The sequence below is a fragment of the Nicotiana tabacum genome, chromosome 3 (assembly GCF_000715075.1).
Source record: "Nicotiana tabacum cultivar K326 chromosome 3, ASM71507v2, whole genome shotgun sequence".
Lineage (NCBI taxonomy): Eukaryota > Viridiplantae > Streptophyta > Magnoliopsida > Solanales > Solanaceae > Nicotiana > Nicotiana tabacum.
This window is the reverse complement of record NC_134082.1, coordinates 75,281,758-75,353,846: the sequence shown is the minus strand read 5'-3', so window position 1 is coordinate 75,353,846 and position 72,089 is coordinate 75,281,758. Positions and strand designations below refer to the sequence as shown.

Sequence of the window (72,089 nt, the reverse complement as noted above, 5' to 3'; positions counted from 1 at the left end):
CAAATCTCATATTACTTTTGTTGCTTATCTCATTGTATAAATCTATGTCCTCTTATGCCTCCACCTTACTGTTCAAATTTTAGAATGACAGCCTAATATCCTCTCATACTTTATAACTTTTATCCATCCATTGTTGATTCATCTCAATTTCGATCCATAATCCACCCCTGATAACTTAACTCTTTTATGTAATATTGCTACTAGGATTCATGCTTTGTTGGGGAACATCTAAAATGATTAAAATGATCCACATGGGGTGATACCTTTCTTTCATTAACCGTATCTCCCGGCATCCCAATGTGATTCACCTTACGTGGGTATTTTAATCTTGTCCAATTCATGAGATCCCTTTCTTTTATTTGTCAGATCATTACTTAATCGAAGGCCCAAACGTCAATTTTTTTTGTCTACAATAGTTACCCCTCATTCTATTAACAGGGCAGTATTCTATCTATTCTAAATGTTATTAGTCATAGACTCCTTTGAGTTCGTTCAGGCTATACTGAACTTTCTATAACTTAGAGAAACCATTAGCTTTCTTGTTTTCATGGGTTTAATCCCGAAGACTTATCCGTTCTCGTCACCTTCTCACTCGCCCTTTCTCATTCTTACATTTTGTCATAAAACTTTATCGCTTTACTATACTTTAGCTTGGGATCTATACATATCTATTTTTACTACTCGTAACCTTCCTTCAACTTGCTTGCACCATAGATTTCCTTGTGTTATTCTGGAACATCAAGCGAGACACCACATCATCTCTAACTCTTCTTTACTCTCTTAACTAGACCTCTCGATACGTAAAAACCATAGGCTGGAAAATATGCTACTGATCATGCCGCTATTATTCCTGGATGCTTAATCTCCGCGCTTCTAGCCTTCTATCCGAAGTATGGACTATTCACAACATTTTGCATTTGAGTATCTCATATGTTGTTCACCTTTATCTTACTAACTTTAAAGTTTCGCATCATATCTTTTATCTCTCTCATGACCCCCCTTTCACCTAGGCATATTTCACATCCACAACTTGAACTTCTATTATAATACTTGTACCTCTTTACATGATTTGGTGAGAGCTGCGTACTGACTTCTTATGAGGTTGTTACTCTTGTAAATGGATTTATCGTAGAGCCGTTATATAATATGGATGTTGTACTATCTCTCTTGTACCTCTGATATTAAAAGTAATTCTGTAATATTCTCAATCACGATTTCTATAATTTTCTAGGTCCAATAATCAGACTCTTGATTTAGTTAGTTGATGTAACTCTTTAGTTTCCTCTTCCCTCTGATCAACCTTTGTGTAGACTTAAGCTATCTTCTGATCTGTGGCTCATGGTATTAATTATTACTTTAGCACTTCATGGATGTTATGGAATATCCAGGATACAATCTTCTAACAATTCAATCCTTTGTATATGACCTACACTCTATTCTTTCTTTTAACTTATACCGGAGTCTTATACGGTTGTATGATTGTCAACATATATGTATACTCTGAAATCGCAAGTGTGTTCATAACATAACTAGCTCTAGATCATTGATCGAATCATTCCTTTCGTTCCATATTAGCTTTCTTTCAAGGTAATCTATTACTTTTTCCTGGTCTTTCTGCCCCCTTGTTGCGTCCATACTTAGCTTATCTTAGTGCCCACACATGCCAAAGTTTTCGTGCAACTCATATGATCTCGAATATTACTTCATGTTCATTAGCCATAGTGGGTGTCACTTCCTCTTTAGGTCGTTGTGCTTAAGTTGAAGCCTTCTTCCTTATTTCCTCAGCTAGTCTTTCATTGTAGTACTTAGGGAGAACCCTTGACCCTCATAAAGCTGTGAGCTTATTACGGACCTCTTAATGTCCTTCCTTGCCTATAACTATCCGTAGTTGCTTACCTTCGTGCCCTTATGCTTGTAAGGTTGTTTCTGAATTGATATTTTGACTGCCTTCCTAGTGGCACTTTCTTTTATCCCCGTAACACTCATACGATACCTTTAACTACCCCGACTCTTGTTTGAATATATCTCAAGTATTATAATGATATCTGTAATACTGAATCCCCATGTTGGGGTTCATTCTATTTATCTTGCACGTTTTATTGATTTGTTTGTATCCATTTTCTAGCCATAACTAGGCCCTTCCTGAATCAACTACTAATTACTCGTTGGCCCCTTCTGATATCAATATTCCGCGTAATATTTCTTGGGTCATTTCCTTTGTCTTAACTTACATCTCACACTTGCTCCTTATCTAACAATAACATCTCGGGTAGGGGCTCTTACTTCCTCTCCTCGATGTCGTGTTTGCATAATATCTTGGAATTACAGCATACCTGTAGGATTTGGATAAGTGCAATCTTATCCCTTTCTCGGTCTTTTCACATTCTTTATTTATTATTCCATAGTTACTATAACCACTTAATTCTTACTTAATGCCACATCACTCCATATTTCCCTCTTTAGGGAAGTACTAAGAGCTTGAGCTACGACGATCTACCTATATATGTTTTTCCTCTTCATCTTTGGCGTCCTTTCACATCATCAATGACTCTTACTCGCCTTGCAGTAATCTTTCTGCACCGAGGATGATGAAATTCCTTATTCACGAGGGTGACACTTAGTATAACTGGCACATATAGTCCTTTAAGCTTAACTTTGCTCATATTGCTTGCTTTAGGAAAATGTCTCCCTGAATGACCATTCTCTGAATTCATCACGGATCTTCTTCTGTTGTCCATTCTATTGTTGCCGGGATGCAATATGAAATTCTCATGATGCTTATGATTATCAAAACACTCAGTTCCTAATTCATGTTTAGTTTACCTCGTTCACAAGTCCATACTAATTTCTAGTATTCCGGGATCTAACTTTTCCTTCTGCTAATCACGTTAGAGTCGCGAACTTATTTCTTGAAATGAGGATGTGGCTGTGTGGCCTATATCCTTTTGTTGTCTTAAGCCCCATTACTCTTCGTCTCTTTTTTCATTTGACTATAGATTCTGTAACACTCTACTATTGCCATCCATGTATCACATCTCACTTATAATGCTCCATTAATTCTCTTCTTTTTTTCTTGCTAACATTTCTCTCAATCACTTTATTTCGAAAATTTCGATAAGACATTCTTTTGCATTTTAGCTCCCATTGCTCCATCCACGGGCTCTTCGGGTTGCCTAACATTCTCTCCCTACTAGGGATGGGAGTCATAGTAAGGTAATATTTATCCATTCTAGGCTTTCAGTGCCTATATTTGTAGTACTCATATCCAGATGTACTATTTTAGAGTGCACCACCTGGGTATCTCACAAGGAGAGTTATTACCACGTTTATAATATCCTTTGAAAATGTCAACTAAAGAAAACAATCCATTCACTACTTTGGGCCACTCTAACTCCATCCGGATCGTGACATCCCGTCCTCTTCTTAATATACACCTGTTAGCCCCCAATATGGTATAACTGAGATGGGTGTTGCCAATTATACATACCTCTATTACTGTTGAGAGTAACTCACAATGCTTATATATTTCTGCCGGAATTGTAATATTGATAATCTTCATTAACTGGGTGTCTCGTACCTTTCTTCACCTTGCTTCTTTTACTTGCTGAAACTTGTGTATGTCTTCTGAATCTCTCATTGCCTTTCACCATAGGGATGGATAGATATCCTTTCCTTAAGGCTCCTTATAAAGAGGCTTGCATGCCTTAGTACACACATGATCTACTGAAGACCTTACATTTACTCATCATAAACATCATGAAAAATCGAGTCCCTCTGACTTAACTCTTCCATAGACACATTCAATCTCTTACCAACTGTAGGTATCGTCTTATTACGAATGATATAGAAGCTAAGAGTTTGAATTCTTATAAGTGAGCTCTACAACACGATCTAAAGTAAGAAGAAAGAGTGACAATCCTAAATGCCCTGTAGCCTCCTGCTTATAAGTGTGGTGCACGACACACCCATAGACAATACTCTACTAGACACGTCTTGTAGACTCCCTAGGACAGAACTGCTCTGATACCACTTTTGTCACGCCCCGAGCCTGGATGGGTCGTGACGAGAACCCAGTACTTACTCAACCGAGTACCAACATAACGTATCTTTTCATGTTATACTATCATAGATAATTGAGCCGGAAGGCTACCGTGAGTTAAGTATAATACAACATGTGATACAAATTTATACATAAGACATATGGGCCTATAAAGCCAAAATAACCACTTGTATACTAAACATAGGCCGACAAGGCCATACAATCATTTACGTACATGACATCTGTCTATAAGCCTCTAAGAATACATAATTTTTATAAATGTTGGGATAGAGTCCCGCCATACCAAACAGTACATGTCTAAATCATACTAACCAAATAAGCAACTTCGAAGCAAATGGAGCACACCAACATCTTCCGTTGAGCTGATAGCCTACTTGGAGGGCTATCGACCTGTCTATCGGGACCTGCGGGCATGAAACGCAGTGTCCCCAGGCAAAAGGGACGTCAGTACAAATAATGTGCCGAGTATGTATGGCATATAAATAAGTACATAATAGACATGGAAGAAATATAGAGTAAATAACTCAACCTATAAGTCTGAAAAACTTTGTAAATCATAAAATACTTATAGTGTCATGCATATGCGTATGAATGTCATGTCGTGCATAGTTACATATTTCATAACATCATCAACCTCTGAGAGCAACCATCATATCATCTCGGCCACTGTGGATGAAATCATCAACGTATACCAACTGATCAGGTGGTGGTGCGTATATAAAGCTATAACCTTTCCCATATCCCATATACATATATATACATACATATATACGCGTATATAATGCCATCTAATCATGGGTCAATGTACATGAATGGTATGCATGAAAAGTAAATTATTAAAATCTTTAGGAATGTCATAAGACCATTTTGCCTTTGAGTAATATCATAAAGTAAACTTTTTTCAACTTTCGTATTTGTTTATCGTGAAAATGGTAACAACAATTAAATTTGTAAATGGGATTCTAAAAATACATGATCTATTCCCGAGCTAGTTGTTAAAGCAATTAATGCTAAGAACGTGAAGTATAATGATAAAGTGCGAGCTAAGACGGGGCAGTAATCAAACCAAAGGGGCATGTAGCCCGGGTGCAAAGATGGTCGACGAGACCTCGGGGTCGACGTTGGTATCAATCTTGAACTATTAGGGTTAGTCAGGGATGGGATAAAAGTTAAAGGTATAATTAGATAGGGCTCTTTCAGCCAATATTAAGCTATAGAATGAAGAATAGATAAGAAAATGATAAATGCCAAAGCGATCTCGGGCCGGTGCGAATGAACCATTTAGAAGAAAAGAGAGAGAGATATTGTTGCACTTGTGGAGAAATAGAGCAACATCAGTCCCTTACAAAGTGGGGCAAGTCCCCTTTATATAGGAGGGGAGACTGGGCTACAAGTATGTTGGGGTTAATTACAAAGTACGGTGATGGGATGACTTGACATGATGCTTCAGCATAGGCTCTGGATAGGCCGGGCCTGTCAGACATAGCCATGTGCCTAGAGGGCTTCCCCCTCTGTCCTGTCTTCGTTCTTCATTTTCTCCAAGTCGGGCTTCGACAAGTCCCGAGGTCGAGAATTCGGTCGTGACCCCCTGACCTTGGGGTCCCGGGGCATGCTCCCGAAATGTCTCGATAGTGAGAAATCAAGTCTTCATATTTCGCCGCGTACAGATAGTCTCCGTGTTTCCCATAACGAAGTGATGGGAAATGATTCTGACAATTCACTCCTCGAGCTTCTTTCGGCGATGCCATATCGATGATGTGACCCCTAGCTCGAGCTTTTCGGCCTCATTCATCGCATTCCCTGATTTTTGCTTCCCAAGGTACAAGTACCGCCGACGGTTCAGTTTTTCATAGATGCATTAACTGCGCCCGTCGGTCAGTCTTCCGAAGTCTAGATGACCATGTCATAATCCCATATAAATGGGGGGTGCCTTTGCTTTGTTTTTCCTATCTCAATGCTTATGTTGGCTTGCTTACCTTTTCCTTCCTATTATCTTTTTTTACCCTTGAACATCATGTTACGGGCTTATGACCTCAAGGGTGTTTGGAGGAGTTCCCTTAGACTATATCGTGACTTTCTGTCGGGGTCTCCCTTCGTCGAACATAAGCGTGCTATCCCACTATTGTTGTGGTCGCCATATACACTGCTATTCGGATAATACACCGCTGCTCACCTTCATACCCCAGCTCGACGTGGTGCTCTACTCCAAGTTGGGGGCTTGCACGGCTGGACATCCCAAGAAATTGATTCAAAGTAGTTGTGCAAGCAGGACCGAGGATTGTTCGGTCCGCTATCTCTCCGAGGTTTCCTTGGCCAAAGAAGGTCCTTGAGCCTTGGATAGCTATGGCATTTTTTCATCCCTCCCAGCCACTCGCCTTGTCCCTTGAGGATATCAGTGTGGGAAGTTGGGATGAAACTTCTGAGGACGAGTGTCCGGAGGCACTTGTTGTGGACTTTCGAAGGTGGGTTGGTCTTCGGGCTTTCATCTAGAACACGCATCCCTTTTCCTCTTTATCTAGGCATGGACTCCTGTAGGCCTTTGTAATTGTATGTAACGACCCCTCGTGGGTTGCTTGGACGCAAATTTTTATGAATAATAATATACTTTGCTGATTTCTGCTTTCCTTACTTCGCATTATTTCTATATGCTCTCATGTCGTTCGAAGCTCTTTGAATGCCTTCTTTTATTTGTTGACCGCTAACATTTAACTTGAGTGTGAGTGCTCATTCTGATCTTATGCAGATCAACATGGCTTTCCTCTGACCCGTCATCATACTTCGGACTAATCTTGGATTGATTCTGATAGATCCGGGCTACCAAGGCCCTCCGAGTTGTTTGGATATCATGCGTCGAATTTTGGAGCTTTCGGGAATGTTACCCTGGATAGAGGTCATCTTTGGGTACCCAGGGGTTCCTATTGATCTTGATGTAGATAACCTTTTTAGAATGAATAAGATTGACTTCCACTGGGGAGTTTGCTCGTATTTGGGTACTTCCTTGGACCTTTGTGGAGCTTTCGCGATTGGAGCTTCCTATGTTTATTACTCTTTTCAGAAAGAGGGGATCACCAGACTAGGTGTTTGCCTTGCATCGAGTGTCGGCGTTTAAAGCTCATCGAGGTCCGACTTCTTTGGGCTGGGGGTTCTTGATGTAGAGTGCTGCCCCGAGCATGGAGATAATACAAATGGTCCCTTGAGTCTTGGCTCCTCATTGGAGGATGTTTTCTGGATTGGGTATCAACCCATCGATTTGTATCGAGGCTGCTGGCTTCCTGGGGCTTGCCTCGAGCAAGAGAATCATCGTTTCTTTTCGCATGTATGTAGGGCAGCTTTAGCTCTTCGACAAGACTTCATCACTTTTAGATAGTTGCCTCTCTATTTTGGCACGGGGTACTTCATCTCTTTAGGCGCAAAAAGTGTTTGTGCGCGTCCTTGCCTTGACCTGTTAGTTTCACTATAGTCATGGGAACCACTTCTAGGCCGATCCGAAAGGCGACGGGGGGCACTGCTCCTGGTGCTCAGGAACCGAGGGATTTCGCTCTAGAGACGGCGTCCTTGATAAGAGAGAAACACCTGGAGATGGTGAGGAGGTACTGTAGCTGGAGCGAGGGGGTAACACTGCAGGTGTTTTCCCAGATGAGGGCATTATGGACTCTACTGATGGGTTCTTGAGCGTGTACCTATACCCTTTCGCATTTGGCCCCCCTGATAGGGTTGTGCTTGATTTTTGCTTGAAGTATCGGGTTACCCTGGCATAGAATCATCCATTATTTTGGTGAATGACACTAATGACGAGATTCTTCGCGAAGAAGGCCGGGCTTGAATTCATGCTTGACCACCTTGTCAGGCTATATTGTCCCTTTCATCATCGAGGCCTGCTAACTTTAAGGTGTCGTTCGTCCATGCCCTTCGTTGTTGATGACGAGGACGGCGGGGATCGGGAGTGGGCCAGTTGGTTTATCTGGGTCCAGACGACCGATATTATCCCTATGGAGTTTTTGTCATTTCCCGAAGGGTGAAATTATGCATGTGATTGAGGCGTTTGGTGCTTTTACAGATTCCGCATATAGCAAAAATTAGTTGAGTAATAATGTTTATTCCCTTGTTGCAGCAACTTCGTGGATGTCGGGTGAGGTCTATGACCTGCCCGGCTGGGTCCGGAAACTGGTGACCCATTCATCCTGCGATGAGCGCAGATGGCGAGTTGTACTCCATATCGGATAGGGAGCGTAATACCAAGGTATGCGCGTATGCTACCTTTTCCTTGCCTTTGTATACCTGAGGTAACCCTTTCCCCTTCCATTTCTTCCGTTTACAGATATCGGGTAGTTCCCTAAGACGGGGCAATGTTCTTTCAAATAGGGGAAGGAGTCATTGGTTTTCGGGCCAAGGGGTGATGACGATAAGAGAGATCGGCACCCGCAGTGTGACAGAGCCTTAAGCAGCGACGGTTGGGCTCACATTTTGGAGGAAAGGGAGTCGCCTGAGTCTGCTGCTCCCAGAGTGCCTGGTCCCTGGACGGCGGTTCCTTTGAGCAAATATGTTGTGCCCGGGGTCAGTTCTTCTAGGGCCTCAGGGGCAGGATCAACAGGAGTGTGTTCCGACTTCGAGAAAGTCTGTCGGCTTCACTTCGTGGTGAGTTTTATGTACAATTTCCCTATATCCCGTGTCCTCCTCCCTCTATTGAATCTTCCTAGTGAAGGCTTGTGATGGGCTCAGGTCTGAGCTGTTTCGTCAAGGGGCCAAGCTTCAGAAAATTCTGGGTGAGGGTGAATATCTTAGGCTCCTTAGCAAGGAGAAGGAAGTTGAGCTGCAGCATTGGCGATATGAGGTGTATCGGAGCTCAAACTATGAGAGTTATTTGATGGAGCAGGTAACTTCCTGTAGTGTGTGCTTCGCTCCTTTCTAACCTTAAGGCTAATTCCCTTTTGTTGTATCAGTTGCAAAAAAAGGCAGAGGCCTTGGAGTACCTCAAGGGCGACGTCAATAACATAGGAGTTGCTTGCGAGGAGCTAAGGGCTCAGGTGCAGGCTCGAGCTTTAGAGGAGATGAGCATCTCGGCTAAGGTCCTTGCCTTCGAGGCCCAACTCAGCTTGACTCGTGACAACACCAAAGTTCAAGCGTATATGATTGGGGAACTTGAATCTAATCTCTCGAACGTCCGAGCTGAGATAATCAATGCCCGGGCAGAAGCAGCATTAAGCCGAACCAAGGTTGATCGTGGGATGGCAATTCGTGTGAAAGATGTTGCTGATGCCCAAGCTGAACTGAAGCGAGCCCTCAAACGGGAGAAGAGGATCAAGGAATATATTCGCTGTAGATCCCGGAGAAAGGTAATCGAGGAGGTCGGTGCAAGGGGCTTCGTTATCTCGGAGGAATTGGCTCGAGCAAGGGCGGACGAGCGTGTCGCTCGATCACTTCTTTTTGACGTTGTGGAGGGCGAATTTGATAAGTTGTAGCCCTTTAACGCAAAGTGTAGATTTTGTTGTTTTGTTTCTTTGTCTCTGATATACGTAGGACATGTCCGTAGATGGAGAATGCGCCCTTTTCGCGTGTGTAATATATAAGAAAGAATTTGAAGCTTTATTTCTTCTGTACCTCTTCTTTATTTTGTTGCTTTCGACCGGTCAGGCTAATTTTTGTGTTTGGTGAGGTCCTCATAGGTCTGGTATGGATTGGACAGATCCAGGGGCTCTTAAGTGCGCTCATTGACGCGAGCAGGTGTTGGGGCCGTTATGCCGGGCCTAGCCGTTTAGGCTTAGTCTCTGAGTCGCATTGTGACTCGTGCTTCAATTGACCAAGGCTCTTTCCTGCCTGTGTGGGTGGATGATGATGGCTTTTATTCTTTGGGTCGAAGTGACCTTATGGGGGCTAGTGTCACGCCCCAACCTCGGGAGGCGCGACCGGCGCTCAATCGAGCAAACCCAACTGAGCAAGCCTTATCAAACACATCCTACCCAACTCGATACGAATAAGGAAACCATGTTTTCATTCATTTATTTAGACGAGGAAAGATAGTGCATTCTACAATGTTAGTTCATTTTACATCACAACATTAAACCGTCGATAAGTTCTAAGATTCCATACAAATACACTTTAGAAAAGCGAGAATTAGAATTACATCATAGTTCGTAGATCCATCCAATGCCCGTACATAACCCATGCATATGTCTACGGAGCCTCTAAGGATGTAAAAGACAAGTATGGCAATGCCGGTAACAAGGCCCCGGCTATACCTCAAAAGTAGAAGTCTACAACAAAAGATGTCCAATATAACCCCTTGAAGGAGAAAGGGGCTCACCAAGACTTCGAGAAGAAGGTACTCCGCTACGCGCAATCGACACTATCAGCAATGGAGCCACCTGCATTCATTTAAAAATGTAGCGCCCCCGGCAAAAGGGACGTTACTACCATGGAATAGTACTAGTATGTATAACTAGACACCATCTAGTTAGAAAGAACTTTCATACCAAACATAAAGAAATCACAAGTATAACTCAATAGCTTTAAACGATCACAACATTATTGATGTAGAAGAATCATGCAATTTTTCACATTATGTTTCCATAGCCTTTAGTTTGGGGCATTTCATACTGTTCATCCTTGTTTTCTATACCACCGCTAGCTTGAGCGGAGTCTGATCTCGACCCGATCGGCTAGGTTGCCTCATTTGAGACATACACTTCAATCACAATCTCACTTCCCTTTTTATTCGGGGTTCAATATCAACATATTACAACCATGTGTGTGGCATGGCGTTCGATCTCGGCCCGATCGGTTAGGCCGCCTTACCAAGGTGTTTCCCTTTCCATCAATCATCTCAATTCAATCTTTGTTTCACATGTATCATTCCATAGGCACTTGGGGCCACAACTATCACGTCATATATTTGGCACTAGGCCATATTTCACATCAATCCCAATTTTAATGTTAGATTTGTAATTTAGGATAATAAGTGCACACAAGAGCAAATTAAATTTTTAGGCATAGATGGCACAACATATGCAGCTTCAATTTCAATTTAAGGTCAAAGCATTTCAATTCATGATTCATAGTCCTTGCCCCTTTTCAAGTTATCAAGAATGACATATTGATCATATTGAGACACACTTTCCACGCATATAAGGTTGCAACACTAGTTCAAGTGAAATAACAATCAATACAACAATTCAATTTTTAATTTTACTGTATTCACACAACCACTGGTAAAGCTCAATTTCTAAAAGACGGGGTTTTAGCCATAGATACCTCAACAAAGCTTTCCTTAATTCTTACAAAATTCCGGGACTCTTAGCACTTCAATCTATAGTATAAGAATTACAAATCGAACTAAGAATTAGTGATATGGTTAAGATTTTAGCTCGTTCAGGTATACTATCAAGCACAAAGTGAGCATGGTGATCTTAGGTCCCTTTTTGGAAGAGATTTCTTCAATGTTACACTTCAATTGTTGTCTCCTTAGTTCTCATCCTCCCCATACCCCATTATACCTTATGCATGCAAGATTATTAGCCATTTTTTCCAAGATCTCGATTTTAATCACCTATTTTAAATAGAAAGTTCAAAATTACAGATTATGGAACAAGTTCTTACATTTTTAGGGTGAAGACCTAGCACCTCTCTTGACAATCTTCAAGATTTTGGGGTGAGAGTTGGGTGATGATTAGATGAAGGTCACTACCTCTCTCTCTAGAACTCCTTTTCTCACTCTATCTTCTGTAAAAATAACATAGAGAAGGTCGGACAGGGTGTTTTTAATGGGATGGGGTCAGGTTTTAAAATTAGAAAATAGGAGCCCCAACTCAGATCTGCGATAGTATATCTGACATGCGGCCCGCAAAATGGACCACAAAAATGGTCCCAAAAACTCGACACACTACCCGGGTATGCGACGAAAATGTGGTCCGCATACTCGTTTTGCAGTCGCATAATGCACCGCAGAACTGTCTTCACAAAAATTTCAAGGGAACTATGCGATGACTATGCGGCCTGTATACCGATTATGCGATCGCATAATTGGCCGCATAGTTAACCTCAAATTTACCAACACACTGACTGGTTATGCGGTGACTATGCAGTCCGCATACCTATTATGCGATCGCATGATAGACCGCAGAATCGCACATTTTCTGGAAAACTTAATTTCTTAACTTTCTAATGCACAGATCAATCCAAAAGGTTGGAACCACAAGACTCGAGTTTTTGAGTAGAAATTTCATGGGCCTTACAACTTGGTCCGGAGGTTTACTCGGCTGGTGACAGTGACATTCATGTCGCACCCTTCGGCATGTTGCATTTTTTGGGTCCAATCTCTGAGTCGCGTTTGCGATTCGTGCTGTAATTGACCCATAAATTTCCATGATTCGCTGGCCGGCGATAGTGGCATCTATGTTGTGCCCTTGGGCATATTGCAATTTTTGGGCCAATCTCCGAGTCGCATTGCGATTCGAGCTGTGATTGACCCATAAATTTCCATGATTCTTTGGCCGGCGATAGCGGCATTTATGCCACGTCCTTAGGCATTTTCCAATTTTCGGGTCCAGTCTCCGACTCGCGTTGCGATTCGAGCTATAATTGACCCTTAAATTTCCTTGATTTTCTGGTCGGCGACAGTGGCACTTATGTCGTTTGGTAATTGAGACCTTATAGTATGTGGCCCGTGGGCTTGCATAGTTAACTATTTTGGATCCAGTCTCCGAATTAGGTTTCTATTCGAGCTCATTTTAATCCTCAAGTTGTCAAGATTTTTTTGCTGGCGATAATGGATCTTATGCTGTTTGGTCTTAGAGACCTTTCAATATGAGGCTCGTAGGCTTGCTTAGCTGGCGATAGTGGCTCTTACGCTGTTTTTGCCCGTGGATTTTTTGTAGGCTTTTTTTCTGCTCGTTAAGGTCTTTTTATAGTATTTTTTGACTGACCCATCGTCGGTTCCAGAGGAACCTCGATTTCAAGTCATTGTCAGCGATGTCTCAAGCACCCCGTAAGGTTTATAGCTCGTAGGTCGAGTAGATCGACGCTCTTGTGATTTGGAGCCGACATGGTCGGAGCTCGTTTTTTCCTATTGAGGGAAGCATGTTTTAACCAGTTCTTTCCGAAATATATTCGGAGTAGTGGCTTGCGATTTTTTAGCAACAGTCGGACGTTGCCGAGTCGTATTACTTTGGCTGTATCAGCCGTTTTGACCGTAGTCATATGCGTTTGGTCGTAGTCATTTTTGATCCCTAGTGATAGTTTAGGCATCTATATCGAGGGTATGCCCTTTAGGGATTCTTACAAATGCGATGTATAGCCTAAACTTTGGGATTTTCATGCCTGTTGAGGTCTTACAGTTTGTAAAATAGATCTGGTTACGCCGAGGCTGCCCGCTAGGGGTCTCACAGTTTCGGGTTTTCCAGTTGTATGGCGATTAGTAGTAGTCTCTGAGTCATCGAGTTTGTTTAAGCTTGAAGACAGCATCTCGTGAGTTCGAAGTTGCCTTCTAGGGTCTTGATGAGCCTGGAGTTCCGACCCTGGGGTCATCCAAGTTGTTGAATCGCTAACGCTAAGTCTCAGAGTATATCGGGACTCATTTGAAGGAGAAACATTTTTCGCGAGTATATCGAAATCACCTTTCCCGAAATAGGAAATGCCGAAAAGGTATTCTTTATTGCTTGGCTTAAATATATGTTGTAAATACATATTGTCCCATTGTTGTGAGCTCGGCCCACACGGGTGCGGCTCCTCTAATTATCTGATCCATTTACATGATTTCATTTTGGAACTTAGCCTGCCATTTATTGGCCCTTCCGAGGGGATGGTGGCCTTAAGAGGAGGTCATCGCACGTCGTGTTACTGTAGAAGAAAGGACTACGATGTTGTCGGATCCCTTTCTTGGGGGTACGTTTCTCTGCTAATAATCTTGCTGGCGGGACCTTTAGGTCGGAAACCTAGTCAAGTAAAGAGAGCTCGGTGGGTCCCGCGGAGGCCTCGGATCTCCGAGTGGAGTTTAGAATTTCTGAATGCCTCGGCTGACTGCCTGCATGTAGGTTAGTAGAAGGAAAGAAACAACCAAAGGAGCGGAGTAGTCCTTCCCTGCTGCGGGGTGTGTAGGCAACATTTTTGAGGTCTGGGTATGTTCTTTCCATTTCGGGGCACGAGCCCTAATGTAGCATTCCCCTATGTTCAACCAGGCTTGGCCGAAAATGCAGTTCTGCTTACCCTTTGATCCCTTCGAGGGCGGAGACGTTGATGCCGGTAGTGGGTCATATGGTGATTTCCTCTCGTCGCGTGTAGATTTTTGTCGAATGCCTTAGTCTCAGCTTTGTCGGGGAGTTTCATCCCTTTGGCGGAGTGGGGTCGAAACCTCTGGGCGGTGTGCCCGTTGTCATTCGAACAAAACGTCCGCGCTTCGCGGGCTCGGCATTCTAGTCTGAGCTCAAACGAGCTGTATAGAGGGAGCGGCCTTCCTGATTGTTATGGCAATTGGCGTTTGGAATCCACCAAAGATTTGAGGTGTGGGAGTGATTTGGTTTGTTAGTCCGAACAGGCCTATTGGCTTTGGCCTGACGCCGTCGGTATAGTTGGTCGAACCACCTGCACTCATGAACATATGCTTTAATTGAAATAGGTTAAATGAGGTAAGGGGTTACCAACGCGTGAATACGAGGCCGAGGCGAAGTCTCGGCGTCCCTTTTCTTGTATGCAAGGGTGTTCTTTAGGTATATTCCCCGGACCCGTCTTTTCCCGGCGATAAGCGCTTTCTCTCTGCATTTTATAGATCTTTGAAGGGTGATGTCGTCCTTTTACTATCATGGCAATACGTTGTGGCTTGTCGGCTTCATTTTTCCCGATATCCTTCCTCCCTTGGATCTGGATTCGAGCCTGACCGCTCGATGATACTTGGTGGCGACCTCTATTGGATAGCATGGTCATCGCTCTTTTGAGCTGGTGACCTCGTGCGCCCCGTGGTTCCTGCGCCGGGCCATAGTTCTCTTGAAGGGGTCTTGGTTGAATAGGTCTGAGCCACCTGGTGTTCCCGACTTCGCTTATGATGATCACGATGTTTGGTATGGCAATGCTGAAATCGCACTCGGCTGGGTGCGGGTTTCCCTACCAGCTATGCCTTGTTGAATCTGATTCCATTGAAGGTTCCTTGAGGGTGCTGTCCTCGGGCCATTTCCCTGTTGTTACGAGGTAGGTTGCATCTCAAGTCATTCCTTCCAATCGCCGCACATGGATGATACTCCATCTGCTTTGTATCAGCTTCTTTGTCGGGAGTCTGCTTGGATATACCGAACCCGATGAGGTTCTTGGAGGGTTTTCCATGGCCCCGATTTGGAGCTGGTGCTGGGTGTAGGCATCCAACCAGACCTCGGCTGGGTACCTGATCAGGCTTCGCTCAAAATGCCCTAGAGTCGTTGGGCATGCTTCGCTTAGGCTTCGGACGAAGGCATGTATTGGCCGATCATCCGAAACCAGGAGCGATATCATTCGTCCTATCAGGAAATGGGGTGCGGCTTCCCGCAGTATTTCATTTCTTCTTCATTCAGCCTCAGGTGTATCGGGCCCTCTTGGTACTTCTTTGATGGTACTGGTGCGCGCTTCCGCGGAGGACCATGCTGGTACAGTAAGTGAGTCTGTGAGGTCAGGTGCCAGGCAATGGTGCTGCATCACAGTTTCTCTCGAAAGATTTTCTTCGAACTTCCTCAACGAGACGGGCTCGAACTCATCATCTCGAGTGTCGCTACCTCTAAATGAGAACGCGTAAGCGGTAGTGAGCCCGTAGGGATCTAAGGTCCTGTCGCACCTAGGGAGTTCTGGCGTTCCGATTTTCTACGAAGCAAGTTCTGGAATCGTTTCCTAGGGATACAATTATTGTAGGAGCTTCCACGAACCTGATTCGATCCTTTCGAAGAGATTCCCAACATCCTCACTGTGGTGGGATCGGTTACCGACTTGTCATTACTTGATCTCTTGGGTACTAGCTCATCATAAGGAGACGTCTCCGGCGCTACTACGTTGGGGGTACCCGGGAGACTTTGCAGCCGAGTGATAGCCAACTGTCATGCCTGCAACATTTCAAAAATAACATGAAGACTAACTTCCTGTTCTACCTGGGCCGGGGTATTTTGTGCTTCATGTTGGTCGTTGTGCCCTATGCTCATGTCGGTGCGAGAAGTTTCGTCGACTTGTTGTACGTCCTGTGAATATGCGTCCGCTAGGATAGGTCAAGGAGCGATATCAGGATTCCGCGGAGGTGCTCCAGCGGCCGAGATAGCCACGCCATTTTCCCTGTGATTTTCGAGGTTGTCGTTCTCAACTCCGTTTACCGAGCTGGACATTTTGGCCTGAAATCAAGGATCTTGGACAAGAAAAAGTGTGAAAGATAATATGCGTTTGTGTGACGAAACCAGTAAGAAAATAATCGCTATTATTTTTAGCCCCATGGTGAGCGCCAAACTGTTTACCGTGAAAATGGTAACAACAATTAAATTTATAAATGGGATTCTAAAAATACGTGATCTATTCCCGAGCTAGTTGTTAAAGTAGTTAATGCTAAGAACGTCAAGTATAGTGATAAAGTGTGAGCTAATACGGGGCAGTAATCAAACCAAAGGGGCCTGTAGCCCGGGTGCAGAGATAGTCGACGAGAACTCAGGGTCGACGTTGGTATCTATCTTGAACTATCAAGGACAGTCGGGGATGGGATCATAGTTAAAGGTATAATTAGATATGGGTCTTTCAGCCAATATTAAGCTATAGAATGAAGAATAGATAAGAGAATGATTAATGCCAAAGCGATCTTGGGGCGGTGAGAATGAACCACTTAGAAGAAAAGAGAGAGAGATATTATTGCACTTGTGGAGAAATGGAGCAACATCAGCCCCTTACAAGGTGGGGCGAGTCCCCTTTATATAGAAAGGGAGACTCAGCTACAAGTATGTAGAGGTTAATTACAAAGTACGGTGATGGGATGGCTTGACATGATGCTTCAGCATAGGCTCTGGATAGGCTGGGCCTGTCAAACGTAGCCATGTGCCTAGAGGGCTTCCCCCTCTGTCCTGGCTTCGTTCTTCGTTTTCTCTTAGTCAGGCTTCGACGAGTCCTGAGGTCGAGAATTCGTTCGTGACCCCCTGCCCTTAGGGTCCCTGGACATGCTCCCGAAATGTCTCGACAGCGAGAAATCAAGTCTTCTGATTTCGCCGCGTACAGTATTTTTCTGAGACCCATGAACAGATGATGAAATATTATGACACATGGAAATTCAAGAACATAGATATCTCTAATACTTCTATGAATAGAGTCATTTATGGGACTTGTGCATTAGCACGTTTCATTTGTGTCATATAGATCATGCCAAAAGAAGGAAGGGATAGCCTTAACATACCTGGGGTAGAGAAAAATCCGTATAATATTCTTGTAGGAGAATTCGATTTCAAGAAATCTCATTGCTAATGAAATGTTTAGACCAGAACATCGTAGAAGATTTCATATGAATTGCACGTTTTTTGTAGACTTCTTAACTATTTATTCCTAAGTTCTAATTTGTAGGAAATGGATAATATTATGATCTGTGTCTTTTTATTCAAGACATAGGAAGTGAAGCTTTGTTAAAAGCTTTTTAAAATGGCTAATATATCCTGATATTAAGAATGCTAGTACTTTGATTCTACACAAAGTATAAGAAAGTGGGGTGTCTTTATTATGGCATGTTGCCACCTAAGCAAATTGGACTCTTAGTCACTTTTTTTATTAACTTAATGGCTGCCACGTTTTTGTGGGGGGGGGGGTTAATCTCATCCAAATATATCTCCAACTAATTAGGTAACGTCCCGTTACCCGATAACTAATCAATTTCCCGCAAAATTAAGAATTGGTCCCACTTACTTAAAATACTACTCACTTTTCACATACCTTATACACCTTACTATTATGGTCATATGGTACCTTGTATGGTACTAGTCCATAAATACTGAGTATTTTAGCTCTAGCCGTATTTTATCCCAACATGCTAAACTTGGACGAAAATTCATTTTCTTTGATTTGCTTCCCCTTTCACCTTTACGAATTTACTTATTACTTGTTTGAAATAGCATAATCCTTATAATCTCCAAATAATCTTTTCCTTGGACTGATGTCAGTTACCTTATGACAAATTCAACATACAACACTACAGGGTGCAATATCGTCGTAATGCAGTACTGCGGGACGCGATATCTCATTTTCGGGCTCTCATTAATTTATTTATGGCGTATATGGGGTGTAACATCATTCCCCCCTCTAGAACATTCATCCTTGATTGTTGACTGATGCACTTATCGTTCTCATATCCCATAGCTCTTGTGAATACTTTAGTATTCCTTTTGCCATCTAGGCAACTGTTCTGTGTATAAGTCCAAAGGCCAAGGCCCCCCCCCCCCTTTAGGCCTCTTTCCCACGCCATGACTTGTGATCGAATTCCTTCCAATCTCGTAACTGTTGCTACCTTCCATTATGCAACTTCTATGATACTGACCTTGTAAGTGTGCCTATGCGACTCTCCTATCCTTTTTCTTCCAACTTTGAGCAAATCCTGAAGTTCTTCACTTGGTATTTGTCGAACTTACGAGTATTTCTATATCTTATTTTATAGACCTGGTTATCCATTCGTATGACGTTACTGCTTCTACATAGGTCATATTATACTATAACGCTTACCTCGATTTCTCGTTATGAAGGTCTACTACCAAATCTCATATTACTTTTGTTGCTTATCTCATTGTATAAATCTATGTCCTCTTATGCCTCCACCTTACTGTTCAAATATTAGAATGACGACCTAATATCCTCTCATACTTTATAACTTTTATCCATCCATTGTTGATTCATCTTAATTTCGATCCATAATCCACCCCTGATAACTTAACTCTTTTATATAATATTGCTACTAGGATTCATGCTTTGTTGGGGAACATCTAAAATGATTAAAATGATCCACATGGGGTTATACCTTTCTTTCATTAACCGTATCTCACGGCATCCCAATGTGATTCACCTTACGTGGGTATTTTAATCTTGTCCAATTCATGAGATCCCTTTCTTTTATTTGTCAGATCATTACTTAATCGAAGGCCCAAACGTCAATTTTTTTTGTCTACAATAGTTACCCCTCATTCTATTAACAGGGCAGTATTCTATCTATTCTAAATGTTATTAGTCTTAGACTCCTTTGAGTTCGTTCAGGCTATACTGAACTTTCTATAACTTAGAGAAACCATTAGCTTTCTTGTTTTCATGGGTTTAATCCCGAAGACTTATCCGTTCTCGTCACCTTCTCACTGCCCTTTCTCATTCTTACATTCTGTTATAAAACTTTATCGCTTTACTATACTTTAGCTTGGGACCTATACATATCTATTTTTACTACTCGCAACCTTCCTTCAACTTGCTTGCACCATAGATTTCCTTGTGTTATTCTGGAACATCAAGCGAGACACCACATCATCTCTAACTCTTCTTTACTCTCTTAACTAGACCTCTCGATACGTAAAAACCATAGGCTAGAAAATATGCTACTGATCATGCCGCTATTATTCCTGGATGCTTAATCTCCGTGCTTCTAGACTTCTATCCGAAGTATGGACTATTCACAACCTTTTGCATTTAAGTATCTCATACGTTGTTCACCTTTATCTTACTAACTTTAAAGTTTCGCATCATATTTGCTATCTCTCTCATGACCCCCCTTTCACCTAGGTATATTTCACATCCACAACTTGAACTTCTATTATAATACTTGTACCTCTTTACATGATTTGGTGAGAGTTTCGTACTGACTTCTTATGAGGTTGTTACTCTTGTAAATGGATTTATTGTAGAGCCGTTATAGAATATGGATGGTGTACTATCTCTCTTGTACCTCTGATATTAAGAGTAATTCTGTAATATTCTCAATCATGATTTCTATAATTTACTAGGTCCAATAATCAGACTCCTGATTTAGTTAGTTGATGTAACTCTTTAGTTTCCTCTTCCCTCTAATCAACCTTTGTGTAGCCTTAATCTATCTTCTGATCTACGGCTCACGGTATTAATTATTACTTTAGCCCTTCATGGATGTTATGGAATATCCAGGATACAATCTTCTAACAATTCAATCCTTTGTATATGACCTGCACTCTATTCTTTCTTTTAACTTAAACCGGAGTCTTATACGGTTGTATGATTGTCAGCATATATGTATACTCTGAAATCGCAAGTGTGTTCATAATGTAACTAGCTCTGGATCATTCATCGAATCATTCCTTTCGTTCCATATTAGTTTTCTTTCAAGGTAAGCTATTATTTTTTCCTAGTCTTTCTGCTCCCGTATTGCATCCATACTTAGCTCAATCTTAGTGCCCACACATGCCAGAGTTTTTGTGCAACTCATATGATCTCAAATATTACTTTTAATTTTACTTCCTACTCATTAGCCATAGTATGTTCCACTTTCCTCTTTAGGTCGTTGTGCTTAAGTTGAAGCCTTCTTCCTTATTTCCTCAGCTACTCTTTCGTTGTAGTACTTAGGAAGAACCCTTGACCCTCGTAAAGCTGTGAGCTTATTACGGACCTCTTGATGTCCTTCCTTGCCTATAACTATACGTAGTTGCTTACCTTCGTGCCCTTATGCTTGTAGGGTTGCTTCAATTGATATTTTGATTTTCTTCCCAGTGGCACTTTCTTTTATCCCCGAAACACTCATACAGTATCTTTAACTACCACAACTCCTATCTGAATATTTCACAAGGTCATGATGTCATATCTGTGAGATTGAATTCCCCATGTTGGGGTTCATTCTGTTTATCTTGCACATTTTATTGACTTGTTTGTATCCATTTTTCTAGCCATAACTAGGCCCTTCCTAAATCAACTACTAATTACTCGTTGGCCCCTTCTGATATCAATATTTCGTGTAATTTTTTTTGGGGTCATTTCCTTTGTCTTAACTTACGTCTCGCACTTGCTCCTTATCTATCAATAACATCTCAGGTAGGGGCTCTTACTTCCTCTCCTTGATGTCGTGTTTGCATAATGTCTTGGAATTGCAGCATACCTGTGGGATTTGGATAAGTGCAATCTTATCCTTTTCTCAGTCTTTTCGCATTCTTTCTTTATTATTCCACAGTTACTATAACCACTTAATTTTAACTTAATGCCACATCACTCCATATTCCCCTTTTAGGAATGTACTAAGAGCTTGAGCTACGACGATCTACCTATATATGCTTTTTCTCTTCATCTTTAGCGTCCTTTCACAGCATCAATGACCCTTACTCGCCTTGCAGTAATCTTTTTGCACTGAAGATGACAAAATTCCTTATTTACGAGGGTGACACTTAGTATAACTGGAACATATAGTCTTTTAAGCTTAACTTTGCTCATATTACTTGCTTTAGGGAAACGTCTTCCTGAATGACCATTCTCTAAATTCATCATGGATCTTCTTCTGTTGTCCATTCTATTGTTGCTGAAATGCAATATGAAATTCTCATGATGCTGACGATTATCAAATCACCCAGTTCCTAATTCATGTTTAGTTTACCTTGTTCACCAGTCCATACTGATTTCTAGTATTCTGGGGTCTAACTTTTCCTTCTGTTAATCATGTTAGAGTCGCGAACTTATTTTTCGAAATGAGGATGTGACTGTATGGGCCAATATCCTTTTGTTGTCTTAAGGCCCATCACCCCTCGTCTCTTTCTTCATTTGACTATAGATTCTGTAACACTCTATTGTTGTCATCCATGTATCACATCTCACTCATAATGCTCCATTAATTCTCTTCTTTTTCTTCTTGCTAACATTTCTATCAATCACTTTATTTTGAAAATTTAGACAAGACATTCTTTTGCATTTTAGCTCCCCTTGCTCCATCCACGGGCTCTTCAGGTTGCCTAACATTCTCTCCCTACTAGGGAAGGGAGTCATAGTAAGGTAATATTTATCCATTCTAGGCTTCCAGTGCCTATATTTGTAGTACTCATATCCAGATGTACTATTTTAGAGTGCACCATCTGGGTGTCTCACAAGGAGAATTATTACCATGTTTGTAATATCCTTCGAAAATGTCAACTAAAGCAAACAATCCATTCACTATTTTGGGCCACTTCTAACCCCATCCGGATCGTGATATCCCGTCCTTTTCTTAATCTATACATGTTAGCCCCCAATATGGTATAACTGAGATGGGTGTGGCCAATTATACATACCTCTGTTACTGTTGAGGGTAACTCACAATGCTTATATATTTCTGTCGGAACTGTAATACTGATAATCTTCATTAACTGGGTGTCTCGTACCCTTCTTCACCTTGCTTCTTTTACTTGCTGAAACTTGTGTTTGTCTTCTGAATCTCTCATTGCCTTTCACCATAGGGGTGGATATATATCATTTCCTTAAGTCTCCTTAAAAAGAGGCTTACACGCCTTAGTACACACATGATCTACTGAACACCTTACATTTATTCATCATAAACATCATGAAAAATCGAGTCCCTCTGACTTAACCCTTCCATAGACACATTCAATCTCTTACCAATTGTAGGTATCGTCTTATTACAAATGATATAAAAGCTAGGAGTTTGAATTCTTATAAGTCAGCTCTAGAACACGATCTAGAGTAAGAAGAAAAAGTGATAATCCTAAATTCCCTGTAGCCTCCTACTTGTAAGTGTGGTGCATGACACACCCATAGACAAGACTCGACTAGATACGGCTTATAGACTCCCTAGGACAAAATTGCTCTGATACCACTTTTGTCACGCTCTGAGCCTGGATGGGCCGTGACGGGCACCCAATACTTATTCAACCGAGTACCAACTTAACGTATCTTTTCATGTTATAGTATCATAGATAACTCAGTTGGAAGGCTACCGTGAGTTAAGTAGAATACAACATATGATACCAATTTATACGTAAGACATACGGGCCTATAAGGCCAATATAACCACTCGTATACTGAACATAGGCTGACAAGTGTCTCGCCCCCTATTTTCCTCTTCGCATAGGAAAATTGGGTTTATGACATTACAAGTATAAGACAACTCATTCCTTTTGGGAACTGGGTTTTGCATTTGAAGAGTCGTCACCTAATGATTTAAGGTGCATTAGGACACCTATAAGGTTCACTTCTAAGTTTGTTTGATAACCAGAGATAGGGTAAGGGCTTAAAATTATCCCAAGGGGAAGGTGTTAGGCACCCCTCGGGATCCACTAGTGTGGTTCTCAGCCAGACAGTTTTTTGTGAATTTGTGCAATTTAGCAAATAGACAAGTATAGGCTCAAATAGTAAGGGATTTAAGTTTAAACACATAAGAGTTTGAATTAAAAAAGCAATTATTAAAAGGCGGATTTTGAAAAAGAAGTTACAATTCTACAAATACTTGAGAATATAAAAAGGGATGGGGTCCTAGGTTTATTTATAATATGGATCACATCAATGTGATACCCGGTATGACATTTTCAGAAGAGGGGATACACGTGGTATTGGTCATCATATCCATATCTACCCTTCCCACCACGTCGAGGTATTAAAGCACGGATTGGTCTCGACCACTATTGCATGCTATTACCCGTCCCACTCATATCAGTCCCGGAGGAACTTAGGACTATTATTACTAAAGGGGAGGGATATTAGGCTGACTTTTAGGTTTCAAAAGGTGAAAAGGTTAAGGCGACATACAAAAAAAAACACATAGGACTGCATATTAGGGGAAATATGTAAACAACTAAAAGGCTCATATATACCTCCTCAAACAAAGTACATAAATAGCATGACTTAAACATAGTTAGGGTCTGAATTTAAAGTGCTAAGGCAAGGAGAATTTTAATTGTTGAGGCAGACCAGTATATTACATAACTCAGATAAGAAGTCTGAATCAAACCTGCCTGCTGGTTGTAGCAGTTACTGATTAACAAAGGCGGATTCAGTTTTTATTGTCGTTATCACCTAAGGCTCGCCTAAGTATTTGGGTGAGGTTCTATAAACATGATATCTTTTGCTGATTCAGAATGTAGTAAAGCGGTAATTGTTCTACAACAAACGATTTGAGATCCTATAGACATGCTTTCTAAACCGCGTTGAATAAAGGAGTAAGGCTGTTTAAAATTAATTCAGAACAATACGAGTTAGGCTGATTTTAAACTAGACTGGTTTTAGATTTTATAGACGTTGATATCTATTATTGCTAATTTTAATTCCTATAGACATGATATTTAGTCGAACGTGAAATGAAGCAGGCAGTATTTACTTGAATCCTATAGGCATGATTTCTATAAAGGTACTGATTTTAATGATGTCGGATTGTAACCACTTAGATCTTAAAAGCATGGTGTCTAAGTGTGGTAATAAACATGCAGAATTGAAGACAAGCCCTATGGGCACGTTATCTAAATATAGAGTTAGACATGCAGAATTTTAAAGAAAATAGATCTTATAGGCATGATATCTAAATGCAGAGTTAAACGTGTAGAACAACAGATCTTATAGGCATGACATCTAAATGCAGAGTTAAACATGCAGAATTTAAAACAATAGATCTTATAGGCATGATATCTACCCTTAAGCATGCACAATTACCTAGCCCTTTTCACTAGCCAACCCCAATGTTTATTACAAATTATTACAAACTGAATAATGAATTGCATCAGAAAAGTGTAAAAGAAGAAGTTACAACTAGAGGAAGCCTGATTCTTGACTTTCTCTCTGAGTTATGGAATAAACCACCTCAAATGCCATTTGTTCCAAAGCCTTTCTCAGACATGATTGTGTCAAAGTTCCCTAAGGGTCTCAGTGTTTACACCCAAGTTTGCATAACCAGATAGAGATGAGTGCAGTATGGAAGGGCCAGCCCTTATGTGTCCAAGTTCAGAGGGAGCTCATGGGTCCCAAGGCATGACTCACACAAGAGGGGCAGAACCTAAGTCTAAGAGTATAGTGGAAGTGTAGGAGCGGAGATTTTGTTTAAAACTGGGTTGAGAATAGTAAGGTGTAAGGGTAATTTGAAAACAGTAATAGTAAAGCTAACACTACACAGAATCAACATTTTTATACAAAGGGGTCAGGGGTTTGGGAATACATTGCAGGGAGCATATGACCCTAAGAGGGATCAGGTTTGGACATGCACAGCAATAGATGGTGCTGGTATACCCATAAATCAGCCGGAGAACACAACACATAGAGGTGATATGAAGCATATGACCCTAGGGAGGGTTAGGTTTGGGTCATGCACAACAATGTCTAATGCTGACATGCCCTCAAACCAACTAAAGAACACAAACACATAAGGGATATGGGGGTTTGGGATCTATAAATCATAATAAGTGACTGAAAAAGTTCATACATAAGAAAAATACATTAATTCAGAAGAGGAAGGGGCAGATTACAGCATGCTTGGTAATGTAACTGGATTAAACGCAAGCAGGAAATAGGCAAGAGTGAAGGAAATAGTAAAGAAACATGTTGTTGTTGATGCTGGAAGATTAATTAGAACATACCAGTAAAGAGGCAAATGCAGAAAGAAAAGTAAGCAAATTTCCACAGCCTAGCCTTGGCTTTCGGCCGGCTAGACAAGGCAGCAACACAAGTAGTAACAGAGAAAAGATAGAGAGCTTTGAGTGAAGTGTGTTCTGAACTCAAGTGGTTCGTTCGCTTTTTTTAAAGAAGAGGGGTGCAGGGTATTTATAGTTTTGAAAACAAATGAGGATTAAGGTAATAAGTAAAGTTCAACTACAAATATAGAAACAATCACAAGTCAGAATCAATTACACAAGTAACTTTAATTAAGAAGTCACTGTTTAACGGGTAATGACAGATTCAAAATAAGGAAAGAAGATAAATTTAGAGACAAACTAATTATTGCCATAAAAGGAGTAGTAAAAGCATTGAGTAAGTAATCAAGTCTAAGCACAAAAATATGCTTATTTTGGGAAAAGATTCAGTAAGGCAAAATAAGGAAAGGAATCAATTAACTTTAATAGGAGAGTGAAATTAGAGTTCAAAAAAGAAAAGTTTTTGAAATCAATCACACGATTGAGATCACTCAAAGAAGAAACATGCTTCTGCACTTCAGTATATAAGTAAAGTGAACAGGGTCATCAGACATGTGAGGCCAAGAACATTTGCAAAAGAAATAATCACAAGCACTCAGTAGTACCAGAAATAAGCTAGGGTTCAGTAGTAAAGTAAATATTCAAAGCATATAATCAAGTAGGTCAAGTCACTCAATTCAACAGTGAAGAAAACAGAGTATCATAAACATGCAAAGGTCTCACAATAGCAGGTGAGGAAACCTTTTGAAAAGTTAGGGTTTTCGACAAAAGTTGAGTTAGAAAGATAGTAAAACTCAGAATCAGATGAGTCACATAAAGAAAAAAAAGTCTAAAACAAAAGCTTTCAGTCGAGTCAAGTACTCAAACAAACAATTTCAGCCCCAAAGACCTAGGGCTTTTCAACAACAATCGAGTTTTAAAATGGTAACACAAATAAATCAAATAAGAACGAGAACTTAATTAAACAAGTATACATTTAAACAAATAGTTTCAGGATTCGAATAAGACCCAAAAGAAATTAGGGTTTTCAACATGCTGACTCAAGTAGAAGGAAAGCATAACAAACAATTCGAACATAGTAAAGTCATAAAACAACATCGAGAATCGGAGAAAAGATTTTTGAAATAACTTAAAGGAAAACCCTAATCAGAACAATGAAGAGTTGTTTTGAAAACAACGTTGAAGAACCTTCGAGAAAAATGCTTAAAAGTTCATGGTAAGCACAGATCTAAGGTAGATCTGAAAGAAATCGAAAGATCTTAGAGATTAGGGTTTTAGAAAACCCAAAAGAAAACGAGAAAGATCTCGAAAGTTAACGATCTAACTAGAAAATGCCAAGGACCCGCCTTGAAAGGCCATGAATGGCCAGGAAAGGTCATGGATGGTCAGAGAAAGGCTATGAACACCAGGAAAGGTCGTGGATGGTCGGAGAAAGGCCATGAACACCAGTCGAGCAAGGACTGGACCAAACTCCTTCGAAGTATGGTCGTAAAACCATAGAACCAAACACATAGGAGCCATGGAAGGCTGGTACAGGTCTCAAATGACCACGGAAGGCCATGGATTATGTAGTATCAGGATGGATTAAGGTTTGGTTTGATGGCGGCGACTAGGGTTTGTAGGAGTTTCAGAGAGAGTTGAGAGAAGAAGGATTCAAGGACGGCGGTAGGTGAGAAATGAGATAGGTTTAGGGGTCGTTTGGGGTTAAAAAGGGAAAGGGGGAACGGGAGTCGTTGATCTAAATGATCAACAACTGGGATTAAAGGGGTTAGGTGGGGAGTCCGGGTTGGGTCATTTAAATTGGGTTAGAGGATCGGGTTCGAGTTGCAATTGGTTTGGGAAATTGGGTCTGATTTGGGCTCAATTTCAGGCTATAATTGAAATGAAATCGGGTTATCATTTAAATAGCCATTTTTTTCTATTTAAAAAAATAGTAAATTGATTTCTGGAAATAAATTAAAAGTACTAAAATGATTAATGACATATAATTATCAATTTAAAAATATGGGACTTCATTTTCATGAATATAAATGCAATTAAATCCTAAAAGAGGCTAATATTGCAATTATGCAATTTAGCCTTTAAAAATACTAAATACATTTATAAAAATATGCAAAAATTATCTTAGCTATATTTTAGTATAAATGTGAAAGTTCAATAAATGAATTACCAAAAATAATAATTTTGGAAATAATTATTGGGTTTTTATGGATAAAATAGGGAAATAAATTGATTTAAAAATCTTTAAAAATTAACGAAAAATAATAAAACATTTGGAAATACTTATATATGCGTACATATGCTATTTTGAAGGAATTTTAATATTGAAAAATATATAGGAAAAAATTGGGTATCAACAATAAGACCATACAATCTTTTATGTATATGACATCTGTCTACAAGCCTATAAGAACACATAATTTTCATAAAGCTCGGGACAGAGTCTTGCCATACCAAACAGTACACGTCAAAATTATACTAACCAAATAAGCAACTCCGAAGCAAATAGAGCGCACCAACATCTTCTACTGAGCTGATAACCTACTTGGAGTCTCTCGACCTGTCTATCGGGATCTGTGGGCATGAAACGCAGTGTCCCCAGGTAAAAGGGATGTCAGTATGAATAATGTACCGAGTATGTAAGGCACGTAAATAAGTACATAACAGACATGGAAGAAATATAGAGTAAATAGCTCAACCTGTAAGTCTAAAAAACTTTGTAAATCATGAAATACTTATCGTGTCATGCATATGCATATGAATGTCATGTCATGCATAGGTACATGTTTCATAACATCATCAGCCTCTGAGGGCATCCCATCATATCATCTCGGCCACTATGGGCGAAATCATCAATTGTATACAGCTTGTGGTGGTGCGTATATAATGCCATAACCTTTCTCATATCCCATATATATATACGCGTATATAACACCATCTGGTCATGGGTCAATGTACATAAATGTTATGCATGAAAAGTACATTATTAAAATCTTTCAGAATGTCATAAGACCATTTTGCCTTTGAGTAATATCATAAAGTAAACTCTTTTCAACTTTTGTATTTTTCTGAGACCCATTAACAGACGATAAAATATTATGACACAAGAAAATTTAACATAGATATCTCTAATACTTCTATGAATAGAGTCATTTATGGAACTTGTGCATTTTCACGTTTCGTTTGTATCGTATAGATCATGCCAAAAGAAGGAGGGGATAGCCTTAACATACCTGGGGTAGAGAAAAATTCGTATAATATTCTTGTAGGAAAATTCGATTGCAAGAAATCTCATTGCTAATGAAATGTTTAGACCAGAACATCGTTGAAGATTTCATATGAATTGCACGTTTTTGTAGACTTCTTAACTGTTCATTCCTAAGTTCAAATTTGTAGGAAATGGCTAATTTTATGATATGTGTCTTTTTATTCAAGACATAGGAAGTGAAGCTTCGTTAAAAGCTTTTAAAAATGGCTAATGTTTCCTGATATTAAGAATGCTAGTACTTTGATTTTATACAAAGTATAAGAAAGTGGGGTGTCTTTATTATGGCATGTTGCCACCTAAGCAAATTGGACTTTTAGTCACTTTGTTTGATTAACTTAATGGCTGCCACGTTTTTTTGGGGGGAGGGATTAATCTTATCCAAATATAACCCCAATTAATTAGGTAATGTCTCGTTACTCGGTAATTAATTAATTACCCGCAAAATTAAGAATTATTCCCACTTACTTAAAATATTACTCACTTTTCACATACCTTATATACCTTACTATTATGGTCATGTGGTACCTTGTATGGTACTAGTCCATAAATATCGAGTATTTTAGCTTGAGCCGTATTTTATCCCAACATGCCAAACTTGGACGAAAATTCGTTTTCTTTGACTTGCTTCCCCTTTCACCTTTACAAATTTACTTATTACTTGTTTGAAATAGCATAATCCTTATAATCTCTAAATAATCTTTTCCTTGGACTGATGTCAGTTACCTTATGACAAATTCAACGTACAACACTACAGGGTGCAACATCGTTGTAATACAGTACTGCGGGACGCGACATCTCATTTACGGGCTCTCATTAATTTATTTATGATGTATTTTCATGTACGAAAATATGGGGTGTAATAGCCAACCCCACTCTTCGTGAACACGACAACTGCTCCGCGAACACGTAGACCAAAAGATTGGGGTCCCCAACTGCCTCAACACCTCTTCGCGAATGCATTACTACTCCCGCGTTCGCGATGCACTCTCAGTCCAAACCTTCGCGTTCGCATTCTCTTCTTCGCGAATGTGAAGAACAAAACTTCCTCATCCCACATACACCCTTCGCAAATGTGATACCCCTACCGCGAACACGTAAGAGGAAACCAGAAAATTATACCAACAGTCTTTAGCCAACATGTTATGTCCAAAAATGATCCTTAACCACCCGAAACTCACCTAAGGCCCCCGGGACCTCAACCAAATATACCATCAAGTCCCAAAATATCATACGAACTTAGTCTAACCCTCAAATCACCTCAAATAACATCAAAAACATGGATTGCACATGGATTGAAGCCTAATGAACTTTGAAATTTCTAAATTCTACAAACAACGTCAAAATCCATCAAATCACGTCCGATTGACCTTAAATTTTGCATACAAATCAAAAATGACCCCACGAACCTCCTTCAACTTCCAGAAATCCAATCCGACCCCGATATTAGAAAGTTACTTTCCAAAATTCCAACTTTCGCTATTTCAAACATAATTCTACTACGGGCCTCCAAATCACAATCAGGACGCTTTACTAAGTTCAAAATCACATAACGGATCTAACGGAGCCATCAAAATTTAAATCCGACGTCGTTTACACAAAGTCAATATCCGATCAACTTTTCCAACTTAAGCTTTCCATCAAGAGACTAAGTGTCTCAATTTCCTCTGAAATCTCTTCGGACCCAAACCAGCTAACCTAGTAAGTCATATAACATCTGTAGAATACAAAAGGAGTAGTAAATGGGAGAACGGGGCTACAACTCTCAAAATAACCTGCCGGATCGTTACACACATGGTGACATCCTTCCCGCTTGTCCCTACAAATAAGATGCACATTTATAAATAATATCACGAATTAACTTAAACTATGTTTTTAGAGAGATTCCTTCAAGAAGAGTAAGTCATAATCAACTTACCTAAATCTTCAAGCTCCAAATAATAATACACCACTCCAATTGATTAAAATACTCAAAATGTCACCAGCAATTCAATATTTACCATTATATATCCCAACTACATCAAAACAAACGCAAAAAGATTCATAAATATCTATTTAGGCTTCACAATTCGGCAACAAGCCTTCAATCATTCTAAATTATCCAATAGGTTCACCCATTAGCCTGTTCAATTCCATTCATCTCATTTAATATTCATTTGGAACCATTAATGATACTATGTTAATTACCGAACATCATCAAGTCATTATTTGTTGTCTTCTGCAACAAAATCCTAGGTTCAAGAACTCCAATTACAAGAACTAGTGTATATCTTATCCAAATGGTGATTCTCGATTCAATTAGTTCATAAATTAAGTTATCAAGTCTATAGAAATCATTAGAAACTCAAGGCATATCCATTTATATCAATTCATCACTAATCATATTCTTCTTTGCCCGACATATCATTTTCAAGACCCACCCTTAGGGTTCATACAATATCACGTGTATGTATAAATAATACTCTTAAACATGCTACCCATACTCCAATATGACATATATATGAAGCTCAAGTGAAGGGATTACCTCTTGGTGGAAGAATCTCATTTTTCCTCTTTTTGGTGTTCTTGAAGATTCAACCCATTTCCTATGGATTTGATCCATAATAATGTTAAAACTAACATTAAATGGTATTATGTATTCACAAATGCATCTTAAACACTTACCTTGAAGTGTGTTGATGAGGGATGTGTTTCTCCTTCTAACTAGGTTCAAGACCCTTATCTAAAATTCTATCTCTTTTCTCTCCCCAAAATAGACACTTTTATAATTTTGATGGCATGCGTAGCTACGCACCCTTCCTCTTCAGCTCCACTTAATTTGCATGCCTTGCTGAAATCAGCTACGCCCAAGGCAGCGTAGCTATGCATAGCTCGCGTAGCCACGTGGCTGATGTGATGCCCTTTAGTAAAGAGATCATAACTTCTTGTAGGAATATCCAAATGACGAACGGTTTGAAGCTAGAGTCAAAGATCGTGTGCGAACTCATTTGAAACTTTAGCCCATCATATGGTTTCCAACTTGACTTAGCCTTAGATCTCTTCTTAGACTACAAACCATTATTAATACACCTCATACATATATTATCATGATCAATTGATATCTTTTATATTATTAGTCACGTTCATACCCGAATTAATATAATTAGCACCCGTCAATCTTCTTAATGGTCTTAAAACACTTCAAAAAATTTCGGGGTGTTACACAAAAAAAGAGTATTTTCTTTTTAATTATGTAGCACAAATTTCAACGTTGTTTTTAGTGACAAAGTAAAGAAGCAGATTGGTCCATTTTGGGTTTGTGTGAATTTTTTAAAAAAATAATTAAATTCTTGAAGAAAATAGAGTTCTGAAAACTTTGGGTATTTAGGATTTGGGGAGAGGGGGGAGGGGGAGAACAGGAAACATGGGTTTGTGGGAGGGGACGTAAGGAAAGTAGCATAAAAATTTATTTTTCTAAAAAATATTTTCTACTCTCTAAACAAATGATAGAAAATATTTTCAAAAAAAAAAAATTCACTCGCCAACCAAACATGGAAAAATAAAAAATAAAATCACTTATTTTCCAGGAAAACATTTTTCATGGAAAACATTTTCCTTCCTACCGAACACACCCAAATATTATCAAAATATTTCTATATGAGATTTTTAAAATTAAATTATAAATTAAAGACTTTTATACACGTATGTAACCCAAATCATTTTTCAGTGGCAAGAATTTCCACTACGAAGTTTAAACTACAAAACGGTCCCAATTCAACTACGTCTTTGATCTTAAACAGACGTTATAAATGAGGAAATTGTATGGACCAACTACCAATGTTTCGTTCATGCTCATATCATGTATTACCCCTTTAATTTACACGATTAATATAATAGCACATGAGTGGCATGAACCAATTAGTAATGAAAAGAGGCTAATACGTTTCATTAGTAACAGTTTAGCTTCAATTTCACTAGTTACTAAAGTGTTAAAAATCAGTTAATATGCCTTTTCTAACTTAAATTACAAGAGCCTAATCATTAGATGTATTTTTCTATATCGAGTTAATAATATGCCGAAAATTAGTTGGCATTTTTTTAAGACTAGATTATGTCGCACCCCCAAACTATCTTGTCCATGGAGATTCCTTGGTGGAGTTTAGACGATATTTGTTTTTCAAAAAAGGAAAAAAATGTTTTTCTAAATTATTTTACTTAACCTAATTTTCCATATTATTAACAGAGTAATGAGTATAAAATAGTGAAAACATGATAGGTCTCTTAATTTTAAAATGATTATATCGCATGAGACAATGATTGCGAATTGGGTTATGATGGCAATTAAAGTAGAGAGAGTATGAGAGAAGTGGTAAGTGGAACGAGACTACGCAGCCACAGCCGCCATTTCATCTATTTACGCATTTTCTTGTGATAATTACTCAAAATAAATACTGCACGAAATTAATACAGCATTAATTCTTCCATTATCATTTCTACAGGATCATCACTCACCACTCCCAAAGAGAAAGTTGAAAAGTTGCAGAAGAGAATCCAGAGGGACTTGCCGAAAGTTTATCAAAATTATACTCCTATTAAGTTGTGATGACAGTAAAAAAAAAAAAAAGAAGAGTAGCATTTTTAAAATATATGAAGTCATTACTGAGAAACTCACTACTCTTTTTAACAATAAGCTAGTTAGCGTTCAATATCTCGATTGAATAATTAGGCGTCTAATACCCCAAATTAATTAAAATCAATTAGTACTCCCTCTATTCACTTTTACTTATCCACTATACTAAAATACATTTTCGCTTTTACTTGTCCATTTTAGCAAAGCAAGGGAGACAAACTCTTTTTTTTGTCTTACTCTAATCATTAATTACTCATCTCCAAAATTATTTTCCAGGACTCTTTGAAATGCCATCATTATGAGAGGTTATAAGGTAAACAATTATTATTTCTTAAGGGGCGTAAAAAATCCGTATATAATTAATAATCACCATGTACCAAGGGCTGTGGTGGAATAGATAAGATCTATTTGCCAAATAACTAGAGGTTGGTGTGCGAGCCATAGATATATAGAATGGTGTGCTACCCGCGAATCTGAATTAGTCCGGCCTCAATGCAGGTACGGCCACTACATGAAAAATTATAAAAAGATTACACAAGTAATCCTATACATAAGTCATCAATTCATGGTAAGTTTTCCTCTTATCTTTATTATGGCGAGTAGTATTTTTTGTTTATTGGTAAATTAAAAGAGAGAGGTGGCTTCTGAAATGAGTATAAAAGGGAAGCGAAATGGGAGGAAGCATTATCCTTCTCAAAAGTTCAAAAATTGCAAATCATAACCAACTGCTCACTTCACTCGGACCAAAAAAAGCTTTTTAACGGCCCCCCTTTCTTTCGACCTTTTTTCTTTTAGCTGCTCCTCTTCTTTCAACTACACCATTTTTTTTTTGTTTTTGGTTTTGCCTTTCTATCACGACGTTACATATTAAAAACTGTGTCATGTTTTATATATATATATATATAAGCAAACACTTGGTTCCTTTTAATTAAAGAGAAGAGAAGATGATTGTGGCAGTTGGTGATAAAGTGAGGATAGTAGTAAGGGAATTCGACGGCAAGAAAGATTGTAGGGAAGTGGAAGAGGTAGAGAGAAGTTGTGAAGTTGGGCCCACCGGCAAACTCTCTCTTTTCACTGACCTTCTAGGTGACCCTATTTCCAGAGTTCGCCATTCTCCTGCCTTTCTCATGCTGGTATACAATATGAATTTCATTACTATTGAACTGCACTCATTGACCATTGTATGTCATAGTTTAATTCTTGATTATCTCATTTACATTGATGATCAGGTAGCAGAGATGGTGGTAAGTAATGTTGGAGAAGAAAAAGGAGAAATAGTAGGGATGATAAGGGGCTGTATCAAAACCGTTACATGTGGAAAGAGAGTCTGCAGGAACAATCACGATTTCACCAAACTACCTCATCAACACCTCCCTGTTTTCACTAATATTGCCTATATTTTAGGCCTTCGTGTCTCTCCTTTTCACCGGTAACTACATTTCTATCGTCTAATTAATAGTAATACGTATATTTCTCATCATCAAGTTTGTTCTGCTTTTTGTTTTAATTTACAAAAGACCAATTATTGTTTAGTATTTGCCGAAATCAGACACATTCTAACTTGTCCTGTTTTCTTTATATATAATATAATAGTAGTTGACTCTCCACTTATTGTTTAGTACTAGTATATAGTTACAGAGTCAACTACTATTATTTACTATTTATTTTTTGTTTTTAACAACCCAGCGGTGGTATGGTAGTGCATATGCAAACCTTACTTCTACCCTGAGATAGAGAGGTTGTTTCCGATACACCCTTGGCGTCCCTCCTTCCAAGAATTCTCCACCTTACTCTTGGGATAACTCAAACTCACAATCTCTTGGTAGTGAGTTCTCGGAGGGAGGGATGCCGAGGGTCTATCGGAAACAGCCTCTCTAACTCAGGGTAGGGGTAAGGTCTGCGTACATACTACCCTCCACATAGACCCACTAGTGAAATTATATTGATTGTTGTATATTAGTAGTTGACTCTCTAACTATATACTAATATTATAAAGTTGTTTATAGCATCATAAATTCTTATGAGTATTTAAGTAATACATTAGTATTACCTATGTAAAGTAATTTTATATACAATTTAACATGTTGCACAAGTATTTGAGCATCGGTGCACTCATAAAAATGTACCTGAAGTTATTTTTATGAATAATTGGATTATATAAATATTTTTATCGTTAGTCTATAAAAATTATACTCAACCAAAATTAACAAATCCTATGTCATTTTAATCAGGAGAAAGGGCATTGGGTTGAAATTGGTGCGCAAGATGGAGGAATGGTTCAGGGAAAATGGTGCTGAATATTCATACATAGCTACTGAAAACGATAACCATGCTTCTGTAAAACTCTTCACACACAAATGTGGCTACACCAAGTTCCGTACCCCATCCATTCTAGTGCAGCCAGTTTTTGCACACAAAGTCAAGATATCAAGAAATGTCGCTATAATTAAGCTCAGCCCAGTTGAAGCTGAAACTCTATATCGCCATAAATTCTCCACCACAGAATTTTTCCCTAAAGACATTGATTCAATCCTCAACAATAAACTCAATTTGGGTACTTTTCTAGCAATTCCAAAGGGTAATTTTTCATGTTGGAATGGTGTGAATGAGTTTTTAACGAGTCAGCCCGAGTCATGGGCTGTACTCAGTGTGTGGAACTGTAAGGACGTGTTCAAACTCGAGGTGCGAGGCGCATCCAGAATTACAAGGGGCTTAGCTAAGACGAGTCGTTTAATGGACCGGGCTTTTCCATGGCTTAAGGTTCCGTCAGTGCCGGAAGTTTTCAGGCCCTTTGGGCTTCATTTTTTATATGGGCTTGGTGGTGAAGGCCCATTATCTGTGAAGTTAATTAAGGCCCTTTGTGATTTTGCCCATAACTTAGCTGGAGAATCGCGGTGTGGGGTGGTGGTGACAGAAGTAGCAAGTTGCGAACCGCTTAAGTTAGGAATTCCTCACTGGAAAAGGCTATCTTGCGCCGAGGACTTATGGTGCATCAAAAGATTAGGGGAAGACTATAGTGACGGGTCTGTGGGTGATTGGACTAAATCAAAGCCTGGTCTTTCTATTTTTGTTGATCCCAGGGAATTTTAACTTTTAATTGACAATATCTTGTGTTTTTTATTAGGGAATCTAATTTAGATGTCAATTTTTCCTTTTCTGGATTAACTTTATGTGATTGCAGAATTAGAGGAGAATAAGGAAAATATGGTTGTACAACTCTTTTTTATTGTCGTTGATGTAAAGGGGGAATTGAAATATCCCTTTTGTTTTATGTAAATGGATCATGTATGTGACCTTTCTTTACATCCCCTCTTTCATATTCATAATAATATGGTGGATTTTTGTTATATTGGGATTCTATCTCTTGACTTTGCATATCCTTATTTTTAAAGGATAAGACCGTAAATGATTGAAAGATTTATTTCTCAATCAATTTCTCAGAATATAGTCCTAGAAATCAATTTTTTTTTTATTTGAGAATAAGAAAAAATGAATAAGAAAGGAGCTTGAGTCCTGTATAGTAATAGCATAACAAATCTCTCGTATTCATGTCATTTATAAGGTAGTTACAATTTCATATTCATGTCACTTATTTATAAAGTATTTACAAATACATTGTTGATTATAATACATTAAATTACAGAGTTCGTTGTTCAGATAGTCACTCAACTTTCCGAAATTATCTACCAAAGTCATTTTTTCACTTAACTATGTCTATAGCACTTGAAGGTCACTCAACCAGATTTATCAAACTTTTGATCGCCAAATACTTATTTTACCCTCTAAATTATTACTACTTTTATCTTCTATTTCTTTTTTATTTTTTTGATTTTTCAATATTATGATTTTTTTCTCTTTTTAATCAACATTATGGACTTACCTATAAAACAAAATTATTTTATTTAAAAATAAAAATAAAAAATTATTTTTCTAGCATATATAATGTCTATGCTTAAATAATTTTTAATTTTTAAAATTTATAAATAAAATTTATTTATTCTAAGATAAGTCCATAATATAAATTAAAAAGAGAAAAATTATTATATTAAAAAGCTAAAAAGAATTATAAAAAAAAAAAAAAGATAAAAGTTGATAATTTAAAGGGTAAAATAGGATTTGGCTAAAAATTTAAGAAATCTAGTTGAGTGATCTTCTGAATGCTATTGACATAATTAAGTGACTTTGTTGTTACAAACGAAAGAAAAATGATATATTGGTAGATAATTTCGGATAATTGAGTGATCACATGAGTAATAACTCTTAAATTACAGTGATCATGTTAAAGATGTCGGCTGCGTCGTGATGATATTTTTCATAGTGGCAAACCAGGGGCGACATTTATCACTTTAATATGTGGTGTGGGGCTTCTTCTAATTAAAAAAAAAAACAAAAAACTGGGAGATCTTAGAGTATTAATTAACTATTAAGAATGAGTTGGGAATTGGGATGTCTATGAAGTCATTCATGCCGGTACTACTTTTTGCTTTGGTTGTCTTATTTTAGTTCTTTTCTTATTCAAATTATGGTAATTTCTCTTAAAGCACAATAACTCTTTGCTGAGGATTGCTTTGTTTCTTTTTGTCAAAACTTTAAAATGAAAAGGGAGAGGGATACTTGTTCTGCTACGTGCTAATTTGCTATAGCAAATGAAAGATAGTGATTAGAGATCTTTTGGAGTTCCAATATAATCATTCCACCTGCAAATTTGGATAATGAATAAGCACTGGTTTCCACTAATTTATTTGTGGTGGTCTCCACTAATATTTTTGGAAAACAACTCTTCTGTAAATTGCAATTTAATGTTACACTACCAAGATTTCTTATAGTCTAGTATAAATCGTATGAGAGTCTTTCATTTTCACAATAACTGTGAGTTGGATTTTATTGTTCCACTTCCCACTTCCCACTTCCCACTTCCCGCCCCCTTTTCTTTTGCCCATAAACTAGAAAAAGTTAAAGAAAAAAACATAGTGATGTTACAATCTATAATAATTGGATGGTGGAGAACTGAATTATTGTACAACTTTTTTTTATCCTTAATTTTTTTGCCATGATATAGATATATTTAGAGACACGTGTAATTCAAGCTTTAGAATGTGTTTCGTATGGCAACCAAGAGGTTGTAAGTTCGAGTCATCCCAAGAGCAAGTTGGGGAGTTCTTGAAGAGAAGGATGCCGAAGGTCTATCGGAAACAGCATCTCTACCCAGGGTAGGGGTAAAGTCTGCGTACACACTACCTTCCTCATACCACTAGTGGGTTTATACTGGGTTGTTGTTGTTGCTGTGATGTAATTGAAGCTTTATAGCTTGTTTGGCCAAGTTTCTTCCTAGTCCAAAAGTGTTTTTTTTCAAAAAAAAAAACGAGGTATTTGACCAAGCTTTTTTGGGGGTGAGTGCTCTTGGGAAGAAGTAGAAACACTTTTTGAGAAGCAAAGAAAAATAACGTCTTCCCAGAAGCACAAACAGTTTTGACTTTTCTTCTTACCAAAAATACTCTTAGCAAAATGTAGTATATTCCAAAATAATCTTACTTGTTCTAAACCTATAGCCTGTTTGGCCAAGCGTTTTGTTGGGCCAAAAGTGTTTTTTTGGCCAAAAGCACTTTTGGCAAAAAATTGAGGTGTTTGGCCAAGCTTTTGGAAGGAAAAAAGTGTTTTTGAGGAGAAACAGAAGCAGTTTTTTAGAAGGAGAAAAAAGTAGCTTCTCTCCAAAAGCACTTTTCTGAGAAGCACTTTTGAGAAAAATACACTTAGAAGCAGTTTTCAAAAGCTTGGTCAAACAATAATTACTGCTCAAAAGTGATTTTCAAATTAATTAGCCAAACACAAACTGCTTCTCATCAATAGTAATTTTTTAAAAAGTATTTTTGAGAAAAACACTTCTCAAAATAAGCTGATATTAGAAGCTTGGTCAAACAGGCTACTAATACTTAGGATATTGATCTATAAATATTTTCCTTATTTTTTAGGATATCTTTCTAATATATAGTGACTTCTAGAGTGAATGTTTATATATTTATTAAATAATTTTTTGATAGATTTAAATCATCTTGAAAGAATTAAAATATTTTTTAATTTTATTTTCATATTTTACTTAAATAAAATAAAAAAATTAATTATTATCTTTAATAATAAATATTTGAAATTATTTATTTTCTTATATAGTATTAACTAGTACTTATTAAGTAAATCTCTTTGTGTCCTAATTCGTAATTTGATATTTAAAATGAATTTTTGAAAAGCTTGGCCAGATACAAATTATTACTCAAAAGTGTCTTTCAGATTGATTAGCCAAATCCAAATTGTTTCTCTCTAAAAGTACTTTTTCAAAAAATATTTTTGAAAAAAACACTCATCAAAATAAGCTAAATTTTCCAGCTTGACCAAACAGGATTTGTTTCCTATGGCAGGAAATTTTGATCCATTATAGTCAATGACATGTCCTCTTGGTCTGCATAATAGCAATGGAGGGACATTACTGTATGGGTCAAAATCTTACCACAATAGTCAATCAAGTTGAGACCTCGCCTAAGTGGAGAAATGGCAAGAATCACCACGACCAACCTCAGTCCAATCATCGACAATGTATGTCAAGTAAAAACGGTACTCGAATAACGACGAAAAGGCCGTCACGTGAGAGTACATCGATCAACGAACACAGTAAAGTTTCGAGAACTATATATAGAAGGAGGACTTTTCCTCTCAAGGGGGCTCGGACAATTTCCTCCTCCGAAGGATGTAAACTGATATTTCTCTCTTCCTATCAAAGATAGGATTGTAACATCAAGAAATCTAGAATGTTCCTTTTTTTTTTATTTCATTATCTCGCTATACATTTTTAGATCTGAAGTTGATTATGATTGGCTAAGATTTTCCTCTTCTCATTATTAATTTGTTTAGTCAAAAGGTTCAACACTTTTTGGTCAAACAATTTGGCGCCGTCTGTTGGGATTTCTTAGCCAAATTTCCTAGTCTCCTTCAGGTCCGAAACCGGTGAAACATAATCACCCACCAGAAAGAATGGTAAGTAAACCTCACGTGCTAATCTAGATCATTATGCAACATGAAAGCAAAAGTCACAATCAATATCTACGCAAAGCTCACAAGAGGAGACGGTACCTGCTGCGCAATCCTATAGAAAATTGGACACATCTTGCCCTACTCTGACATCCCCATCCCACACACCGGATGGCCCACGAGCAAGATAAGGCAAACCCAACCCACGCGGAGCCAGGGCATCCAAAAAAAGGGAGAAAAGAGAGTTGAATACGGCTGCTGAATCTACAAACCACCATTCCATCAACCACTTAAACGCCAGGCAGAGTGAACAACGCTATAAGGCTACCCTCGTTCATCGACTCATCGGATCGAGGTAAGGAAAATCTCATCTTGGTTTACCTTCTGTTGTTTGCTTAAACATGAATACAAGTGACACATGGACAAGCGAGCAAAGAAGCATTCCAACTGGAGAGTGGAAGAACTATTACAAAATAACTTGAATATCGCCCATCTCAGAAATTTCAACTCCTGGAAAATGACGTCCCCTAAATCGTACTCCTTCTCATCACCCAAGTGTTGTCCCGATTGGGTTCTCTCGGGAAGGTTTTGAAATAGGCAATGAGGTAGACGTCACCAAGTTCAAAGGATAGTTCATCGCCCTGCCTATCGGCGAGCTCTCCAGGTCAAACGATGAAGGGGTTAAACAGGGAAGTTCCAATATATGCATAAAACGAACATTAGCAAGATAGCAACGTTCTATACTCTCCGACATCACACTCTCCAATACAGACAAAATTAAGCAAAATGGGACTCACCCAGGAAACACAAAAGTTAAGCAAAACTGGGACTCCCCCAGATAACACCCAAAACTCTCCAAAAAACTGGGAATCACGATGGGTTAACATTTCGACGACAGCTCGAAATAACACCCTTCGGGCCAAAGACCATCGCCAAAAAAAAAGAGTTCGACCTCGCTCAAATTATAATGGGTTAACATTTCGACGACAACTCGAAATAATACTCCTACGGCCAAGGACCATCGCCAAAAAAGAAGAGTTCGACCTCGCTCGAATTATAATGGTTAACATTTCGATGATAGCTCGATATAACACCCCTACGGCCAAAGGCCATCGCCAAAAAAAAAAAGAGTTCGACCACACTCGAATTGCAATAGGTTAACATTTCAACGACGACTCGAAATAACACCCCTACGGCCAAGGGCCATCGCAAAAAAAAAAAAGAAAAAAGTTCGACCTCGCTCGAATTGCAATGGGTGAACATTTCGACGACAGCTCGAAATAACACCCCTATGGCCAAGGGCCATTGCCAAAATAAAATAGTTCGATCTCGCTCAAATTGCAATGGGTTAACATTTTGACGACAGCTTGAAATTACACCCCTACAGCCAAGGGCCATCGCCAAAAAAGAAGAGTTCGGCCACGCTCGAATTATAATGGGTTAATATTTCGACGATAGCTTGAAATAATACCCCTACGGCCAAGGGCCATCGCCAAAAAAAAAGAGTTCGAACTCGCTCGAATTGCAATGGGTTAACATTTCGCCGGCAACTCAAAATAACACCCCTACGGCCAAGGGCCATCGCCAAAAAAGAAGAGTTCGACCTCGCTCAAATTATAAAGGTTTAACATTTCGACAACTGCTCGAAATAACACCCATACGACCAAGGGTCATCACCAAAAAAGGAGAGTTCGACCTCGCTCGAATGATAATAGGTTAACATTTTGATGACAACTCAAAATAACACCCCTACGGCCAAGGGCCATCGCCAAAAAAAAAAGAGTTCGACCTTGCTCGAATTGCAATGGGTTAATATTTCGACGACAGCTCGAAATAACACCCCTACGGCCAAGGGCCATCGCCAAAATAGAAGAGTTCGATCTCGCTCGAATTGCAATGGTTTAACATCTCGACGACATCTCGAAATAACACCCCTACGGCTAAGGGCCATCGCCAAAAAAGAAGAGTTTGACTACGCTTGAATTATAATGGGTTAACATTTTGATGGCATCTCGAAATAACACCCCCTACGGCCAAGGGCCATAAAAAAAGAATAGTTCGACCTCGCGCGAATTGTAATGGGTTAACATTTCGACGACAGCTCGAAATAACACCCCTAAGGACAAGGGCCATCGCCAAAAAAGAAGAGTTCGAACTCACTCGAATTATAATGGGTTAACATTTTGACGACAGCTCGAAATAACACCCCTACGGCCAAGGGCCATCGCCAAAAAAGGAGAGTTCGACCTTGCTTGAGTTATAATGGGTTAACATTTTGACGACAGCTCGAAATAACACCGCTAAGGCCAAGGGCCATCGCCAAAAAAAAAGATTTCGACCTCGATCAAATTGCAATGGGTTAATATTTCGACGACAGCTCGAAATAACACCCCTACGGCCTAGGGCCGTCACCAAAAAAGAAGAGTTCAACCTCGCTCGAATTGCAATAGGTTAACATTTCAACTAGCTCGTAATAACACCCCTACGGTCAAGGGCCGTTGCCAAAAAAGAAGAGTTCGACCTCACTCGAATTATACGGGTTAACATTTCAATACTAGCTCAAAACAATATCCCTACGGCAAAGGGCCATCGCAAAAGGAAAATTTCAAACTCATTCGAGCCCAATAATGCCTTTGCAGCTATCTACTGTCATCGTGCTTTTTTGCTTCTAATTATTAAAAAACTGATTTCGCTACAAACTCCAAGTTCTACCTCGCTCGGATGTGTAAAAAAAAAGAGAAGCGACTTCTCCCGAATCAACGATAGTTTGATCCCACATGACTCAAGTCAAGACTAACTTCGTCCAGAACAACAAAATTATATAAACTCATTTGAGTCAAAGATGAATCTGCTTAAAGCAATAAGTCACCAGTCGATTCCACCCCAAACAAGAGAATCAAATGAGACTCCATCCGGACTCACGATGAAGTCCTACTCAGTCTGGTTAAAATTGGTTTCCCTGAAAAATCAGGAATCCACCATATGAAGATCCGACAATTTACGCCAAAGATATGTAAAGCAAAAGAGTGAGAGATACAAAGGATTTACAACGATGAAAACTCCTTTATTTAAACAGTTGCGCAAAATGGCCGCAGATTATACACGGCTAAAACCGATCCAGTACAAAATAAATAAAAAAAGAAGAAGGCAACAACACAAACAACGACAAACAAGAAAAGACAACAAAGAACAAATATTTTACTCGGCGCCATCACTGTCGTCCTCCTAATCTCCATCTCCATGAAACTCCCCCTCAGCATCAACATCCTCACAGGCCTCCGGTGTCGCGGGACCATAACCACAGTTAACACGAGCCTATTGTGCCTTCGCCCGAGCTCTTTCATAGTGGCCTCGAAAACATTGCTCACTTCCCACAAACTCTTATATATGTCCCGCTGGGCTTCGGCATGAACTAAGACTTCGTGCAAATGACGAGGAACAGCGGTGGAGGTGGATTCAACTTGGGCCAACAATTGTGCCTTTTCGGCCTCAAGAACAGCGACCCAATCTCCCAAAGTTGAAGCTTCCCGGTCAATGTTGCCAATACGCTCTTCGAGCCTCGCCTCCCTGAGCGTAGTCGTCGCCCTCTCAGACTCCAACTCGGATTGAAGGACACAGATAGCATCCTCTAAAGCCGCCGGTCTGGCCGAAGACGACGCCCAGGCACTCTCGACACTCTCCAATTCGGAGACCTTTCTCTCCAGCTCGGCTAATTTCCCCATCCACTTGGCACTCAAAGCCTCGACTCTGATGGCATTAAGATCCAACTCGGACTGCAACGACCGCACCTTCGTCTGAAGATGCTCGCACTCTACGGCGACCCCTTTGCGCAATTCAAGTTTTCGTCCTTTACACGAAGTTGCTCCTCGAGCTCGCTATTCCTGCAAATAGCTTGCATCAGCTCCTGATCCCTCTTCTCCAGTTCCTCACCAAGAGATCGATCACCGGCATTCGCCCTCAGCCGTTCATGCATCTCACGGCACTTGTTGCGGTAGTGCCGGTACTTCTCCAACATCATTAGAAAAATTTTGGCTCGAGTGTCAGCCCTGCGAGCACTTTCAATCTCCACCATATACCTCTGGAAGACGAAAAGAGTTGGTAAAGGTCAAGGCCGCCAAAGATAAAAAGAATGCAAAAAGAAAGAGGAAAAACTTACCCTCAGGCCTATAGCAGCCACTTCATGCATCAAATCGACTTCATTGACGTACCGAAGAGCCTCACACTCGGCGGCAATGCACAAAAGGTCAAACTGTGGTACCAAGTCCTCCGTATCTCCCAGAAGGTTAATCTCTGACGAGATTTCAAGTATACGGGTCGGGCCTCCCGCGTGTACCACCGTACGAGTAAGGCCCTCTTCGAATATCCTGACATCATCAGGATCAAGATCGGATTCAGATTCGTAGTCATCGACCAGGACACATTTTCCCCTTTCTATGGCCGAGGAATAAGCACGACCCGATCCAGAAGATGATGGCCCGCCCAAAGTAGTAACAGCGGCCTCGGGATTCTGACTCCCCGTCGCAGTAGTCTGTTGGTCAATCATAACTGCCGGAATCTCTATCGACGGGTTGGTCATGGTAACCGGCTCTACCTCTGCAGACGGGTTAGCATCGTCCCCCATCTCAGACTTTGTCAAGGGGATGCCACCTTCTAAACATACCACGACTGAAGGAGCCATTTCGAACTCCACTCGTCATCTCTTTGACGGCGCTTCCCCGTCCTCATCATGGGAAGACTCCCCCGTTGAGCAGGTAGTAGGAGTCGGAGCCCCAGATTGAGAAACAATTTCTGTGCACACGACTACGGCCGTAGATTCAACTTGAGCAGCCCTTACCGTAGGTCGGACAGCAGACCTTGGTACGGGCCGAGAAGAAGACGTCGGCTGACGAAATGCAAATGGAGGAGCCCTCGCCCTTCTCATTCTCCCTAATAACGATAAAAGTCGTATAAGCAACAAATCCAAATTGCAAAGTGAAAAATAGAAACTGCGGCAAGACTACTCACCAGTAAGGGGCTTACGTCCATATTTCTCATAGAAGGACGACCATTCACGAACTCCCGCCGTATGAGGAAGTATGGCATTCAACCATTCGCAGATATCGTCAACAGGCGCAAGGGGTAGTCTCGCGGCTGCAAAAGCAAAAACAGTTCAATACTGCCCAAAGAAAAGCAGTTGACTATTATTCCGACAAAAGATACAAAAATTTACGTGTAAAGTTCTATCTCTCGGGGAACCCTGCAGAATCTGTCACAAGGTGCTCGGTCCGCACATAAAAGTAGTTTTCGTATAAATGATGATTGGCTATATCATCCATCTTCACTACCAGACTCTTCGTCCCCCGATGGCGTATGTGAATCATCGTGCCTCGAATGAGTTGAGGGGCGAAAATGTTGAGCATGTGTCTCAGAGTGATCTCCCGACCGGCAAGCTCCACGAACTTGAGTAGCATGAGGAACAGTTTATATAGGTACGACGAAAGTTGAGCCGGACACACCTCGTAGAAATGGCAAAAATCTACCACCAAGGAAGGGAGAGGAAGCGTATACCCGACAATAAAAGGATGCGTAGAACGCACAGTATCCCGGGCGGTAGAAATGTATGATAGCATCTCGACGGGGTGCGGAATACCCCACCTAACCTTCAGCTCCGCAATCGCCGCCTCATTCATAATAGAGGAAATAGGTTCTGGTTTCTCTCCGGTAGGGCTATTGAAATCGGTCCAGGGCTTCCCGGGACGAGGCAATATTTCGGCCGCCGTTGGAACCTCCTCATCCTCTACTACTTATACTCCTACGGGAACAAGAACATCATTTTTCGGTATCGAAATTGCAGCAAGATCGTCAGCGCGGGAAGAAGAACCACCATTTGTCTCAATTGAATAGAATGAACGAACAAAGGAAGCAAGAGGGAAGACGAAGATGCCAATTTCTGACCAACAAGAGAGAATCGAAAATCTGAAGTATCGGGGAAGAAGAAAATTCGCAAAATTCTTTTGATAAATCAAGAAAGTGTGCCAATAGATTGGTGTTTTCTCCCTATTTATAAGGATATAAATTCCCCAAGCGGGAAACCCAAGAGTCGCCAATCAACACTGATAAGGCATGAAACGGTTCAATCCCCAGGAAACGTGTGTCATAATGGCAGTAACCACAAATGACGTTTCAAATCAACGCATCATTTTGACTCCAAATGGACACGACGAAACAAAGGCATCATTGAAGCGTTGCGCCATCGCCTCGATCTAAAAACCTCGTTCAAGGCATGAACAGTCAGATTTCTCCTAGCCTTCGAATCTACAAAGTTCGTCTGCCAAGCCCGCCAAGGGACGACCTCGACGGACGGGAGGGACTAACTGTATGGGTCAAAATCTGACCACAGTGGTCGACCAAGCTGGGACCTCGCCTAAGCGGCAAAATGGCAAGAAGCACCACGACCAACCTCAGATCAATCATCGACAGTGCATGTCAAGTAAAAACGGTACTCGAATAAAGACGAAAAGACCGTCACGTGAGAGTACGTTGGTCAACGAACACAGTAAAGTTCCGTGAACTATATATAGAAGGGGGGCTCGGACAATTTCCTCCTTCGAAGGATATAAACTGATATTTCTCTCTTCATATCAAAGATAGGATTGTAACATCAAGAAATCTAGAATGTTCCTTTTTTTATTTCATTATCTCGCTATACATTTTTAGATTATGCTTGGCTAAAATTTTCCTCTTCTCATCATTAATTGGTTTAGTCAAATGGTTCAACACTTTTTGGTTAGATCATCCTTTTGTTTTAGGAGTATATGACAAAATGTCACTCCAATTAGCTCTTAAACAGCCATTATATAAAATTACTTCAAACTGTGAAATGAAATGCAAGAAAAGTCAGAAAAGTTCTCTTAAACTGCCGTTACTCTTGGAGACTATCAATTCGTGCTGAAACTGATCAGTAGTGTAAAATATTTATGTCGAAAAATCTCAAAAATATCAACAATTTGTTGAAGAATTAACATTGCATTGTAGAATTTAAGTTTGGACTCCAATCTCTTAAGTAATGTGTAGTAGTATGTTTTTGCACTCTCTTGTATTGTATACGTTCGCCTAAATAATTAATACGGATAGAAACTTATTCTGGATGAGGCCTTTATTCGGTTATAGTCGGTAAACTTAGGGATGTACATGGACTGGGTTGGATCGGTTTATATTAAAATCGAACCAAACCAACTATATTGATTTGCATTGGTTCGGTTTTGTCTGATTTTTCGGGTTTTTTCGGGGGGGGGAGGGTTGTAACATGAATAATTTGCAATCTTACTTTGTTAATTTTTTTATAAGTAAATATATGTTTAGTAAAAATTTAAAAAGTTGACAAACATATGATCTATTAAAATATTTTTATGGAAAAATTTTGTTAATTACACATGATAGTTACTTTTTTTATTCGTCTGACAATAATTTTTCACTGATGTATACTTTCAAGGTTAAATGAATTTAATAATTAAATATAAAAATCAATATGATACCTAATTAATGATATATTTTATTTAATTTTAGATTATCGAAATACCATTTCAAATTCAAAAAAGATATAAGAATTTAATAAATCTTGACATATGAACATGGATGATGGAAGAACAAAGAGATTGACGCATTTCAATAACACTTGATAAGAAAGTGATCATGTAACCCATTATTTGAGGTTAATAAAAATGGAGTACTTTATATTCTATTAAATATTACATCCCATAAGAGAATCCCAAATATTTCTAGAATTTTTGTAAAGAAAATTCTATATAAAGTCTTAAGAGTATATATAAAAATGATAGGAGTATATTTATATGTCGGTTTGGTTCGAATTTTTTTACTCAATACCAAACCAATCAAATCAAACCTAATCTGGTTTTTTAATCGGTTTGGTTTGACTTTTCGGTTTGGTGCGGTTTTTCGGTTCGATTTGTACACTCCTAGGTAAACTTTTGTGACTTTACGATCATAGCAAAGTTGTGTGTGTGTGTGTGTGTATATATATATATATATATATATATATATATATATATATATATATATATATATATATATATATATATATATATATATATATATATATATATATATATATTTAAATTTATTTACCTGATTTTGTCTAAGTTTTTCTAATTACGGAAAGTAAGTACAGTTTTTTACAAAATATATACAAATCCGGTCAAAATCTACAATATATCTACAACTTAAATACAATTTTTTTTTTGTATAGAATCCGGTCAAAAACTACAATTTACGTACAATTTATATACAATTATGTTAGTTGTATATATTTTGTGTGCCATTTCTACACACCCGACATACAAAATATATACAATTTGTTTATATCTTCTTTTTCGAGTTTCAATCTGAAATTACAACCAAAATCACTTCGAATCTTCACCAAATTCTCTCAAAATTGAGATACAAATCTCAAGAATATTCCTAATCATTTGCCACAACACTCAATCCAAGCAAATAACAATTTCATCAAACTTGATTTTCGAATTCAAAGCTTTAAAACTTTTAATGGCTTTCAATGGAGTTTCTTTCCACTACCACATATGTCAATGAATAGCGAATATAATAATATAATAAACAAAAATATATGACTAGTAGTATATAATTGAACATTACAAAAATGAATAGCGAATACAATAATATATAAACAAAAATTTATGACTAGTAGTATATAATTGAACATTACAAATTAACCCAGATCAGCAGTTATTCAAAGTTTCCGTGATGCTACACAAAGTTATCAACTTAAGCTTCCATCGGTAAGAAAGTTCATATAAAAATGGTACAACAATGCCAAGTACAGAAATATATATTTGTATCTAGAATTTTAAGTATTAAGAAGATTTCTCCTATTTAATTAAATAAGAAACAACCTAAGAAGAAGAAAAAAAGTAACTTTGTATAAGAAACATCGAAATATTGTATCCTAAATATCTACGTATGTGGGATTGAGTTGGGTGTAATGGAGGAAGAAGAGGGAGAAAAAGGAGAAGATTGGACTCTAATATATTATTTTGTATATAATTGATAAATCGTATATCAACTTGTAATTAAGTTAAAACTGCAATAGTGAGGATAAATAAGTTTTAAAAATAATATAGATAGGTAAAAATCACAAATAAGATTAATGTGACAAAAATAATTTTAAGACTATACTATTATAATAAGAAAAATCAGTGAACAATAATACATGATATTATCTTCAATATGGTGAAGCCAAAAGGGAGACAATTTTGCTGTCTAATCAAATTCGAAATAAACGCTTAAGGCATTAGTGTGCAAGTAGAGAGCATTCCAAAAATAAACCGCAGGGAGCGTATGAATACTTGAATTTTAGCTTTTGAGTCGGTTATGAGTTATGGTCAACAACAATACGAATTACAAACTTAAAGATTGTAGAAATAAAGTGTTATCGGCAAACGGATTTGTCAATAAAGAATCAGATGTAGGTCGAACTAAGAATGTTGACTGTGGCAAGGAACAAATGAAATATTAGTATATGATAACCAAGAAGATTATTGATGGATTCTTATTTTCTATATATCTTCACTGCAGTCTAGCTCATTAATTCTAACTTTGACAGGACTGACTATATGCACGTGAACATGATCATGAGGATTCTAATGAGAAGAATGGCATTCCCGAAATGCTCTTGGATCTTACTATCTTTCTCACCAATATTCGCCATTTTATTTCATCCTTCTTCTTCTGTCTCCTCCTCCTCTGCTTGAAATTCCTGTTCAAACGTCAATCTTTCACTCAATTAATGCTCAAGGAGGAAGTGGTCGACTTTGCTCTCGTTTTGGTATAAAGGAAGTTATTTTTCAAAAAAAAAAATTGATATTTTTATAAGTAATTCTTTTTTGGTATTTGATTATCAAAAGATAAAAAAAGGGCAGTACGGTTGCACTAAGCTCCCGTTATGTGTGGGGTTTGGGAAAGGGCCAGACCACAAGGGTCTATTAAGAGGTTATTTCCACGGCTCAAACTCGTGACCTTCTAGTCACATAACACCAACCTTACCAATTACTTTTCCGAAAAAATATTTTTCATCACAAAGAAAAAATCCCACACTTATGGATGGAAGTTATTTTCCTTTATAACTGTCTTTAACTTTAACTTCATATTATCTATTTCATCTAACACTTGCACACAAATATTAATCTTTAATATTCAAAATTTCATCAAAACATTTATTTCGATTAGCTAATATTATTATTAATCTTTAAAATATATAATTTTTCAAAAAATATTTTTCATTCACTAAGCAAATATTCTACTGGTATTGGAAAAGTTGACCGGATGTTGACTTATGTGTAAACGACCCCGTATTTGAATTTTGATGGTTCTTTTAGCTCCGTTGGGTAATTTTGGCAGTTTTTGCAGCCACCATAAACTCTCATCTTACATCCAGCAAAGTGACGAATGAGCAATTCTAGCCCTTTACATGCTGAATATTTACAAGGTGTTTGATCTTTTTTCAAGACCTTATCGCATGGACCAATGGTTCGACAACCATCTTTGCATATGTGAACTAGAGCCTCCATTGCCTCGTATAGTTGCATATACACTTTTCTCTCGTTGATTTTTCTCATTCTTTCCTTCTTCCTCTGCAAGCAAATTAGAAAAGAGTTCAACTACAGAACACTGACATGACAGTATAAGGAGATTATGTTATTAATTATCAGGTATAACTACAATTAGTTGTCTATAAAAAGTGGAATTATATAGTAATAACCTAAAAATAAGACAGATTGATTTAAGCTATATTCACCACAGCGTAAACAAATTTTACACTATAACGCAATTTAACAGGTTATAGTAGTAGGTAATTACTCTACTTTCTGAGTTACTATAGCATAATAGATATAAAGAATGACACGCATGGGCGAAGCTACATGTTATAAAGGGTGGTCAACTGACCACCCCTCGTCCGAAAATTATACTGCGTATATAGGTAAAATATTAATATTTTAGGGGTATATAACATATATTGAACACTCTTTCTTGGAGATTTTTTTTCACTTCTTTCAAGTTTGAACACTCTTGAGTAAATTCATGGTTTCGCCACTGATGACATGTTATTATAAGTCATTGTGATGGTGTAAGCAATTGATATATTGCGAGTGTGCAAAACTTAAACTACCTAATAAAACAGGTTAAAAGACACTGATAGAATGAACAATTTTTTGACGGTCAATGTAAATCCAGTTAGAGAGAAAAAAAACATAAACAGGATTGACATCATTTAGGATTCAACTTACAATATCCTCATCAGTTACAGATTTAAAAATCTGTTTTTCAAGCACAGGGTGGCTTTTTTTCATGGCTTCCCATCCTTGTGAGGAAGATATAGCCTTGAAATGTTTCAACATAAAACGGTGACAAAAGAGGCTAAGGCGAGGGGCATCACATAAAAGTGCAAGCTGAAAGATGTCAACCACATTGTCCGTAGTTATCAATCCTCGCTCCAGCAGCTGCCGCTCACATTCTCGCTTTAGATGGGGGACTACATATGCATGTGAGAGCATCAATAGATTCAGTGCATGTTCCTGCATTTTGTCTTCTTCATAGCTGCATAGTGCAATTGACATTTAGAGATAATCATGAAAAGGCAGATGCATAGTGATATATTTGAAGGAGAATCATTTTTACCTGGAAGAATACAAGAATCGGATGAAAACTTGAACAGATTCGGGTGGAACCCCACGTATAGAGATTGATCGTCGATGGCCTCGTGACTGTTTCGAGTTCAACATGCTTCTGAATACAGGAGAAGACATACCCTGAAATTAAAGAATCAATGTGTAGACTTTCTTGAGTTTAAGTTGCATACAGAGACGATATATAATTTATTTACACAATTAAGTGTAAGAATCTACCCTAAAGATGACTGGAATTACACTAATGAGTGTAAGATTTAGATTAATTCGAACAACTAGGATTGAATCTCGAATTTACCAGAATAGTAGCATGTGCATAGATGATGCCACCATTATCTGTATTAATTGAGAGATCAGCTCTGTAACCTTCATCAAAGAGGCAATCCCACGTATTCTTCGTAGCACTAAAAATGGAGCAGTGTCGTCTTCTTCGCATTGGTGATATGAACCTGCTCTCATACAAGTTAGTTGGCAATGGAGGCGGATTTGGTACTGTTCTTTCACAAGGAAATTCCTCATTCCTCCGATCCATTTGTTGATCTTGCCTTCTGCAACATTATGAAAAGAAACAACTGCAGTTAATGGTGAGTTGCTTAACGACAAGTGTTTACAGAAACAACCCCGTCCCTCGGTGTGAACCGATGGCCACGTTGCTTTAGCCGAATGTGTCAAGTCGTGCCCTTGGCACTATTACTTTGAAAAGATTAGAATGCTCAAAAAAAGCCTAGTGTCGTATACACCATAGGATATTAGTCCTAATGATTTGTTTAAAATTAGGCAGCAGGTGGATTAGTAATCCGTAGGTGAAACTCTTGAATTTATGAAAGACGAACAGCTAGAAATGCAGTAACACCAAGATGTTTTAGCTAACAAAGAGTTGTTGACCAAAAAGATTTAGACCTTTTGTTGAACCAATTAGATGAGAAAATTTTATGTAAATCCTAGCCAAGAAAATTTATCCTAGATCTAAAATAGAAGATATGATTAAGCAAACAATGCAAGCATAAGATTTAACTATAACTTCGAGTAAATCCCATTATATAAGAAGAGGATGATGATTTTCATAATATTAAACAACAATAAAGAATACATAGATAAAAATGGTCACCGATCTTTAACAAGGTAGAACCACATACATTTGATATAATGAGACTAACGATATATATTGAGGATCTGAGCTTCTTTGCTTCTTCCTCCTTTGTGGGAAGAGAGAGATGAAGATCCCTCTTCTTCTCAGTGTAGATTTGTTTTTCTGTGTAGATTTGTTTTTCTTTTCTTTTTTGGCTTCTTCTTCTCACTTAGTTTATATACTAGGTCTTCTCGTTACCCAACAATCATTAATCATAGTACTTAAATCGTTTGATTATATTACAGGTTGACCCTTTGAAATGCCATAACATTCGCGTTCTGAATTGCGTATCGTTATAGCGTTGTATGAATACGACTTTGGCCCAAGTAACTCTTTGTCGTCTCTTTAAACGTTGATTCTTGTCTGGTCGGATTTTGACCCATACAAGAGTAAGAATCAAATATAATTTGCTGTAGTATATATTACCTTGTTGTGTACCAAGCTGAAGACAACACAGCCAACAAAGATGAAGAAACTGGACTGCTTTCGAGTTACTTGGTTCACTTCCCAGTTCCCCTCTCTAATCCACCAAGATTTTTTGTAATGGTAGAAATTATGTACTACACATCAAATATAATATGCATTGCAGCTGTCAAATGCCAGCTTCTTCTTATAACTATTAAAAGCTCGAGCTCAAATGATTGTTGGGTTGATTATTTAAAGGCAAAAGGAACGATCCAATTTGATTTGGTGAACAAGTTGAGACTACAAGTTATATGTAAGACTTTAATGATATGATATCCGTGTCAGATCAAATGCAATGCCAATATTTTGGTATCTCTGGCCCTGTCGAGTATGTTAAACGTGCGGTGTTTTAAGCCATCAGTGGTCAATTTCCTTTGTATTTTTCTGTATTTTGTTTTTTTCATTACAATCCAAATTCAGTTGTTGCACGCGATTCACGCCTTTGCTCTCTCGCAATTATTACACCTACCAACACACTGTTCTTTCCAAATTAAGAAGTAGTATGATTTTATTTGATTTGATAACAGCTGGTTAGATCAATAAATACCTCTACTTATCACTTGCTATCTTTTAATCACAAACTAAATATTAAAAAATTTGTTAAATTATCGCGAAAATCCCCTGTTTTTCGGCTTGGAGTTAGCTATACATTGTTGCAAATAGATTTAAAATTTGTAACCAAAGAAATTAATGTCTTTATTTTCCAAACAATTGGGTCATTGCCTTTTAGGAGGAGTACAAAACTTGCATTTGGAATGTACATATTCTTTAAAAGCACTATGCAGACCACCAAAGGGCTCGAAAGCCCTGGGAATGAAAAAATAATGGCAGAGAGTGATTCCCCTTCCATGAGCTTTACGTGGTGCGAATCCAAATTAATCGCGACCCTAATACGAATACCTTACAACGGGGTGCGAACCAAAAAATAAAGCACAAAAGAGTACAAGGAAACAAAAAAGACGTAGATTATCTTGGTGGAATGAAAAAGATTGGTGAGATTATCAATATCATAGGCACATCACATAGGCTTGAAAACATACGAGACTTGGAGAAAGAATGAATAGTATGCCTACATCTAAATACTTTCTGTTGGGTGTTTCTTAATTTCAAGGGATATAGTTAATTTAAAACGAAATAATATTCCAATCGGTGGACGGAGAAATAACACAGCAATGTGCTTATGAGCTAAAACCAAGCGAACTAAATGACTAGACTATTATAGCATGTGCAAATATATGCGAAAAAAACTTCACCTACTTGGCAATAGATAAAACAGTGATAAACCATATATATATATTGAACAAAAACTTAAAGCAAAACTATGCTCATGATCAGCAGTTAAAATGGGCAGTCAACAGACTAATTGTTTGAAAGAGCAGCATTGTTTCTATGCACTGAAATTGATGTAAACTACAAGAAGTTGCTTTACAAGCTTGAGCATGACATCCTAAGCCCCAGATACTTTTGTTTCTTCAATACAAAGAAAACTAGGGAAATAGAAGAAAAGCTGGTATCTTACAACTGTGTTAGTGATGCTACAATGCACCAAGAATGGTCACTTCTTTTCCTCCTAGTTGAGGCAAGAGGTTTTTGTGCTACCACTTAGAGTGAGTTACTATGAACAGCTCCTCCTTCAAGTGATTGTACAAAATATCTGGCACCACTACTTCATGAACTTCATAGCTCTATCTTCTTTAAGCCTACAGCAATTGGCATGCCCAAGAACCCGAAAAATACGCTTAGGAACCATTGGCCAAATGAGAGGGGAGTGGTGTTGGCAAATGTCCCCAGATATTCGATGATTATGATTTGGAAGAAAAGAGTTGCACCAATAACTGTCACAAATACATAGTTATCCAGTATGCCTTCCCAAACCTCAACTTTTTCCATCTCTCGCGAGTTTACTTCGTTGAAAAGCTGCATTTAGAATCAAACAGATGTGTAATGTAAACCACTGAAGCTTGTCCTCCAACTGTATTTGATACTAGAAACCATATAATTATAGAAATGTTCTTTATAGTTTACCTGGCAGAAGACAAATGAGTTGAAAATAACTGTGTTGAGGGTAAGGTTAGCATCCGGGCCATCAAGACGGAAAATTGTTTTCCCATATACCTGAAGGAACCATATAATTAAGAACTGATATAAGGATTGGCCCAAGATATTCCTCCACATGACGTTGCTGATAAAATTTCCTTTCCTCCCTACTGGGGCTCTTTTCATTAGTTCATCATTAGGGGGCTCTGTAGCTAGAGCAAGTGCTCCTAACGTATCCATGATCATGTTGACCCACAGAAGTTGAACAGCAGTAAGGGGAGCGCTTCCTGAGGCATAGTTCAAGAAAAAGCATAGGAATGAGTGAAACATAGCATTTTGTTTGTCTATTCAGCAAATGTAATTAAACTCAGGAATGGTAAAAGAATGGTACAGCAGAAGAAAAGGCTCCTGACCTGTCACACAAGCTGAAGCGAAATTAACTACCAATGCAACAATATTAACTGTTAGCTGAAACTGAACAAATTTCTGAATGTTTATGTAGACTGAGCGTCCCCATTTGGCCACTGTAACAATTGTGGAGAAATTGTCATCCAGTATGATAACATCAGCACTCTCTTTGGCAACCTGAAACCAGAAGTCAATAATGTTACATCTCAATTTAACCGTTTGATCTGGCAAATTTTGCAAACAGAGTCAGTGGTCTTAGAAGCTCAACAGCTAAGTGGGACATAATACTATTCCTTTTTGTTTTTCTACAAAGTCAGACGGATATTCCCATCTTATTTTTCATGAAGTTCTTTTGATCAGGTAATAGTCCTTTTATTCCCTCACTAGCAAACAAAATTTTTCGGGGCAGTTGTTGAAAGCATTAGAATTGCGACCTACTTAACGAAGCATGATCCAAACAGTAAAATGCTAAAGCATATAGTGACTCAATGCTCCTGTTTTCTATTTACAGTCCTATGGTACTTATAATCCACAAATTGATTGTACCTTTAACCACATCACCCAATGAGATTTGGTACTTCATTAAGAATCCAGACAAGTAAAGGATTGTGGTGGGAATGAACTAAAAGAATGAAATAATTGTATTTACCTCAGTTCCAGCGATGCCCATTGCAAGTCCAATATCTGCTTCATGAAGTGCAGGAGCATCATTGGTTCCATCGCCAGTGACTGCAACAACTTCATTGAATGTTGTCCGCAACTGCTTTACCAATGTGTGCTTGTCTAGCGGTGAAGATCTAGCCATCACCTGAAGAAGTAAAAATGAATGTAGTCTTAAACTAGAAATCATACCAAGAGTAGAACTTTTCCAGAAGACTTCTCTGCTACAATGACTTCATTCTCTAGTAAACAGAACGAGTACAGTACCTGAATTTTGGGAATCACTTTTAGCATTTCCTCTTGACTCATTTCTCGGAAAACTGGTCCTTCAATGGCTATACCATCCTCTGTCAGTATACCACATTCCCTAGCTATGGCTTTTGCAGTATTAATGTTATCTCCAGTGACCATCCGAACAGTCACGCCTGCCGAACGGCAAAGTGCAACAGACTCCTTAACTCCAGGACGAACGGGATCCTTTATACCTACAATTCCTATACAAGTGTACCCAGAGATTGGAATATCGTCATCAGGAGAGAATCCATTTTCCAAATCCATATAGGCAAGACACAAGGTACGAAGAGCTTCAGTGGCAAACTGTTCAATGGTGGCGTTAAGATTATTTCTTATTGTTTCGTCCAAGGAAACAACGTCACCATTTGAGTTGATTACTTTGTCACAGGCAGCCAAAACTATTTCTGAAGCCCCTTTGGTATGAGCCCTTAAACCTCCTTCAGGAAGCTCAAGCACCACACCCATCCGCTTCTTAGTAGAGTTGAATGGCTCAGCTTTCACAAGTTTTCCTGCTTGTCGTTCTGCTTGAAAATCTCCACCAAGTGCTAAACCAAACTCCAATATAGCAGTCTCAGTTGGGGTTCCCAATATCTCATTCTTCTTGCCCTTGGTAGCTACAACTTCTCCACCAGTGTTGTTAAAAATCGACTGCAGCAAAGTTTTGAGTGCAGAATTTGGCATTTCTGAACAAAGTGCAGATGCATCACCTGGTTTGCTCACATCTTTGGCATCCATACAGAAGCATGTTTTCACTACCGTCATGCGGTTGGTTGTTAGCGTGCCAGTTTTGTCACTACAGATGGTTGTAGCTGATCCCATTGTCTCACAAGCCGCTAGATTGCGGACAAGTGCCTTATCATTCATCATCTTTTTCATGGCAAAGGCAAGGCTTAATGTCACAGCCAGGGGAAGTCCCTCTGGAACTGCAACCACCACAATAGTCACTGCAATGGCAAAGTATTCCAAGACTTCCAGTGCTTCTTCCCCGGACCAGCTCCAGTGGGATCCCTCTTGCAGTTTTCGGCCAAACATCTTCTGCAAGAGTACTGCAAAAGTGACAACAGCAAAGAAAAGGCCTATTTTTCCAATGATTGTTGCCACTCCATTCAGTTTAACCTGTAATGGAGTTTCATCATCTCCGCCTTCACTGAGAGTCGCTATCAGTTTTCCCCACTGAGTCCTCATCCCAACTGTTGTAATCAACATCTTGCAGGATCCATCTTGGACCTTGGTTCCAGAAAGAAGAAAAGGATTCTGAGCATTGACCATTACTGGCTCACTTTCTCCAGTCAAACTGGATTCATCAATTAAAACAGAAAATCCTGAAAGAAAGAGTCCATCAGCAGGGACTTGATCTCCTATCGCAAGATGAACTATATCACCAGGAACTAGATCATATATGGACAACTTTTGTCTGTATCCGTTCCTAGTAACCTGGATACATATTTTCTTCTTCTCTTTGTCAAGGTCTCTGAACTGCAAGGATTGACGATAATCACTTGTTGCTGTAACAAACACCACCAACAAAATACTAGCAACAATACCAAGACCATCATGAGCCCCTATAGGCCATCCCTCCATTGCAATGCCAACAATTAGAGACACAAAAGCGCACGCACCAAGGATCATGAGAGTCATGTCTTGAAGGGCTTCCCAGACAAACAACCAATAGCTCCGAGCTACACTTTCTTGGAATTTGTTAACTCCAAAAATGTCCTGTCTACGGGTTAGAGCAGTTTCATTATCAGTAGATAGTCCATCAGTACTTGACGTGGCCAGCTTATCTGCAATCCCATTTGCTCCTCCATGAAATTTCAGTTTTTTCAGATCATGACTTTCAACTATGGATCCTAGCTCATCAGGGTCGATGTGAAAACCAGCATCTTCAACTTCCTTAGGGACATTGTAATCACTTGCTTGCATGCCTACAATTTCAGAGATTTAATATAAAGAACATCTTAAGAGGTGATTAGACAGAGAAAAGTAAACAAAATTCACCTTGTATGAACTGAAATGCAGCCTTGGAAACCAGCACTGCTACCCTCAGTTTCTCCTGTAGCACATAAAACAGAAGGCTTAGCTAAATTAACCTTGTTTTAGGATATGAAATTGGTGAAGCAAATGTAAATGCATCCCAACTCAATCCAATCACCATGTTGTTGCAAATTCAAATACATCCCAATTCAGCAGGTCTGCTAAAAGACCATTATATTCAGCCATTTTACATGTATCCTCAAAACATATCAGTCAATAAATTACGTCTCAATCAAAAACTAGTATAAGACTTGTTGGTTACAGTAATCATATGGAATAATTTGAGTAATCCAGGTATCAATATTTCGTAACCATTTCTTCTTCAGATATGAAACCAATTTGCTTTAGGAAACACACATAAGCTAAGTTTATTCTCGAGCGTATATACTACCACTTTAATCACAATAAACATTTATGATACTCCAATCATATTGAAAAACAGAAAGAGAAAAGTCTAGCGGCAATTGAAGTGGTGAAACTCATGGAATTTCTTTCCAGCAGAGACAAAAAATCATATGAAATGTCCATTAGAAAATCAACAGAGAGAAGGGAATACATACATGATTAGTACGGCGCATAGCAGCAGCCTCATAACGCTTGGAGAGATTAGCAGTGAAACGAAAACGACGTTTAGGGTTCTTGACAACACCACAAAGGCTCCTCCACCGTTTCAGCACCTCCTCCGACGAGTGCTTCGCCTTCACTCCTCCAAAATTCTCATTCAAATAGCTTTCCATACTTTCTTCTCACCTATTCCTGATTAATTATAACGTCCAAAGCTGTAGTAACAAATATATAGAAATGCACGTTGGGTTCAAGCAAATAATACAATCCGAAGAACCTAAATAGTAAGTACTATATAAGAGGGTGAAAAGAAAAGGAGAGGAAAGTTAAAAGGGGGTATGAAGCTTCTGAAACGAAAAGGGGATGAGTTTGGCGCAAGAACAAACGTACAAAGTTTGGGGAAATTGGAGCTTTATAATTATGAAATGAGACAAAGAGGATCAAAGAGGAGAAGAAGTAGAAGAAGAAGAAGAAGAAGAAGGATCCGAGTTTTGGGTGAGAGAAACTATAACTAAAGTAGAGATGGTATGGTTGGTGGACCTGAATGAAAGCTTTGCTTCTAATACATTTCTTAATTCCAATTTTCATTCCTCGTTTTATGCTAAGAGTTGACGCGGTCAATATTTTGCTGCTACTCGTATACTATTTATTATGCGAAGGGAAAATTAATTAAGGGTGTAATTAGTGGAATTAATTGTGAGAAAAATTAAGCTATTAATGGTGTGACATAACTAGTACTTATTACATATTTTAACATGCTTTGTTCTGATTCTTGATACAACTACTAAATCAAGTACGTACACATATTTGTGAACGGGTGATAGAGTAATTTGAACGTAAAAATCTGCAGATGATCGTCTAAACATTGAAAATAAGATACTTTTATTTATTTATTCCATATCCTAATCGTTTTGAGATAAGTATAATCATGTAGCTAAATATTGAGGGGAATCTCTTACGCGTTTTGTCAGACACGCCATGTACGCGGAAGCACAGACTCCCTTTTTCTTTTTTCTTTTTTCTTTTTTAACAGTGGTGGTTCATCTCAATTCTCACCTACCTTGTAACTTCGTCGTGAACTCCATTCCTTTTCAAGTTTACCGTGTTAGTTATGCAAGTCCGCGCTCCATTATTCCGGTTGAAATTAAAAAACAGTTCGTGTTAATTGAAAAATAGTCATAACTTTAAAAGTAATTAAAAATTAATCACTTTTTATGTAAAGATAAATTTGAACAAAAACACTATTTATAATCAAGAAAATATTTCATACCGGAAGTTCATACACATGTAGGGATATTTATTTGGATCAGATATCTGAAATCCGAACCGATCCGTTCAATTTCAAATTTCGAATTTCGGATTATGTTTATTAAAAATTTTGGATATTCAAACCAGATTCAGATTGGTATAATTTTAACTCAATCCGATTCGAAATCCGAAATTATTAGGGCATATATATATATATATATATATATATATATATATATATATATATATATATATATATATATATATATATATATATATATATGCACTAAGCTTTAATTTCGGATAGTCAGTATTTTCTTTATATCTTCCTCCAAGTTATTACCTTTAAAATTGCTGGATTTAGCTGTATTGGCACTATAGTATTCTCATAATTGCAGAAACATGAATTTTTCTTACTGTGTTCCCTCTTTTACAAAGAAATATACATATGAGTTTGCAACTTTGAGGCATAATAATCCGATCCGAAATCCGAAATATTGATCCGATCCAAACTTTAAAATCTGATCTGGTCCAATATTAATTCGAATCGGATTCGAATTGTATTTTGTAGCATCCAAAATGTGCTAAATCCGATTCGATCCATGCACAACCCTATACACATGTGCTCCAATCTCCAATATATTATGCTGAAACTTTTCATGTGCTGGAGTTCTAGCATAATATGCTAGAAATTCATACAAAGGTGTTCCCATCTCCAGTATATTATACTGGAACTTTCCGTGTTGCAGCAAAAAAGTAGCTATTTTTTAATGACTTTGTAAATGCTAGCTATTTTTTAATTACCAATCCGAAAACTGATTAGCCCGTGATATTTGTACGACTATTCGCTATCCAAGGGCCCTACCAAATGTTCCTTTCTTTACTAATTCATGAATTCGTTCAAATAAATACTCTATCCGTTCAATTTTATTTGGCACGTTTTGACTTTTTACGTCCCTTAAAAAATAATAATTGAAGTGTATAATTTATCATGATAGCCATATTAATTGATGCATATTTTATTGGATTTGAGAAAATGATTTAAAATGAGTAATAAATATTGTGGGTATAACAGGAAAAAAAATTATCTTATCTTAATATGCATAAAGTGGCAAGTAAAAATAAAAATTCATATTTAATATACATGTAAGTAAAAATGAGTAAAAATGAACGGAGGGAGTATATTTTGCCACTTTGGCGTTCTATCGGTCCTTGTAAGTTGTGATCTACATTTGATACTCCATTTTTCAATACAAATATTTTTGGTAACCACAATTTTAACCTTTGAGCTTTCGGTGGATTAGCTCATTATCTGAAAAATTGTTACAAAGGTAAAGAACAAAGGAGCAACTCGTGGCATATTTTTCCGTAGAGGGAGATTCTTGTATATATTTATGACTTCTCATATTGCTTGGCACAGTTACCGCTGTACTAGTTCTTTAACTCAAAACTCCTAAACGTGCTAGGTGGTAGGGGTGTACAAAAGAAACCAACAAATCGCACAAATTCGATAATTCGAATTAAACCGAGAAAAAAATAACAATTATGATTTGGTTTAATTTGGTTTGGTGTTGGAAAAAAAACCCGACCATAATTGATTTGATTTGTTTTTAACTAAAGAAAGTCAAACTGAAACCAAACCAACCTGACATTACATATATAGAAATTTTAGATATATTTAATATATAAATATACTTATTGTGATGTAATTTATAAATATTTCTTAAAAAATTTCATAATTTTATCGTTTAAGGTATTATTTCAAGGTTGGACTTAGAACTTTTGAATATTCCAATAAGTTTTATAGCATTAACATTAGTAAATTAAATAATGCTAACAAAAGCCAAAACCAAAATCAAATCAATACTCATACTAACAAAAGATATTCAATTCAATACTACGAACGGGAATGTATTGAATATTTATTTTTTGTTTTGCAATAATCTAGATAAAAATGCACAATCTATTTTTATTTTTTCTTTAGCGTTTAATCATGTAATTAATATTCCCTTATTAGTCTACTTATATTAGCATGACTTAGTACTTTTAGATTATGTTTATTTTTATTATGGCTTTTTAATTAGCAATATTTATATTACATAATTTTATTATCTTTATTGTTGAATATTTTAGGATAATACCATTACATCTCATATTTTGTATTATTTTCTTGAAAAATACTTTATATAGTTGTTGTAAGCACGTGATTTTTGCCTCACACGAATTACTCCAAAAGAATTCCCAGAATTGGGTCTTTTCTTTAATTATGTGTTATTTTAGGAGTTACTGTGCGATTTTTCTGATTATTTGCATATGTTTGTGTGCATGTTTAATTTAATTAATACATTAAAAATACAAAATCAAATATAGCATCTGCACTTAAGATTTGATTTTTACCTTTTTTGAAATTAATTAATAATTAGGTGTTTTACAAAAATAAAAATTTAAAAAAATTAATAATAACATATTTTTGTATTTTTAGTCAAATTTTGTGATTTTCTTTTAATTTAGTATTGAATTATTTGTGATAATTATTATTTAGAGTTAATTAGTATTTTTAAGTTAATTTGGGTTTTATAATTTAATTTAGATTTTTATTTTAATTTTGGGAAATGAAGAAAAAGAATTTTTGAAAAAAATGAAGAGAAAAGAAACAGGCTCGGCTACTTTGATAAAATTACACAGGCCCAAATCCTTGCACCCGGTTAAACCAAACCCATCGTAGCCCAATCCGTTCCCCAACCCGGTCCATCTCCAGCCTCAACCAAACGATGCCGTTTCAGGCGTCTCAATCTGGACCTTTGAATTAATTTGATCAAACGGTCCCAAAGCCTTCACCCAATACCCAACCTGACCCGTCCGCCCCAGCACCCACTTAGTCAAAACGACCCCATTTGTGATTAGTGATTCAATCGGAGCCGTTGGATTCCAATTATCCAACGGCCCAAATTAAATCGCTAATATAATATACCCAAAACCCTTATCCCTCACCCAAATAAAAACACCTACCTCTTCGTCTCTCTCATCTCTTTAGAGACGACCCCAAACCCTAGCAGTCGCCACCCATTCCCCACCGCTTTCCGGTGGCGGCGTTGGCTCCGTTCACCATCAAACTCACACCACAAAACCTCCTCACTCCCCTCTTTCCAAATCCGTAGCTAGTTTCCCTCGAACACCCCTAGAACTGTTCGAATCTTGATTTAAAGGGATGAACCCTAGCAGCCGCCACCATTCACCACAGCCTTCCGGTGGCGGCGACGCCTCCAATCCCTCCCAAATAAACACCCTGAAACCACCCCACTCCCCTCTTCCTTAATCCACAATCCATTACCCTCGAATCAAACCAGAACTTGTCAAATAATGAATCTAAGTTTTTAAACCTAAAACTGCAAAGTCAAGATTCATCGAACATTTAAGCTAATTTTGACTTTATCTGTGTGTTCTTGATAAGAACACACAGTTAAAGTCAAAATTTGGTTTAAAAATTGAAGATTCGAAGGCTTCAATTACTACTAACCGGTGAGTTTCTGTCCTATTTCTATATTTATAGTTTATTGGTATTATTCTGATGTTCGTCTTTCCTCGTCTCTTTTTCTTTTCTCTGGTCAATTTCAATTGAAATTCGACCAGTCCTCCGGCTCAAACTATTTCTGTTCGTTGATTGTTCTTCAGACTATTTTGTGAAGTTTGTTTCATTAATTATGATGTCAGTTTGTTTTGAGACTTTGAAATTGTATCTCGTTTAATTACTTAGTCAGAATAATTAAGATTAGTTTAATAATTTGGTTTAAATTCTTGTTTAATTGTGTTGATAAGAATTGATTAGTATAAGTTTAAAGTGGTCACCTAATTGAGAAGCTTCTATAATGGTAGGGATAACAATTCACTACTGAATAATTTAAAGCCATAAGAATTGAGTGGAATTGAATTTTTAAATGTTGAAAGGGCATTCTGTGAATCTTAAGGGCATTTCCCATTGCCTATTTAAGAAAACAACACACTGAGTTCAAAGGAGGAGAACATTCTGAGAGGGATAGGCACTGAGTTCATATACAGGGTCTGGTATTCTGAAATACATACAAGAATAACTCTGAAAAATACTGAGGAGGGGAGGACATTCTGAGAGACAGAGGAATAGAATCAGAAGTGAGGAAAAACTAAAATACTGAAAATAAAATTGTTACTGTTCCATTGAGATTTTCTTTGATTTCTGAAGTTTTCGATTTCTGAAATACTTTCTGATTCATCTGAGTTTAGAATGGATGGAATTTGAGTTTGTAAAATCTTGGTTTGAAGTTCTGGCCGAGTTTTGTTGAGTATTGCACTTCATTTCTTGGTTTAAAGCTGGTTTTCTTGGTTGTCTCTGTTGTTGACCACTGTTCTTGCTACTGTCCTCTCATTTCTTGTGTTGTTTTTTTTCGAATTCCAGCTACCTACTCCTGAACCCTTATCATCATGTTTGGCTTGAAGTTGTAATGAAATCTGGAGTTTGATAGCTTCAACATGTTTGGATTGGTTTAGTTTAATTTCATTCTGTGTAAACAGCATGGTTTTGACATTATTAATGTACTGTAGGTTCATTACAAAGAGTTGTCATTAGCTTGTATTTGGCATAGAGTTAGTTTTTAGTTCTTATTGTTATAGCTACTTTTGGACTGTTGGAAAGAAACTCGATGGAAACCTGTCAAGCAGACCCTTAGTAGGGTTTTGCTTTGAGCATATTAACCTAGAGTGTATTATACTTGATTTCTTGTTGCTTTGCTAGGTAGCTGTTAATTTCATGTCATTAATAATGGAATTTAAGGTGAGGAAATGGGGTGCAGGAAAACATATGTCAACATATGCAAGTTGAATACAAAAAATTATGCTAGTGTGCAAGCTATTAATTTGATTGTGTATAGGGAATTGTAAATACAGCCTGGACAATTCAATTGACTTAATGTAGATATATGTTGTTTGAACAACCAATGATGTATCGACTTTAATGCCAAAGACCCGTAACTTTATTTGTGGTCTGATTTCATGATGGCCATTTGGGGCTTAATTCTCATAGTTGGATCGATTTGGGATCATAGGGACTCGATCAGGGTCAAATATTAATGCCCATCTTCCTTTGTCAGACTTGGACTCAACATGGGCCCAAAGCTTGAAATCATTTGAAACGGAAAACGGTAGTCCTTGTCATATGTGTGTTTTCTCACTGATGCCATTGTTGGGCCCAAATTCATTCTACTGACTGGCCTGATTCGTGTTCTTATGTGATCAGGTTAGTTTGAACTTTAACATTTAGGTAATTACCATTTTAGTAGCTTTTTAATTAATGTAGCGCTTCTTTAGCATGGGAGGTGTGCCATAATGAATAATTACGTAGTAGTTTATGGCTCTTTCGAGTTGATTTAGAAACTTGGTTAGAATAATTCGAGGTGCGCCATGCCAAACAAAAATGACAATTGCGTGGCCCTCATTTAATTAATCTTTTTAATCTTTTGAAACCGAGGTGTGCCATTTAGTTGAATTCCCATGGCCCTCACAAATTGCAGACGCGTAGTCATTTTAGGCGCGTTATTTTAATAATTGACTTCCTTAAACTCGGGTGTGCATTTCATGTGACCCAAATCCAAATCCTAATAACGTTGAATAAAAATGTGTTTCGGATTACGGGTGCATTTCATGTGGCGCGATCCAAAGACATATTTTAGACGATATTAAATCTTCTTTTAAAAAAATGCGGTTAAAAATTAAAATTTGCACATAGGTTAAAAATGTTCTAAAATCAGATAATTAAGCCAAATATGACAGTTGAGCGACCGTGCTAGAACCACAGAACTCGGGAATGCCTAACACCTTCTCCTGGGTTAACAGAATTCCTTACCCGGATTTCTGTGTTCGCGGACTGTAATACAGAGTCAATCTTTTTCTCGATTCGGGATTCAACCGGTGATTTGGGACACCATAAATTATCCCAAGTGGCGACTCTAAATTTTACATTAAAAATAATCCCGTTTCGATTGTCACTTTATGTTGGAAAAAACTCCCCTTATACCCCTTCCGTGGGTGTAGGAAAAAGGAGGTGTGACAGCTCTGGCGACTCTGCTGGGGACATTCGAACCCAGAATCTCTGGTTCAGGGTTCAGAATTCGAGCTTAGATAAATTGTTATATTTGGCTTTATATGATTTTGTTACATGTTTGGGCTTAATGTGCTAAATGTTGCTTTTTACCGCTTTGATATTATCTGAACTGTATATATAAACTGCTACGAAATCCCTCTCTTCTCTCTCTTGAGGAGTGCACGCTGGTCGTGACTTCTTTCTGTTAGTGTCTTATTCCAAATAGAACGAGGTTCGGACAAGTTGCAAAGCTGGATGATCTTTTGGTTACCGGTACGCAGCCCCCCCCCGGCTCGAGTTGTCCGCTCGGGTAAGCCAGGTCTAGAACAAATAAACCCAGGTTTTAAACCTAGTATAACAAGACCTCATGCCGGATCCCTAGTAGGAACGTTTGTCTGCATCACGTGCATTTTGACTTTGGAAACTCAATACAGGGGTTGGGTCTATCTAGGACAGGTGTACCAAAATTGAAAAAGACCATCCTGATGCATCTTACTTGCTACTTGTGCATTTATTTGCTTCGGATTTGCATGCTGACCGGCTTTTGAATAAAAGGAAAGAGTTTGGAAAAGAAAATAGCAGTATGAGGTCTAAGGGAGGTAACTACCTATTTTTAAAACCTATATCCCAAAATATACCGAAACACTGCCGAAAAATTGAAAAGAAAAAAAAATAAAAAGAGAATTTTTATTGTTTTTAAGGAAAAAAATTGGTTTTTTGTTGTGTCAAAATTACCCGAACTATGCCAGTTTGATTCTCACCGGATGTGGGATACGTAAGCAACCCCCATCGGGTCCAACTGCCCTTTTTGCAAAATAGCCCAAAAAGAACAAAAATTTTATTTTTCATTTGAAAATAATTAAAGTAATGTAATTCTTGTCAAAAATTGCCGAATGTCCCCAAAAGGGCGCCGGAAGGTTGCTTTTGCAAGAACATCCACCTTTGGTCATTTTTTAAAGTTTTGGCTGGTTAGCAGACACAGCCTTAAAATCTTCGTTCTCGAAATGCTGAAAGGTCGTATTTGCAAAATTGGGTTTTTATTTTATTTTGAAAAAAAAGTGTGTTAATTTTATTTTTGAGTCAAATAAGTCTTAATTTTTACCTAAACACCCTAATAAACATGCAGAATGAGCACGAGTCAGAATTTGCCGGTAACAGTTATGAACAAAATCTCTTTGGAGTTGCGTATGTGGTGGGAAGATCTGGGCAAGTCAGAGCAAGATAAGGTCAATCTGCATTTGGGAGGTCTCACCGGGTTAATGAAGATAAGGCCTAGGGGAGACATCATAAAGGCGTTGGTCACATTTTGGGACCCAGCTCACAACATCTTGCATTTATCGGATTTTGAACTCACACCCATCTTGGAAGCGATAGCAGGTTACATGGGAAGTACTGAAGGTCTGAGGCATAAGTATTTGATCTCTCCAAGAGCCGTTAACTCTCACAAATTCATGGATTTGTTAAAAATAAGCAAGGAAGTCCCATATTCCGAGTTGGAGGGTGGTTTTTCCACTCTATATTTTTTATACCGGAGGTACGGGCATATAGGAGGGTTCAACGATCTGGAAAGCGGGGTTTGTAGCAAAGGAAACCAAGCAAAATGAGATGAACATAGGCGTTTCGCTTTCATGGTAGCTTTCTTAGGCCCTGTGATGTTTCCCCAGAAAGATGGGAATATCGATCTGCGGGTGGATGGAGTCGTCAAAGTCTTAATTACCAATGCCAAGAGCACCCTTGCCCCTATGATAATATCTGAGATATACCGAGCTCTTATAGCTTGTAAATCTGGGGCAGATTTCTTCGAGGGATGTAATTTGCTACTACAAATGTGGATGATCGAACACCTGCGTCACCACCCTCAGTATATGAGTTATGGGTCTGCAGAGAAAAGTTGCATTGAAGAGTTCGACACAAGGATTTCAGGGTTCAAGTTACCGGAGGGGGTTTGGATAATGGATAGCCTGCCTTCGCGCCATGACTACGGGACAAATAGAATGGACACTGGGTTGGCTTCCTGTTGAAGAAATTGTGTATATACCCGCCACTGGTCCTTACTTCCTCCTAATGGGTCTTCAAGGTATTCAGCCTAACACTCCCTACCGAGTGATGAGACAAATGGGAAGGTGTCAAACGATGCATCCAGATGAAGATCTTAGTATTTATGCGGTTGAGATTAGCTACGACGGCCAATTTCACGGAGAAACAATTCGTTCTATTTGGAACGAGTGCCAGTATTTGACGGCGAGCACTCGAGTGCAGGACCTATCTAGAGGCGAGGTCTCACCCGTTTATCTTACCTGGTATAGAAAGAAGAACACTGCAAGGGCCGAACCAGAAAGACGGCCAAAAAACCGCACATTCAGGAATTCGTCGAGGCATCACAAGAATCGTGGGCTTGGTTGGCCAAAGAAAATGAGTAAAGGGCCACGATAGGAAAGCTGGAAAAGCAAGTCAAAGACCTTCAATTCAAGAATGGCTTACAAGCAGCGGCAGATGAGGGTGAAAAGAAAAGGCTAGCCAAAGAAAATGAGGCCCTTCGAGCCCAGATTCAGAAAATGAAAATAGCGGCAGAAAATCCCGCCAGAAGTGCCAAAGATGAAAAATCTCATAGATAACCTGAGGCAGAAAGTGGGTGAATATAGTTTTGATCTGAACAAAGCAGAAGGTAAACTAGCTAGGGCTCGAAAGTAATTGGATAAAATTGCGGAGGAACGAGCACGTCCGGTTAAACAATTAAAAGAAAGGTACGACAATGAGGTTGCAGGGTTAAAGAAAAGGGTCGTCACCATTGAGGACAAAATGATCAAACAGGCGAAAGAATTCAAGGCTGAAAGAAAACATTGTTATACAAAAATGGCACAGTTGGAAAGAGATTTGCAACAACTTCAAGAACAAAATCAAGCAGCCGAACAAACTCTGGAAGCCAGGGCACAGCAGATTGGGCGTTTGTTGCAAAAAAAAGGGTGTCATAAGAGAGAGAGTCAGAAAGATCACCGACTACATCACAATGTTGTGCAGTAGTTGTGAGGATATGACTAGATCTATGTTTTTCGCCACTGTGATGGCCTTTGTCCACCGGATAATGGAAAGTCTCTACCACCTCCAAGGGAATTTAGCACGTCGGCCCTAGGCGAGATCGAATGATGTCCCGCGGACCCAGGAACAGTTGAGGCACTGATGTATTCGTGATTTTCACTTGAGTCTGTATTTTCTTTCTATTGGAGTCTGTCAGTTTGTTTTCAAACCTGTATTTTCTTCTGTTGTAATATGTTGGCTTGTTTTTCCTTTCATTAGAGTCCATTAGTTTGAGTCGTTATAATCAAGATAGTTGCTTTTTATGAAAATTCGAACATCCAAAAAAAAGGTTTTGTTACTTGTACACCAGAACTACGCTCGGTCTGATTCATGCGGGGTCTATGATACGTAGGTAATCTCTATAGGATTCGACCACAACCAAAAGGAAAATAGGCATGAGTGACAGTAAAAGGAGATATCATAAATAAGAAAAAGCCGGGATGACACAAGCAACCAAGCAAATGCATGATAGAAATGACTAATTGCCTAGGTGCATTGCATTCCTATGTGCGGTTGCTTATTTGTTAAAACTCTAATCACTAACAAGTTTGGTTGTTGTTTCAAAAATTCAAGCAGTTAGTTCACCTAGGCATACTGGCAACCCACCTATACCAAACTAGATCCAAAGGTGAAATAATCATGTCTATCCCAGATGTAGACACCAGTGTCATCGAAGGAGAAGAGTTGGACGTTAACACCATGAAAGAAGAGATGTACAAATTGAAACAACAAATGGCCGAAATGTATCAGGCCTGTGCTAAAGGACAACCGCCATCCGCTTACCCGGCTAACCCTACCTTCACTCCACTACCGGCTCAAACTTAGGATCATCCTGCCATCGATCTATCCCCGAGCTTTCCCATTTACCAACACTACCGGGACACCACTTCTCATACACCACAATCTCCACCCCCTAAACCAATTTCATACCCTCCTCCACTAGTAACTCCTATTTTTGTAGCACCTCCACCAGCTTCACTCCACAAATCTCCTAGCGAGCCTATGTTCCAGGCCCAGGACAACCAATACTACCCCTCGGAGCCCACTTTCAAAGCTCCAGAAACCCATTCCTATACTCCTCGCTTTGACCTCCCGATAGAAGCTGATAAACCAGTCAAAAATCTCGAACAAGAGGAAATATTCAGGAAAAGTTAAAATCTTAGAACAATCATTCAGAGACATGCGGGGATTGGGAGGGCAAGTAAGCATGGCCTACAAGGACCTATGTCTATTCCCGAATGTGTAATTACCGGCAGGTTTCAAGATGCCCAAGTTCGATCTATACAACGGGCATGGTGATCCAGTAGCCCACTTGAGGGGTTTTTGCAGCAAGATGAGGGGAGCGGGAGGAAAAAATAAATTGTTAATGGCTTACTTCAGTCAGAGTTTGAGTGGATTGTAAACACATGATTTTTGCCCTATGAAAGAATTACTCCCAAAAATTCAAAATAAAATAATTTTTCTTTGTGTGCAATTTTTGTTAATTTTGTATAGTTATTTGTATTTTTATGAGTGCATGTTTATTTGTTTTAATTAATAAAAATATAAAATATATCACATTTTCATTTAGTATTTAATTAAGTTTGTTTTACAAAAAAAAAATGAAAGTCACAAAAATAGGAATATTTTGCATTGTTAGCATTTAATGTCAAATTATGCAATTTTGTTTTAATTGGTGTTTAATTGTGTATGATAATTTTGTTAGGAGTTTAATTAGTATTTTTGGAGTTAATTTAGTTTGTAGCTCAATTTAGAATTTTAGTTTTATCAAAAATAAAAATAAAAAGAAAGAAAAAAAAGAGGGCTACAAAACGTTAATATTTGAATTAAGTCTAATATAGTTATTTTGACTATTTTACCTTATTTCGTCG

At 38.3% G+C, this 72,089-nt stretch overlaps 3 protein-coding genes across 5 annotated transcripts; 1 reads left to right on the top strand and 2 right to left on the bottom strand.

Annotated features, from left to right (window-relative positions):
* Positions 1-34,064: 34,064 nt before the first annotated feature.
* On the top strand, positions 34,065-36,829 carry LOC107792601 (putative N-acetyltransferase HLS1). Its single transcript, XM_016614839.2, has 3 exons — positions 34,065-34,615; positions 34,712-34,911; positions 35,714-36,829. The coding sequence occupies exons 1-3, from the start codon at positions 34,427-34,429 to the stop codon at positions 36,570-36,572; spliced, it is 1,248 nt and encodes a 415-aa protein (XP_016470325.1). The 5' UTR covers positions 34,065-34,426; the 3' UTR covers positions 36,573-36,829.
* A 13,017-nt stretch (positions 36,830-49,846) lies between these two features.
* LOC107767351 (BTB/POZ and TAZ domain-containing protein 4) lies at positions 49,847-54,013 on the bottom strand. 3 transcript variants are annotated; one of them, XM_075249553.1, is made up of 6 exons: positions 53,751-54,013; positions 52,494-52,743; positions 52,188-52,318; positions 51,797-52,106; positions 50,889-51,142; positions 49,847-50,328 (listed from the first exon to the last, which is right to left on the bottom strand). In XM_075249553.1, exons 2-6 carry the CDS (start codon positions 52,725-52,727, stop codon positions 50,292-50,294), a joined length of 966 nt encoding a protein of 321 aa, XP_075105654.1. In that variant the 5' UTR covers positions 52,728-52,743; positions 53,751-54,013; the 3' UTR covers positions 49,847-50,291. The 3 variants fall into 3 exon arrangements, with proteins under 3 accessions (XP_075105654.1, XP_075105655.1, XP_075105656.1); XM_075249554.1 differs by having other exon boundaries at positions 49,847-50,321; XM_075249555.1 differs by having other exon boundaries at positions 49,847-50,331; positions 50,902-51,142.
* A 1,139-nt stretch (positions 54,014-55,152) lies between these two features.
* Positions 55,153-60,401, bottom strand: LOC107767367 (calcium-transporting ATPase 2, plasma membrane-type-like). The gene is made up of 7 exons (XM_016586344.2): positions 59,783-60,401; positions 59,187-59,241; positions 57,162-59,113; positions 56,884-57,042; positions 56,240-56,411; positions 55,815-56,113; positions 55,153-55,706 (listed from the first exon to the last, which is right to left on the bottom strand). The coding sequence occupies exons 1-7, from the start codon at positions 59,957-59,959 to the stop codon at positions 55,467-55,469; spliced, it is 3,054 nt and encodes a 1,017-aa protein (XP_016441830.2). The 5' UTR covers positions 59,960-60,401; the 3' UTR covers positions 55,153-55,466.
* Positions 60,402-72,089: the final 11,688 nt, after the last annotated feature.

Excerpts from the sequence above, each read along its gene's own strand:
- LOC107792601 (XM_016614839.2), top strand. The coding sequence starts at position 34,427 with ATGATTGTGGCAGTTGGTGATAAAGTGAGGATAGTAGTAAGGGAATTC. Across the intron at positions 34,616-34,711 it reads CTCCTGCCTTTCTCATGCTG|GTAGCAGAGATGGTGGTAAG; the intron begins GTATACAATATG and ends ATTGATGATCAG. Across the intron at positions 34,912-35,713 it reads CGTGTCTCTCCTTTTCACCG|GAGAAAGGGCATTGGGTTGA; the intron begins GTAACTACATTT and ends CATTTTAATCAG.
- LOC107767351 (XM_075249553.1), bottom strand. The coding sequence starts at position 52,727 with ATGGATCGGAGGAATGAGGAATTTCCTTGTGAAAGAACAGTACCAAAT. Across the intron at positions 52,107-52,187 it reads CGATTCTTGTATTCTTCCAG|CTATGAAGAAGACAAAATGC; the intron begins GTAAAAATGATT and ends TGCACTATGCAG. Across the intron at positions 51,143-51,796 it reads CTGTAACTGATGAGGATATT|AGGAAGAAGGAAAGAATGAG; the intron begins GTAAGTTGAATC and ends ATTTGCTTGCAG.
- LOC107767367 (XM_016586344.2), bottom strand. The coding sequence starts at position 59,959 with ATGGAAAGCTATTTGAATGAGAATTTTGGAGGAGTGAAGGCGAAGCAC. Across the intron at positions 59,114-59,186 it reads TGCATTTCAGTTCATACAAG|GCATGCAAGCAAGTGATTAC; the intron begins GTGAATTTTGTT and ends CTGAAATTGTAG. Across the intron at positions 55,707-55,814 it reads ACTCATTTGTCTTCTGCCAG|CTTTTCAACGAAGTAAACTC; the intron begins GTAAACTATAAA and ends TTCTAAATGCAG.